Source organism: Ornithodoros turicata, chromosome 2 (genome assembly GCF_037126465.1).
Source record: "Ornithodoros turicata isolate Travis chromosome 2, ASM3712646v1, whole genome shotgun sequence".
Classification (NCBI taxonomy): Eukaryota; Metazoa; Arthropoda; class Arachnida; order Ixodida; family Argasidae; genus Ornithodoros; species Ornithodoros turicata.
Genome location: NC_088202.1, coordinates 122,221,071 through 122,293,159, shown reverse-complemented (window position 1 = coordinate 122,293,159; position 72,089 = coordinate 122,221,071). Strand labels below are relative to the sequence as shown.

General features: G+C 45.7%; 2 long non-coding RNA genes across 2 annotated transcripts; one reads left to right on the top strand and one right to left on the bottom strand.

The window, feature by feature from the left end:
- Window positions 1-42,904: 42,904 nt before the first annotated feature.
- LOC135384004 (uncharacterized) lies at window positions 42,905-44,054 on the bottom strand. The gene is made up of 3 exons (XR_010420201.1): window positions 43,966-44,054; window positions 43,399-43,490; window positions 42,905-42,972 (listed from the first exon to the last, which is right to left on the bottom strand). It is a non-coding gene; the product is annotated as an uncharacterized LOC135384004 (long non-coding RNA).
- An 84-nt stretch (window positions 44,055-44,138) lies between these two features.
- LOC135384005 (uncharacterized) lies at window positions 44,139-45,718 on the top strand. Its single transcript, XR_010420202.1, has 3 exons — window positions 44,139-44,510; window positions 44,819-44,934; window positions 45,533-45,718. It is a non-coding gene; the product is annotated as an uncharacterized LOC135384005 (long non-coding RNA).
- The last annotated feature ends 26,371 nt before the right edge of the window (window positions 45,719-72,089 follow it).

Sequence of the window (72,089 nt, the reverse complement as noted above, 5' to 3'; positions counted from 1 at the left end):
TCTGACGGTTAGCCGAGGAATTTGTAAAGGTCAAAAATTATTTTTGCCAACAGAGTAATTGTAACGGTAATCAATTACCTTTTTCAAGTAACGTGTACAAGTCTGAGTGGCACCGATTTTTGAATATTCGGGTAACTATTGCCTATAACAAAGAAAGCAAGGAAGAAAACTACTGCGTGGTGTGTTTCAAGTTTGTGCCCTAAACACGTAACTGTAATGCCGGAGTAATAATAATTCAGGGCTTTACGTCGCGAGACAACTGTGATCATGAGCGTGATGCCAGAGTAATGTCATTACATGACGAAAGTAACGGTATTATTAATACATTACTAGCATCCAAAAATAATGAGTAATGCAATGCATTACTTTATATAAAAGTAATGAGTAATGGTAATGCATTACAAAATAGAAGTAATTACCCCACCTCTGCTGTGGTTTCGCCTGTGTTGCGCGTGGGCGATACAGCTGTCGGTGTCACATCTTCGCACGTGGATGTGAAAAGGCGTGACTTTTTGTGAGTCGTATATATCTCACTATGATGGTTGGCAACAGTCATGGATGGGCAGTATTTAAATATATTGTAATTAAAGTAATATTTAAAATATAAACACATGTCTTTATATTTTGTATTTAAATACAAACTTGAAAACTGTTTTATAATTATATTTAAATACGAATTTAGAGGTATTTATTCTTGTAAATACTTTATAAATGCTCCTAAATACAGAATATGCTGACTCATACCTTAAAGTTACCCTGGATTTGACCTTTCGGGAAGAAGGGCAAAGCTGAGCTTGGGGCGTGTTTACGCCGTGTTTGCACTAGCGTGTGCATTATAGCGTCCTCGATAAACTGCACCGGTGCGCCCCGGTGCGACCTGGTGCGGCTTGCCATCCTCGATAAACTGCACTGGTGCGCACTGAACGTCCTCGATTAAAGGAGTGCACCCGTTCAGTGCAGCACTGAGTTGCCCCGAACCCACACCAAGAAAATTGGCCGAGCGCCAGAGTGCAATCCCAAGAAGCATCGCGATTGCCGGAAGCGCGGAGGAAGGCGGAAGAGGCAAGTAGCCAGGTGTAGCCGGGCAACTAGCAGCAGACAGTCATCGTCAGCATGGCATTCGATCGTGCTGCTCGCCAGGTGCCTCTCGCTACGGGTCGCGCAGCCTACGAGCCACAACGAGCACAGATCTCTAGGTAGCGCATGCTAGTATCCATCAGATCCACCAGTGCAGTGCAGTTTCATGTTCGATAATGCCTCCGCAAAGGGCACCGCCAGTGTAGAGCGCCACTCAAGACTGTGGTTTCGTGGCAGTTCCGGAGCAAGTTTATCGAGGACGCTATTAGAAAGCATCATCTACAAATCTTCGTCAAACTTAATCCTACAAGCCTTTATTCGTCGGCACCTGTGGAGAGGTGTTCTCCTTCGCGAATCTGATTGTACAGGTCCCGATAAAAGTTTACGGAACACGCGAGTGGTGTATTTTCTCCTCGGTACGACACCCTAGCGGCAAGCGGAAGCTGGCGAAATCAGACCAGTTCACTGCCTCAGAGGGGTGGACGACTGCGCTCTTAGCGACACACAGCGGTAGTTTCGGTATGATTACTGTTGGAGGTGCCCGCGAGTTGAGTTGGATTTAACTGTTGTGCTCGTCAACAGCTCGTGACTCAACGTCATCAATCAATCAATTATCAATGTCAGCGTCAATTGTTTATCAGCTCTTCACGCGTCGGTCATAATAAAGCAACTGTTCACAAGATACCGTTCTTTCTCTTGTCTACATATCACGGCTTTCCAATAAAAGCAATACACCGTAAAGTGTAACCACCATGATTCATCCTTGTTACCACGATGATAGCGGCGAGCTCCCTGTCTCAACAATCGTTGAATCACATGTTGTTGGCGAGCACAACAGTAAAATCCAACTCACTTTGCGGCCACATACATACGGTAGTCATACCGAAACTACCGCTGTGTGTCGCTATGAGCGCAGCCGTCCACCCCTCCGAGGCAGTGAATTGGTCTGATTTCGCAAGCTTCCGCTTGCCGCTAGGGTGTCGTACCGAGGAGAAAATACACCGCTCGCGTGTTCCGTAAACTTTTGTCGGGACCTGTACGGCCGAGCAGAAGATGCCTAAAAAGTGCACTTTTCGAGAACCTTGTAATATTACAATCGCCATGATAATCTAACAAATAAGTGCTATTGTTCCTTGCTGATTTGTTGTTATGATCATCGTTATGTCTGTTATTCCAGAAGACATCTTCCTCGCAGTATTTATGATAGTAGTTGCAGTATCTAAATACTCTATTTATATTTGTATTTAAATACTCACATTAAAAAGTATTTATGAAGAGTATTTAAATTCCCCTTTCAACAAAGTATTTTCTATTGATATTTAAATACTCAAAAAATGTATTTATGCCCATCCCTGGCAACAGTTCCTGTGAGCGCTCAATTTCCAAACTGAAGCTCGTAAAGAACAGTCATCAGACAACCTTGACGCACGACAGACTTAGGCTGCGTTCCAATACAACGGTTAGTGGACTGCCTAGCGGTCTAACCGGAAGTGCCGTCATGTTAAGTCTCGTTCCAAATCTCGTCAAGTCCGCTATTCAGTCTGCTACCGCCAAGTGCGCATCGATGCAGTCTAGCTTTACGCCTGACCATCTGACAGCCGGAATGGAGACGCGCGTTGACGGTACCAGCGTGCCCGCTGTGGCTTTAAATGTAAAGTTGCACATAGTGGTATGTCTTTTAAAACTGCGTAGAGAGTTGCAACACATATTTAGTCGTGATGGTGTGACAGTTTATGCACGATGTCCTACAAACTTAGCACATTAGAGTCCTGCTGCGCTTGCGCCGTACGCATTTCTTGCGTGAGCAACGAGATGGCGCCACAGGAGCCTCGGCCAGGCAAGCCTGTTCCAATAGTGACAGGCAAAGGGGTCTACTCAGCTGCCTAGACAGGCGGCTTCGCGGGCGCGAGGTATTGGAACGCAGCCTTAGGGCCGGGTCCTATAGCTTTATGCGAGCAGCAGCAGCAAAGCAGCAGCGGTGCGGCAGCAGCAACACGGCAACATGGCAGCAGAGCAGCTTTCTGCTGCAGCTGCTCTGCTGCTGGAGGCGTCCCATGGCTTCGTTTTGAATTAGCGGCAGCAGCGGCTTAGGAAACACAAAACGTGTTGGCAACTGTGGCGTTGTTTACATTCCGCATCATCCATAAGAAACGAGGCACATCTCTGTGACAACACACTGGAGAGCGGGCTATTATTCGACGCGAGATCGGGAACGCTCCGAACCAGGGTACAAACTAAGTACTAAGCTTTTTGACACCCTTTTGAGTGTAATGTGGGTGTACCATAACTCACACCTCTTTGAGTGTAAAAGTTTTGTAGGTGTAATGAAATACACCTACCTCTCAGGGTGTATTTCACAACATACACACCTCTGAAAGGGTGTAACATCTACTTCGCGGGTGTGCGGCTTGTTGGTCTACATTGGTAATTGGACGATACCCTATAACTGAAACTGATTCAATTTTCGGTGTGGCGTAACGTTTGCAGCTTTGGTGCTATAGTGAGTGTATCATGCATTTCAGCCAAAGTAAATGCATAACATGAACATGTAATGCATTGTGTTCTCCAAATATAGCAATTACGAACTGGTGCCATAGTGGACCAATATACGGTCTGATATACGGATAAGGATACACACGCTTAAAGTTAGAGATACATTTGAAACATCACATAAATGGAATGACGAACCAAAAGCTCACTTAGAAAGGCATTTCCTTTCTAAGAGCAAAACAGATACTATATACATCGCCTGTTTTGCGAGCGTCTGCAAATTCGATAGCCCTGCTAGCATTGCAGGAAAAACCAAGGGTGAGATGTCTAAGTTTAACTGGATTATACACACAAAAAAACACTGAATTGAGGAATTGCTTGGTGTATCAACTCACCATCAAGATAATGTTTGTGTTTCTTACTTGTTTTGGTATAAAGGAAAATTAAGACTCAGTGTGCACACCGTTCATATTCCATGACAATGTTAAACATTTTACAATAAGGCAAAACAGCCTTAAACCATTGCACCCTTATTTCACCCTTAGTACACCCTTAACACACCAATATGGATGTGCACCCAATTCACACCCATCTATGATAAGATCAGCCTCGCAGGGGTGTAATATCAGTGTGATCTGGGTGTATATTGCAAAATACGCTCCTCTTACACTAACATAGGTGTAAAAAAGTTTAGTGTGTACTGAGGAGTAAGTACGAAGACATAGAGGAACGATGTCAGCTCTGCAAGGATAAAGCACCGGAAAATATTAGGCATGTAATTCTCGAATGTGAGGGGTTGGGAACTCGACGATTGTGCTCGCTCGAAAATGCACTGGGTTTCACCGCAGACGACGACGACGAACCGGAAACGGAAGTCAGGGAAACGAAAAGAAGACTAAGAAGTTGGTTTCAAAAGACACGACGATCTACCGGACAAGAGACTGTGACAACAGAGGCAGACTGAGTGGAAGAAACAGTGTATTCTTTGTAGTTTTGTGAACTTTTTATTTCTTACTGCATGTCCGCTCCGTCGGAGCTGGACCCTCGTTACAAAGAGGCCCGCCAGGGGTGCCAAACCATCCATCCATCCGCACATTCGGAAGGCGTACGCAGTGGCTAAGCCTTTTAGTACACACACCTAGGAACGCAATCCTAGGTGAAAGGCGTTTGTGTGAGATATATATTGTGGATTTGGAGCTCATAAGTGGACTTTGAAATGAGTGTGGTGGTGGTCTGAGCCCTAGTATTACCTGATTGACTCTTCGTTGATGTGTAGTCAGTTTCGTGACATTCAACGTAGGTTCGTCCCACTGCTGTGCAGAAAAGTCCTTGCTGTGTTGTGTGGAGATTCTTCTACGGGATTTTGTTGTATAAATATTGCCTCGTTGCTATAGTATTCGATATTTTGATTTACAGTGACCGTCAAATGCGTACGTTGCTTTCAGTGAAATAAAATTGTCTAACGAAAACAAATGCCCCTTCTGCTAGTATTCACTTTCTGCCTGTTTTCACAAGGGATGGGTTCATTATCTATCCCTATCGAACCTTTTTTTTTTGTTGTCTGAACGTTGTCTATCTCCATCTAACCCTTTTCAAGGGTCAGTTTCATTTACAACCACCTAGCAAGGTCTTGGAATACCGACCACAAGAAATGTGGTCGGTATGGTTTTCACACGGCAATTTGCTTGTACGTTATCAGGTCACGGGTTTTGAAGTACTTTCCAGAAAACAAGCGAACATGTAGCTAAACTGGTACACAACATATGTATCACGTAGGTTCGGTCGAACACTTTATTGAACTTTATGAACTGAATTATGTACTGAAAGCGCACTTCACGCAGTCCCGATGATTGAACACTCGCTCCAAACTACTGGCAATCACAAGCGTATCCAGGTCTTGGGAAACAAATCACAGAACAACCAGACACAAACCTTCTGCCGTCACTCACCGCCCTGCTAACCCTAAACACCGTCGAAGGAAAACATACCAACCAGCCTCCTGATTGGCTTTCGAGACCGGCTGCTCAGGCTGCAGAGCAACAGGGCAGCACAGCAACCAAAATTCGGATACGAGAGCAGCAGGGAATTTCTGCAGCTCGGCAGCGCTGCTGCTCTCGTCCAGTGCTATGGGACCGCTCGTGTCGCTGCAGCTCTGCTGCTGCTGCTCAAATCGAGGCTATGGGACCCGGCCTTTAGCCTTCTTACTGTTATGCATAGAGAGGGACATGGTTATAAACATCTTGATTTTACAGAGCTCATTACTGATTTTTCAGTAACGGAAACGCGGAAGGTTTCAATTTATGCTAACAGCGTATAATGTATAATCTTGAATAGCTTGCAACATAGTTGATGCAAGTTCTTAGAAGATGTAAACTGCAAAAGCTAAGGTGAAGTACTCTTTTTAGAAACTGGGTGGTAATGAACGAACCAACTATTGTACATTGAACGTTTTCACGTATAAGTATATCGCCCGGGTCACCCCTCAATCTTGGCGTGGATTACCATCCTCGATGCCACCAGGTCACGGGAGCTGGTTAACGCAAACATGTGTTAAAAGGGAACTAAAATACAAAAACAATGTTAATTTCACAACAACATGGTATTCGTATACTTGTTATCAGAATTCAAAACTTCGACTTTGTTACGGAGCTACAGTCGAAATTATACCGGACTCTTTCTTGCTTCGGCGCTAAGCAGCGAACGTCGTTTCAGCTCGTGCAACGGTGTTTTTAGTCCATGCTGCGCGTGCCACGCCATGAAGCAGTCTAGATGAAAAGACATATTGCGCGTTGCGAAGCCGACTCGTGTCTCTATCCGATGGACGTGGAGATAAATGTTGTCAGTGAAACATTCGCGAGAACTGTTGTGGGCTACAATTCAGTGAATCCGTATTGAAAAATGCCGCAGTGCGCATGATGCCGCGCATATACGGAACATTACGATCGGACCCGTTCCAAATCCACACAGCCACGATAGGTACGCGCGCGCTTCTCCTGCTGTCTCATTGGATGCCGCCAATCTTTGCCTCCTGGGGATCCCATTCGGTGCCGCCAAAGACGGCTCTGTTGTCATTGCGTTTTTCATCTAAACTGTAGCGCTGTGTGAGCTAATTTTACTTGCATTATTAATTGAAACACGGACTTTCATTTGAGAGCAAGTTGTTTTTGCATTTTAGTGCCCCTTTAAGCCAGGCGCGCGCAATGCTTCGAAGTGATCTAAGTCGCTCCAGCCTGAAGAAGTGCAGTCTCTTGCACGAAAGTTCTTGTTCGAATAAATATTAGTTGCTCCTAACCGTTTTTCATGTTACGTGTGTGATTCCCTCTTCGCGGGCTCCTTGACAGTGTTTTATTTTTTTCCCCTTTTCGACGTATCGCTTCAGTCAATGAGAAACGGCAGAAACACAAACAAATGCCAATACAGGCGTCTCGTAGCTTCGCGAGTGGCTTTTTCAACACTTCTGACAGCTGTGGATGTGACATTCACGAAAACCCGAAAAATTGAATAGGAATTCAGAAGTGTGGCAAAGGAACACCAAGGAAGCCCAATTTCATTTTGGCGACGGCGAAGCAAGGATGGTGATCTGCCAACATGCCGCCATTACGTTTTGCAAAATGCAGCAATTTTTGACCAGACCAGCATTTAATTACTGCTGAAAGCATATATCGTAGCAGTAACAAGATGAGACAAGACGCCCTTCTAAAGAAGTTTATGAGCATTCGGGGTGTCTAGGCGCATCGCCCGAACGAGACGCCATAAAAGGAAAAAGAAAAAGAATACAGGATGTTTCTGTGAAAGAAATACCAACTTGCATACGCCGATGACAACGTGTAGTCGCGCTATGGAGGTGACAGGCCTCTATACTGTGAGCCGAATAACATTGTTCTAGTTTGCCCTAACTTGTCATTCAAATACCCCATGTCTTGCTATCCTATGCTTGATTTCGCAGCAGCAACCAATGAGTTGCAGTTACTTTTGGAAATCAACTGTTCATATGTGGAAATATACCGATGTGCTAGAGAACATGGTTTCCACTGTGAAGCAGGTAAAGTATATCTTGCTGTAACGCACGATAAGTTAGTAGGGTAGTTTCATTTTAAATCGAACAACGTGTGAAAGTCGTATTTTTTAATTCGCCCAGAAAAATATATGTTAGAGGACAGCTCAAACGACGCAAATCGCGCCACGTGCGACGCTCGTGCGTGGAGTAGTTTCCGCGTGGGAGAGGAGGAAATTCTGAGGCTGCTTGAGCGCACTTCATTCTGGGCCGACTTTGACGGGATCTAGCACCGCTGATTTTATGTCTAGGAACTGGAGGTTTTTGTGATTATAGGCTGCACCATGGACACCGTCGACAGCCACCTACAGAACTCTGAGAGCCACAGATTTTCTGTTAAAAAATGCCAAACTTGGCGTAAACGTTGAAAAAGGCCAAACTTTGTTACCAATTTGCTTCATGACGGAACGTCTAAGAACATCAAGCTTAGTGCCATTCGATAGGACGTTGAAAGAGCTTTCGTGCTGTATAGAGTTCATTTTTCTCAGCCCAGTAGTTTCTGTGTTATTAGCTTGAGAATCGCACATGATAGGCGAAAATTGCCAATGTTGCATCTCAATTTTCTCAAAAATGTCATCTTCGATTTCCTTGATTATTCTTGAAAACGTGGCGTCATGTCTCTACTTTAGGCGCCAAGTGAGACAATCTCTTATTTTTGCCTGAGAGACGCGCAGCGATTTTTTTTTTTTTTTGTCAGGCACGGTGCACGAGGCTGCGGCCTTGCGCGCCCCACCCACGAGCACGCGACCTTCAACCTCTTCTTTGCTACAGGTGTACCGCTGACGGAGAAATCAATGACCACACTGCGTGAGCTTGATGTAGTGTCCCCAGAGCATCACCTTACGTTTACCCAATGGTCTCCCAGTTCCGCCAGGATCATTCAAACCGTCGGAGAGTATATGAGTTGCCTGTACGCCCTTGACGAGAAGCCCCAGTTCGACGAACATACCGACAAAGCAGTGAGAAGAAACGAAGCGCTTCGTAAAGATCTTTATCCACTGGTAACATCGTAGCTTTTGTTTCAGGTTGCCGCCAGTCTCCCAGGCAGTGTGATAGTCACATCCATTTCATTGGTAAAAGTACGGAAAACGAAAGTTTCGAAAACGTAAAATGTGCCCATTGAGACCCCTGCAGGTGATGGCTGCCACCATTGGATTAGCATCATCCGATAGCTTTAGACATGACCTCAAGCGCATTCTTTGTCCGCCTAGTATCGCAAAACCACGAGTGGTACGCGAAAATCTTGCATGTTCGATCTTAATTATTTCTAAAAATCCGGAATATTTTTCACGATTTATTCCAGAGGGGCAGAATTATGCCGGTACTTTGCGGTGCTGGTAAGGTACCTTTCCGTGGAGCGACTTTTCGACACAAAGGCGCTCATCGTATGTTTACGAGCGCGTTTTGCTTCGTAGTCTATGTTTTATAATTTATTGCCCGGATGTTGCACTATGTACTTATTTTGCACTTATGGTACATATGTTTATTTTTTCCTTTGGAGACGCAGGGCAACACTTTCGTGGGCGACTTGAACTGGCTATTACACACTTTCATGGGAGTCGCACGCACGACATGTGCGTATGCACGTGCGCATATTCACTATTCTCCCGCACATGTACTTGAGGCAATGCACATACGTACGCTATGAGGCTGTCGTGCGAGTTAATATTAGTAAGGCAGAACTACGGCCACAGGGGACAGAAAGTTACAACACCTGAGAATACAAATTTGTGGCCGCATGGCCGCCTCTTAGCTTGAGCGCAATAAGGGATAGTTCCGAAGCTGTGCATGCTCCCTTTAATTAGTATTATGCCCCGTAGCGTTATTTCGGAACCACGACGAGTAGTACAAAACCGGTAAGACCGCTGTGATGACAGTATGTTGCTGCTCTCAAGTATAACACGTTCGCCCTCCACGAGATGTGTCAGTGCTACCGTGGGGATCAAATTTTCCGACAGAACAACGCACAACTAAAATCTCTCGTTTCCTGTAGCCGTAGGTACCTTAAACCATCGGTGTGGTATTCACTAATCCTCTTGGCATCCATGCGCTTGAACCCAGTCACTTTATATCATGTGAAAGGTCATGTCTAAAGCTATCAGATGATGCTAATCCAATGGTGGCAGCCATCACCTGCAGGCGTCTCGCAATGGCCACATTTTACGTTTTTCGAAACTTTCGCTTTCCCATAACTTAAAAACCCGAGACTAGGAGACAAAAAAAACGACAACACAGACAAGGTCTCAAATGTCTCAAGGTTGAGACCTAGTCTGTGTTGTCGTTTTTATGTCCCCTAGCCTCGGGTTTTTAAGTTATGAATCTACTGCAAACGTATTTTTATTCGCGATGTATTAATTTTCGCGAATTTCGCGACCGCTAAAAATCGCGAAAAATTGTACTCGCGAACAGAGCTTGGCAATGATCCCGCGGAAGGAAACAGACCAGGAATCGCGAAATTAAATACCCGCGAATAAATTCCCAAATACGATTCGCGAAAATTAATACATCGCGAATAAAAATACGTTGAAGAAACGGCTAGGAAAAACCGTTTGCAGGAAATAAAAAATACGTTTGCCACCACCATACCACCAGCTCGCTTGCTACCTCTCTAGCCTCTCGTTTCGTTTTTCGTACTTTCACCAATGAAAAGGATGTGACTATCACACTGCCTGGGGGACTGGCGGCAACCTGAAACAAAAGCTACGATGTTACCACTGGATAAAGATCTTTACTTCGTTTCTTCTCACTGCTTTGTCGGTATGTTCGTCGAACTGGGGCTTCTCGTCAAGGACGTACAGGCAACTCATGTACTCTCCCACGGTTTGAATGATCCTGGCTGAACTGGGAGACCATTGGCTAAACGTAAAGTGATGCTCTGGGGACACTACAGCAAGCTCACGCAGTGTGGTCATTGATTTCCCCAAGATACCTTACCTCAAGACACCTTACGCTTCATTTTTTATCCCCCCCCCCCCACACACACCGCAACATGTGGCGGGTGCACCAACTATTATCGGTACAGTTCTGTGCGCGCGGTTTCCCAGTAGAACGCCACCCACAATGCCAAACAGTGCAGGGAGGAGGAAGGATACGGGCTAGGTGTGAGTTCCCTTGTACTGCGATCGCGTAAACCACTAAACGAAAATTAGTTCTGGTAGTGTTCAGGCGGCTATTATTTCTACTAAAAACACATTTACTTTGTGAAGCGTGCTCCTCAGGAAGGCAGCATTCTGGTCCGCACTATCTAGGTGACACGGGCATAAGATACAGATCCATAGTCCTTCGTTCACAGACAGACATGTACGGCTTCGGTATGCCCGCAGTGCTCAAAGTAGTATTAATCATTATTTGTCTCTGGTTGGTTCGTTTTAAGAAGGAATAAAATGGGAATTTTGGCTTCACTACTGTGAGGCCTGCAACTCCACATCACCTGCATCAGTTACTTTGGTAGAAAACTCCTGTAATGATGATGCCAATGAAGAGGAGGAGGAGGATGGCGATGATAATGATGATTATTAGTGGTGGTGGTTGTGACAAACAGAAAACGTTTGTGCACATACTGAGATGTCACAGAACGCGCAAGCACGCAACACGCAAACAGTCGAACAGCAAAACCCACAAAACACACATAGGCTCAAAACTTGTTGTCTGTCTCTGAAGTGAAATTATGGCACAACGAAATGTATCGGGAAAACTCATCACAGAAGTGTAGTAACACTACCATAGCCACAAACGCGTCACTGGAAAAATTGCGCAATTTTATCGAGAATCACTGCTATTGGAAGTGTCCAGGTATTGCACATAACATTCTTTCCTTCTTGCTCAAACTTTGTGGTCCAAGGAGCGCTTCCACTGCACCACTTGTAGGAACGACCAATACCAACCAACGCAAACGGTCCTGTACTAGGTGACCTGCGTACTTTCATTTCTCCTCCATCATCACCACCGCCACCTATATTTGCCCACCGTGATCTTCATGGTCAGCCCTAGAGCGCTTACTTCATATTACTGAGCGAAGGAAAACACGTCCGAGCAAACAACTCCGCCTATTGGCGCATCCCAACCTCAATAACGCGCGGAATTTATTTACCGTAGGTAATACATTTCTGCTTATACGTTTCTCACTGGGCGCGTGTGAGTGAGGCCGCTGGCAGGTACCACACTGCAGACGCGGACCTTTACCTCCCTACATCACAGGAATTTCATCTCCATCAAGATTATTTGCTCAGGACGCGATGAGACGGTGTGGTGTTACCCATAACGCTGATTACATCCTCCCATCTTCGCCCAAATGGAAGGAAATCTTCCACGCTCTCGAGTTCCACTCATCGCGTAATGAGTACAAGGTGTATGTGGCCCGCTGACGCCAGACCAGGTGGTGAGAAATTGGCAGCTGCATCGCGAGAAACGATATCGCCTAAAATTTCGATTGCATGTCTACACCTGAGGTAAACTTGCCTTGCGTCTACTTGCCTGCTTGAACTTCTCTGACCTCAGTGCTTTTGTCATGAACGCGATGACGTGATCTTCGCAGCACTACATCTCCGGCGGCCGACCGGATGAATTACTATCCCCATCAGTTAGACGCACCCGCGTGTGTAATATCTCATTTGCGTGTGCGCCGAGTATGTATGCCTAATCATTTTCAGCGTCATCCCACTCATGTTAAGCCACATGCACCGAGGTATGGTACCGCAATTGTTGCGGTGAATCACCTCATTCCATGGTCATTCAGGTAAGTTGTTGTTGAGGTAAAACATTGTTTACCTTCTTTGTATGTATTTGCGCCGAGTGTCTGACCGTGTTGCCTGCCTCGCCCAGTGACGCATTTTACTGCTTTCTGCAAACAAATGCAGCGTCGGAGTCGTATAACTGCCATAGAACTTGCAGAGCGTCAACGAAGCTCCTTAGAACACTGCTGCAATTTTTGCGTAACCCGCGACGATCACATTACACAAACGACGCATTCTCAGCTTACATTACTACTAAAAGCGAATATAGCATTTCACGAGGTGACAAGGTCCACCGTAATTTCGACAGTAAAGTGTTGTAATTTCTTAGCTACAGCTCTTTCAGAGCGAAGTGCCACTAAAACCTACCATTTACATATCTGACAGTAGAACGCAGATGCAAACACGGACGACGAGGCACACATACAATCTGCTACACACAACGAACAGTGTTTTTCTTGAAGACAGCCAATTAATACTCGAAACCGGCTGCATCCGAAATAGGTACGTCTCATACACTAGCTGCTGGCCCCATAAAGTGGTGATCTAGCTCGTATAGATACTCTATCTCGAATGATGTCAACCCGGTAAAAGAGGTGTTTATACACATATCTAGGTCATATTCTACAATAAGCAAGCTCCCAAAATTTCCCTTATTGGACTGGTCTTGAAAAGACGCAGTGACTACAGTATGTTCTATCTCTGAAAGTGCCCCCCCCCCCCCCATCATCATCTCCTCATCCGTTCCCAATGTGCAATAGGGCAACGTACAGCCTCAGCGGCGGTGAATCGCGCACCTCATCATCATCCAATGTGTGTGTGTTCTATCGACAGCTTCATTCTTGTAGAGAGAAGCGCAAACATGGCGGGTGGCGTGGTCGGCGATCAAGTGATTGAATTTCTTGACTGACCCATAGCCAGCAATCCCATGCGTGCCAGCATGCGTGTCCATAGCAATCAGGCCGAAGGGTCGTTCCCCTGGTGGCAAATATTCCAGGCAGCCGCTTCTTCTTTTTTGTTTTCTTGAAGCGCTGGCAGATGTCGCAGTGTTTCACGCAGTTACCGATGTCAGCTATGATATTTGTCCGGTAATAATGCGGAGAAAAGTGGCTCAAAGTCTTTTTAACTCCGACATTGCTCGAAATCGTGGCGGGCCTTATGAGTTACCTTGCTCCGCAGCGATGTAGGAACGTAAACCTTTGGAATGACACGTTTCTTCACTGTAGCGACACCATTCACTAACGTGTAGGGTCTGGTGGGACGATAATTCGAGACCCCCTGTAATTCCTCCAAGGTTGACAGTTGCACTGCAGGTAGTCTCGATAATGTGTCTGCTTCGACGTTTTTGAAACCTTTTTGGTACTTCAAAGTGACGTAACACATGGAACAACAACAACTTTAGTTCACGATACCGGATACATACATACATAGATAACTTCATACATGGATAACTTCAAGGACCAACGGAAAAGGCGTCTAGTGGGAGTCTTTATGGATTTCAGCCATTGAAGCGCTGAGTTATCCGTGAGTAGGGTTCGGAATCCCCATTTTTTTCTTTCTTTCAATCAATCAATCAGGGTTCGGAGTCCCGGGCCGTTTTTTTTACAATCTCGTTGATTTCGGGATTTCTAAATGTGAATCCCGGGATCCCGGGACGGGATTTTTTGCAGCTATTCCTAGGATGCCCAGGATGCATAGAAATGTGTCCACCTGCACATCCATCATACTATCACAAATTGCGACAGAGTGCGCGTTTCCTGTCATCCCCGCGGGACATTCTAGTGGAACACGCACACAAACACACAAAAACATTGCTCACCGGGCAAAAGTTTCGCCGCGTAATATATTGATCTTTCGTACCGTGCAGGAATATCTTCTCTTCCGCTACGGAATACCTTGTGGCTGCGCCGAGCATATTTCCTGCGGTTAGCACTGCGCGAGAAAACGTTCAGCACTTACATATACTAAAGCGGCTGATATACAAGGTGTCCCATCCAAGTGTATACAGATTTTTTAAAAAAATATATAACTCTTTTTCCAAGATGAAATCAATTGCAATATAGCATATGCTGAAGGACACTCCCTAGGAGGGCATTAGCAAAGTCCAAAGGCAATGTCTTAATTAACTTTAATTAATTAACTTGTTAATTATAAAAGCTACAAAGTTGTCCCAATGAGAACATCGGTTCCTTTCGGTCACATGATATCGTAGCCGTTTCCAGAACAAAAATCCGTTCGATAGATCGCCCGCAAAAAAATCGTGAAGGAACGCCATTTTTTCTTTATTTTGTTCATTGCGCTTCTTAGAAGACGCGTCTTTCCTTCATCCCCAATGTGAGAGGGAGAAAGAGCACACTATCGCCTCTCGCGTCCTGGACAAAGATTAAAAGGAAACAGACCATGCAACCCAAGATAAGGCCAGTTCCGATAGAGTCACCCATACATTTGTTTTTGTTTTGTTTCCGCAAGTTAAAGCTCATCTTCGACGCATGAGGCGGCACTGTGCTCCTTCCCCCTCTCACGTTGGGGATGAAGGAAATACGCGTCTGCGAAGATGCGCAATGAACAAAATAAAGAAAAAAAATTGCGTTCTTTCACTAATTTTTTGCGGGCGATCTATGGAACGGATTTTTGTTCTGAAAACGGCTACGATATCAGGTGACCGAAAGGAACAGATATTCTCATTGGGACAACTTTGTAGCTTTTATAATTAACAAGTTAATTAATGAAAGTTAATTAAGACATTGCCTTTGGACTTTGCTAATGGCCTCCTAGCGAGTGCCCTTCAGTATATGCTATATTGCAATTGATTTCATCTTGGAAAAAGTGTTATACATATTTAAAAAAAATCTGTATACACTTAGCTGGGACACCCTGTATATAATATACTAAGCAATGACATTTTTCGCATATTCCCCTGGGGTATTCTGGGAACTGGTGCGTTTTGCTCCTCTCCCCTTTTACTCATCTACAGTAGTTGCTGTTTTCTAGTCGGGAGCATCCCAATCTACTTTTCTCAAAGGCTGTCTCAGTTTTTTATTCTCACTTTGAAACATACGTATTCATGAAGATTAAAAGAGCAAAAAAGAGAAATTCTGCAGAGAGGGAGATTCTGCAGTACTTTGTGTGGCCTTATGGATCGGAAGACTCACGATTTCGTAGGAGTTTTAATGCTAGTTGAGGGCTGTTCTTGGCTATAGCTTGCGTAGTCCACATAAGTCAGCAGGTAACGTCTTTGTCATGTGTCGTAGACAATGAGGTTGGTTCGGTTTCGGATTGTAAATTATATTTTTAGAGGAGGGCCGCTTGAAATCAAAAGTCGGTAAGACATCGTTCTTTACTTTTCACTCGTACGACCACATGTTCGTTGTCCAGAAAGCCGAAATTCATTATCCCCAAATCCCGGGATTTGGCCTCACGATTTCGGAACACGAAATTATGCCGAAATCCCGGGATCTAAACCCTATCTGTGAATACTGTGAAGGGCTGGCCGCGCAGATAGCAGTGCTATTTTTCCACGGCGTCAAAGATGGCCAAGCAACCAACTCGGTAACTGCGTATAGTTATTTTCATGCTTGAAAAGTTTTTTTGTGAATAGTACGCCACAGGGCGGTCTGCTCCGTCCTCTGCTATTTGCTTCACGTCTGCTCTGATCCTAGTGGAGGAAGCATCACAACAGAGCGTACATGGACGGTCTAGGTCGAATGTACGGAGTACTGGTCCGGTGGTTAAGGGACGTTTTAATGTTACAAATGCTTCCTCACACGCCGGAGACCACTCCCAGTTGACGTTCTGCTGGGGGATCGATGTGAGTGGGGCGCACACGGCACTGAAAGGGGGGATGTATTGCCTGTAGACGTTGACGGTTACCAAAAGGCGTTACAAATCCTTGATGCACTGAGGGGCAGAGAAATTCAGAATGGCTTCGATGTTACTACGTTTCGGAGCCATCGTTCGATATAAGATGGTATGTCCCAGGTAGTCGATGGTGGTACAGGCAAAATGACATTTCTTGAGCTTCAGTTTGACGTTCTCGTTTATCATGGCAGTCAGCAAAGAGTCCAAACGTTCAAGAGGTTTCCGAAAGGTAGTGGTATGGATTACGATGTCATCGAAGTAGTTCCTGCTGCGGTGCTTGACGACTTTCTTCATGTGGTGCTTGTCAATAACGGCCTTAGCAGTTCGTTGAAATGTTGCTGGAGCATTTTTGAGACCAGAGTGCATAACTGTCCACTCGTAATGACCGGTAGGTGTGACAGATGCCGTCCTGTGAATATTTATTATTTATTTGTTTACAATACCTTCCTACGCCGAAGGGCATTATAGCAGGGGAGTGGGCCTAGACAGCACAGCCTGAGTCTCGATTGCTACCGAATTAATCACTCGAAACCAAGCGTGTTTTTCGGTGCTAGCACAGTGTGAAAGTCAATTATATATATGCACATTTACGATGAAGTGAAAGCCAGACTTAATTACGTACGGCGGACCTACAACAAAATCATTTCACTAAATGTTCCCCATATGCGCGTCAATGTTCACATTAGAGTAGACCGCGTCTGGCGCGTGTGACCTGAGTATCGAGCGACGTGTTCATATACTGTAAAGATATAAAAAGAGACCCCCGTCCCCCACACCCTCAGTCTGCTGTCCTCTCTCCATCTGTCCGCGTCTGTACGCCGCTCATAGCCACAGCTGCTTCGCGGCGCCTAACACAGAATCAAAAGAGAGGGAGAACTAAAAAAAAAAAAAAAAACAGCACCTACGGTGTCACATATGTTACGGATGGACCCTTGTTCTACCTGTACGCCAGCATAACGGGCCCTGCTACGAAAGAGCACTTCCATGCGTACGGAAAAATAGGGACACTATTTTTCTTAGGGAGTGCTCGTCCTTTTCCTGTGGTCTTGGTGTGACTTTCAACAAGCTTTCTTCGCTTCCTGTGACTGCCACGGTACATCTAAGGCGAAATACAAATATAACTGTGCATCCCGCACGTATAGTGACGAAAGCAGATTTCCGGGTGCAGTCCGCCTGTCACCATACATCAGAAAGTTTCTCGCGAAGCAGGAAATTGACATTCGGATGTACTTTACTTTCGGTAGAGCCGATAAGGTAGCTTTCCGCATGCTGCTGTTTAACGCAAAATGTCTTCGCATGTTCCGATACATAAACAGCTGTACAACTACGTGCAGCCTTAAGAGTTCGTCTCTGGACATCATCCTTTTGCGTTTTCATCATCTCATCATCAGATTGAACTTTCTGTATTAAGTGTACTGGGGTAGCCAGTTTGACTTCGTCGAAACTTACATCCCCATTTTTTTCTTTACTCACATCACATCACATCACATCACGCCTTAAGAGAGTTAGTGAAACGACGCCCAGTAGGGGATCAGTAATATCTGGTCGTCAGAGAAGGAAAGCATCATTGCAGACAAGCTAAGATGTGAAAGCACTTTCAAGGGCGGCTATTTCGATTGGCCAAGTAAATGCTGTCACGCTGGAAACATATACAGCTGCAGCACTGCATGCTGGCGTTTCTTTTCTATGATAACTAACCCACATCCTCGGTTCTGCTAGTTTTGAAACGGGAACCCAGAATTTTCCATTTCGCGCTCTCACCATTGAAAAGCTTTGCACGTCCTTTCATACTGTAGGCTTCAAATATGCATTGGAACGACGCCATGAATGGTGTTGGTTTTGGTAGTTTTTTTTATTTCACGCGCCAATGTGCACGAAGGAGGGACCGGAAACGCTCTAAATGTGCTTCGCAAAACGTTTGCTGGTGTTATAGTCAAAAGTACCAGGCTGCGCTATTTACAGTAGACTGCACAAGGCTCATTCATCCGAGGCCCTAGTTTCTGAGACTGAAGAGAATGACACGAAAGTCAAATATACGAGGATGAATTTTTTATTTCTTTATACGTAGATAGAAGGGCTTACAAAGCGGCGTAGATGCAGGATAGCTGGCGGATGAACTCCATGATGTAGAAGCCTGAGTCTGGGCACACAAAGGAACGACACACAAGGGCTTCTTCTTCGCTCGTCGTTACATGAGCATATTTTTTCTTTGCATTTTCCGTTTAATTACAATTTTCCTGTAACTAGGCGACGTCGCGAGAAAAATGGCTCCAGTGGAGAGGCTTAGAGGGACGGTCGCATCCAGAAACCCATCTACGAAAGCGGGCGTCGGCCAGCTTCTCTAATCTTTTCGCCCGAAAAGTGCTTAGATGTTAAATAAACGAATTTGAAAGATCAGCGCAGCTTCCGCAGCTCGCTCCCTACGCGGAGGAGTGGGAGAGCAGCGCTCAGGGGAGAAATGTGCCGTCATGACGCTCCGTAACTCTATAAGACGCCCGCATGGCAGCGGCATTCTTCCCCCTAAGGTCGCGCTCTCATTGGTTCTTACGGAGTGACGTTTTCTAGTTTTTCGACAGCCAAGCCACTTTCAACATTACCCCCCCCCCCATTTTTTTTTTCAGACAGGAAATTCCGCCATACTTTCAACATCCGGCATCTGCTCTTGTCATGTATCCATCGAATAACACTCAAACTACGCCGCTATTTCGCGTTGTATATCCGATACCGTGGTCAGTGGTGCACGAGCAATCAAATGGCACTGTATTTTCGAAATCGACTATGGCGGATGCGACCGTCCCTTTAACAGCTGAAACAAGTGTAATGTACTGGTGAAACGAAGACGATGTATGAGAAAATTTTGACAGGACAAATACTAGTATTTTGCGCATGAATTACTTTGTCTCATTACCGGACCGCGAATTTATATGCACTAAAATCAGTGAAATATCCATGCAATTATGCAACGAAAACTTTAAAAACGTGTAATGAAACACGCAGAATCAACTTCGAATCGAAATGCGTTTATTCTCGCGCGACTGCGATATCTCCTGAGGCTCCCAGCTCCAAGACGGGGATAAGAAATTGCTAGGAAATGAAAAGTAAACACTGTCAGGTCGTAGTTGAGGTTCCGGATTCAATTCAGGGCGTTATAATGCTCCAAGTTCCCTGACTGAAGCTTCGATGTTCGTCTAATACGATGAACTTGTAAGAGCAGAAGCTCCTTTTAACGTTGCTCGTGCTTAGAGGAAAATACCGCAACTGTCGCAACCCGTGCAGAAGACAACCGTACCATCCATCCTGTATAGGATTTGTAGCCGGCTGTACCCAGTATGCCGCATGTCTTCCTGAGGTCTCGGTCAGTCCATTGATCTCTCTGCAATGCATATAGCCTTCCGCATCACCCAATATATTTTGTGAGGGGGAACATCAGGGTTTTCTACGGTCAGCGCACATGGAAGTACGTCACAAGGTATTGAAGCTGGTCCAGGACCTACACTCACACTGCCCTCTTTTCGTATACTGCCCGTTGCAATATTCTGAACCTCAGATGCACTGCCGTGCTAACAGGCAAAGTATTGTTAAACTTTCCGCACTTCTTGGCTGTCGAAGCGTGCATCTATGTAAAAACATGCAACATAATAAGTCGAAACATGGACCAATTTACAAAATATGCAGTTTCATGCAGTTTAAAACTTGTACTACGACATTCGTACGCCCCCGACACATGCAGGTATCCTCTGTTGGAAGTTCGGCATAGCCAGGAACAACAGCAACAAGAATAAATTAATGAAGGAAGGAAAACTGATGATGATGTAGGATGCTTCCCCGCAGTGGTCGCATACCCAGGAAAAAAATTGTTAAAAAAACATACAAAACATACAAATCCGCGGTGTGTTTATTACGGTAAGAAAATGTTCCTCACTATACGGTTGTGTACCTTCCAGCTGTGTTTGAGACCTTGTATGTTCTCCTTTTTTTCGCGTCTCAAGTCGACGCGTTTCCAGTATGTATCAGTATCCCCAGCTCGCTTGCTTCTTGACCACTCTTTTAGTGTCTATTTTGACTTTGATGTTCGTGAAAAAGGGTTCACTGATACAAACACTTTCGATGAGAAACGTCCCAGTGTCTAGCTTTAAACCGAAAGCAACTGAGATGCACTCACTAAAGGATAATTTTGCAGCAAACGTATAACTGTCAACCGCGACTAAAACTTTAAATTGAAAGTCTTAAAATTCACATCCATTTCCAAACTGAAAAGTATCCTGCATTCCAGTTGATAGGCTCGTCTCCGACACGTAAAGTTTACACTGAAATCATAAATTTGGACGCTCGCACGAATACGCTTTAAAAGCCGCGCGTAAACACGCCCATATAGAAGTAATTCGTCAAGCGCGCTATTCTGCATTCCAGTGGCATAGCAAGTGCAAAACTACATTGTCTTTACCAAATGCCCAGGGGCATCTCTTTCCTCTCAGAATGATGTCGTGCAATAGCGCGGCATGGGTCATCGAAATCCATAGGTTTCCTGCCAACTGAATGCATCCATGCATCGGTGGGGTTGCACAAAGGTGGGCGAAAAAGTTCGGGGAAAAAAGCTATAGAGAAGGAAGCATACCACAGACGTGACTGATGGTATATTGAGGAATAACACACACAAAAAAAAAGACCTGTAACGCCACGACGGCTCTGGTGCAGAGAGAAAAAATTTAAAAAAAAAACAGCAAAAAACATCACGTACAAGTGAAACTTATGCAAAAGCTGCTTATGATCACAGCGAATTTTGGCAGCAAGAGGTATTCTTAAACGCACTGCTATTACGCGCACGCATTACTTTGCCTTATGAGGGTTTTCTATGTTTTGTCTATTGTCTATTTTCAATTTGACCTTCGTTAAAAAGGGTTCACTAGTCCGAGCACTTTCGGTGAAAAATGTCCTCGTTCCTAGCATTCCACCGAAAGCCACAAGCTACCGTATGCGTTGTTATCGACCACGTCATTAGGGACATTTGGGGGCCCTCTATTTGACGCCGCGTAACCAGGGTGCGCTTGGTGTCGAAGTAAGTAATGTGGTGTTGAGTGACATTGACTTTCAGCTATACGACAGATGAGGAAGATTTGCTACGTTTGTGACTCAGGCGGCGACAAATGCGTGAAATGCAAAATAACAGCACAAACATAAATCCGTACATCTCGTTTAATGGCGTCTAGTCAGCTCTTATTACATTTCAACTAACTGTGTCGTGCGCGACTAAGTTGGGTGCAACTTCTTGGTGACTCTTGCGTGGAGGGCGTTTGCGAAAACAGCTAGCGCGGGGAAGCCCAGTACACGAAAAGACGTTTTCGCTCTGTCGGATGTTGAACGCTAAGTGTCTTATCTTAGCGTACGCAGAACAATTGTGTATGGTCCACTGGAACCCTCTAATCATTCGGGGACTGGATGTAATTTAATCGTGCCGCATAGGCAGCATTTGATCCCAGTCACTTGCATCGGAAGAGTCGGGTCCTTGAAATTTATTGAGACGACCCTATGTGCAGGTGCATCGCCAGGCGATTCTACGGCTCCCGCTTGCTGTATGACTAGATTATGGAAGATATTGTTATTTCCTGTGAGTTAGGAACGAGCAATATGCGACTGAAGTTGACGATAACGTTTCTTTGAGGATCAGGACCTACACCAAACGACGATGCGAACGCACAACTTGAGTGTCAGTTCGTGTCGCCCTTTCGTATGGTTCTTCATACCAAAGAAAATGTTATCGGCAACTTCAGGTAATCTACACCAGCTAGCTTGCCTTCTATTCCTGTGCTCCAGAATATATGTGTTTCTCGACTACAAACCTGAACTAAAACTGCAGCTTGCTGCGATCGCGGAGCAGCCTGTTCTCACATACAGTGCTTTGCACCACACCACAGCGCAAGACAATAGCACTGGAAGCCAAGCGCTGTTTTTTACCTTCATGTTCTCACTTGCAAGGCGAGGCTGGCAGCGCTCGGGCAGCTGTTAGCTCAAGTCCCGCGAAACCTGGCGACAATCATTGGTGACATGAGGCAGCCACGTTTCGTCTTGTGTTGATTCTTGATTCCCTATGCCGACGCGCAAGCTCAATTAACTGGGCAAACGGGAACCCGCATCCTAGAAACCGGGTTCAGATCCACACGTGACAGACGTGACAGGAAGTCTTATCTCATACACAAGTTCAACACCCTTCAGCCGCTCGATATCAACAAATCACAAGGCACCCTAGAAACACTTCACAAATAAAATACGCCCAGTCCTTTTTCCTCCTATTCTATCCCCTCTATCGATACTGTTATGTTCCGCACGGCCACTACTTTGTACTTTCTTTATTGCATGCTACAACTGTTTATTATGTGTTACAAAAAAAAAAGGACTTTGCTTGCTCTGAACAATTTCCCTACGTAACCACTAACCTCCTTATCGTTCGGAACGCTGGACCTTTCCTGCCTGTTGTCACGTTTTGTCCACTTGTTCGTGAACCTCGCACTTCCGTAACCGGTCTGGAGCCGAGATGAATTCATTCACATAATCCCCTCCACACTCTAACAAAGCGGCCATTCACTTCGGCGGTAAAAGCCTGAATGGCACCTTTCTTCCCCCTGGGCTGTTGACGCACAATTCGCAGGTTCTTATTGTTGCCAACACAGATCGCGGCGTGCTCTGCAATATTTATCAATTTAATTCGGTTATTTAATAACTGCGGTGTGTTTTGTCGGGTAAATTAACAGTACTCCATTTTCAACAAAGGGCAATCGAATGGTGCACTTTATGAAAGGGGCAGGGGGTACGAGACCGTCCCTTTAAATAACATGCCAATGATGAGGGCGGTGCCCAGAACAGCCGAAATATCGGCGGCTCTCGTCCTGAGGCAATTCCCTTCATACTCCCCTACCGGTTCGCTGGATTTTACCCGTCTACATATATATATACAGTCAAACTCCTTTACAACGAAACCCAGGGGACATAAAAAAAAAAAATTCGCAGTAAAGGTATTTTCGTTAAAAAGGATGTCCATTATTGGCCCTATAGGCTCCAGCGGGACCGCAAAAAAAAATTGCTGTAGTGGTATTTTCGTTAAAAAGGTGTTCGCTATAAAGGAGTTTGACTGTATATATATATTGTTTCGAAAGCTTAAAAAGTCAACATATGTGAATTTCATTGTCTTACACGGTACGGTATAGTGTATCTCAAATGTCGAAAATCACAGTTCTACACTCTACTAATCTCTGTTCTACAACATTTTTCTACATGTATCAACGAGCTGTGAAGAGTATTTTACCGTAAGATGTTATTCCCACTGCACAATTAAAAAAATATATATTATATCTCGGTAACTACGCTATCGGGCCCCACATTTCCTGCAAGGTCCTCTTGCGCTATTCTGATTTATCCCATTCCGTCTTGAGGACCTCGCAGTTACAGAGCTGTAGTAAGTCAAAGAATGAGGGAAACCTCTAAGGAGCAATTACGCGCTGCGACCTTAAAATTATTGTTATAACGTCTCGCTTACGAAAGAGGGAACACGAAAGCAGGTCAGGACGCAAAGGAACATATTTTTCTGCGTATATGTGCTTCTTGTCGTTGAATGTTGATATGTGCTTCTTGTCTGCCCTCAAAGCTCTCTCCACCTCTCTGGATGCCGTAGGACTTCGGGTGGCAATCATAAGGCCGAAACTCACAAGGCCGAATTATCAAAAGACCGAAACTCAAAAGGCCGAAAAATCAAAACATCGAACAATCATAAGGCCGAAAACCAGAAGGCCGAAAAATCAAAACACCGAAAAATCACAAGGCCGAAAAGTCACAAAGCCGAATTATCGAAAAGCCGACAAATGAGGAATCCAGCATACGAGAACTGGTATTCCAACTGCGATTAAAAAAAAATACAGATTAAATAGAATAAACTTGTTGGAATTAATACAGCAAATAAATCGTTTCACTGAACATCGCATTAATAAAGTACTTTCGAAAACTTAGGGGAAAACAAAAAGGAAAAGTAGAGATATGAACCACTGTGTCATTGTGTGTTTGTACACGGTGGCAATCAGGTTCGGATTACCAAATGTAGAGAAACACCATCTCCTCTACAATTCATTCAGTGGGTGATACAAGTCATTCACTGGCATTCACCTACCACACACTTTCTTTTTGTAGTAAACATGTTTTAGATTATTACTAGATTAGGTTGGCAATACGAGGTTATACTTTATTGCTTTTTTAAATGAAAAGAGCAGTTCCCTTTCAGTGGTCATTCACAGGGATGCTTACACTAGGTCTTCGTTTCTTTGGCCGTTTTATTTCGGTGTTTGGTTCAGTGTTTTAATTTTAGGCCTTCTCACTGCTCGGCCTTATTATTTCCGGCCTTTTGGCTTTCGGCCTTTTGGCTTTCGGCCTTCTGACACTTCGGCGTTATGATTTTTCGGCCTTTTGGCTTTCGGCCTTATGATAGTTCGGCGTTCTGATTTTTCGGCCTTTTGACTTTCGGCCTTATGATAGTTCGGCGTTATGATTTTCGGCCTTTTGATAGGCTTCCTAGGACTTCGACTCTTATTGTGAAGGGTATCATTATTTCATTCCCCGGATCACTACCAGCAATGGGGTAGAGTATCGCCCGGGCGATGGAACAACCCATACATCATCTTGTAACAACAACAACAACAGTTTACAGCATGTAATAAAGTTACAACAGCTTACAGCTTGTAATAAAGTTCTTGTTGTCGTTGAATCCTTGCTCCACAGGCTTCCACTGAATGTGGCGCGGATTCCACTGCTAAGATGGGCTACCTTTCGTCACCAACCTGACGGTGCGGTGCCATACGTCGGAGAATTAAAATAGCAAGACTGGCGCCGCGCCGAAGAAGCGGCAGTAGAACTCAAGTGCGAAGTAGGATAATTCGGCAAAATGGCTGATTCGCTCTACAGACCCTTTACCCCAGCCACTGGGGTGTTTTCCTCCATCCAGCATCATTGTTAGGCTGCTTACATTACACCGTGAATACTTGCGTTTGAAGCATCATACACGGCGTCCAACGAATCACGTTTCTTTAGCCTATATAGTTAGGATTCAGATTTAATCAGCGTCGGCTCAACCCTCAGTAATCCTGATTACCCCCAGTAAGCCTCTTGAAGCTGTATTAGAGAAGGGCGGTGCCGTATTACTGTAGCAAAGTGCAGATGAACTAAATACGCTTCCCTCGAAATACGACAACTGGGATGAAATGAGAAGTAATCCACCACCTGTAGCCACCTGCAGCGGCGAAAGCGAAGTGGATTTGAACCGGATCAATATTCCCCGCTGATCCAATTTCGCAGTGTTTCTGGCAGATGGCTCCCTCCATGTGATTAACAGGAGTGCGATGGACTCTGTGAATGAACATGCAAGAAAAAGGTTGGCCCCTCGATGTTCGAACGAAATCCATTCGAAATCACACTCAGACGACACGGATGCTAAAATCCAGATGAGACATGCGTGCCTAACCAAATTCAACACTGGCATGGTTGGTTCCGGTATGCGGTGGTTGCGGCGCAGTATCATAGTGCGCATGAGCTGATACCAACCGCACATGAACATTAAACGCTACCAATTAGTTCCTTACTCGTGTACGATTTCAACAATACTTTAAGGCGCGTACTATTCAGTGACTCCAGCTACCAGACAGGACGGAACTACACATTCACGCCTTGCACCTCTTGTTTTACGTCTTCCACCCGACTCACCTGACATGTAAATATACTCCGAATTATTGTTATTATTCCACCCTATTGACTAGCGAACACACTGCTCACTTGCTCCTTGAAGGAGCTCACTTGCTCCTGAACACTTGCTCCTTGTAGTCATCGACATAGGCTAGACACTTTCAAATTCTGTCTGCCTGAAAGAGCAAAACGAACTAGTTTTATGTTTATGCATCTTTTCTTAAAGTCCTGTTGTCCTGCTGCAAAACTTGTATGATGTTGAAATGTGTCTGCCACTTCACAGACTGCTAAGAGACTACAGTGGAAGCATTTACGTTTGCCTGCAGCACATCGCTATACAGCCTCTATCTTGCAATTACACCTGGCATGATCAAATACATCTCGTTTACGAGACCAATAACTGACAGAAAGTTCCACGAAATACCCGCTGTTACAGACTTCTACGACGCAAGTTCGTTATGTGGCGCCACGAAGACGGATAAAGAAAAGCTAGGCACGCAAAGATGCTCTCCATAGCGCGACCCACAAAACGTTGTTCGTATGCGCATATCTAGTAGTACAATATCAAAACATGGGGGAGGAAAAGAGGAATGTTTTATTCCGAATTTACGAACGAGGTACAGGATCCTCCATTTCCCTATGTGTTGAGCATCCGTGCTGGGGATACAAGCAGTGCAACAAGGAGTATTTGTTGTCATATGCCTTGAACTATTCCAGGTTAATTAAGGATGGCGACGGAATTTCGAATTGGAATTTTGCATTCCAGTGGTGGGTGGAGGATATCTGTTTTGTGGTTGCAACGGAAGCGCAGTCTGCTTCGATACATTCTACAGCGTGGTAGCAGATTAAAAGCGAGGAAGTATTGTGCTCCAGTACGGACATGGAGATGTGCGATTTACATTCATTATGTGCATTATTTACACACGCCTCATATTCTCAAGAAAACTGCTGTTATGTTTGAGGTCTAAGTGCACTGTTAGAAGAAAAGCTTGTGTGCGGCCGGTGGACGATCACGACGACGCGGTTCCGTTGCCGCGCGCCACTGCGCCTGCCAGCCACTTCTATTGGCATCGTCCTTGCGTGAGGCCCGCTGAGACATTACATCATCGCCGGTCAGGACTCGTGTAGAGGAATATCATCTCCTCTACGTTTGGTCAAAAGAACACATCGAAAGCGCACGTCAAAAGAACCCCAGGTGGTCGAAATTATCCGTAGTTCTACCCTGCTGCACGTGCAACGTGTCGCTACACTGGGCAGAAGAACTTTCCGTGTAACATCACGGTACCATTATTATTTTGCTCAGGAAGAGGACGATGGCGCCGGGACCCGCCTATCGTGAATCACCGAGCATGTCATAGCGCCGCTATGTACAACACTGCTTGCTACCTCAGTGTTCAGTGCCATGAAGGAATACGTAGATGTTAGGCAGACACCTCCAACAAGAATATCTCAGATAAGGAATACGGCTCGCATTGATGGTGAACCTCGTTTTCAATACCGCTGGAGCGCTACTGCACCTGTCCCGTTCAAGGTCTGGGATGCCGCTGTCGGAAGCTCGTTTAACATTTGAAAGACACAGCTGTTAGAGTATTTCACGAACACCCGCCTGTGTGTGGTGCAACAAAAGAGAAACAGCATTACATGTCCTTCGTGAATGCCCTACGGCTCCCAGAGTAGGGACGCTGAAGCATCCTCGCTAAGACCGCGTACGTAGCCCTGCTGGATTTTAGTCGAGGTCGTGTAACAGTGCTTCCAGGAAACAGGAAACAGGTAACAGGAAAGCTCTGTGTACTTTTTACGGCCACTGCTACTTATAAGGCTCCGCGCAGAGACACAATACGGTCAAGGCAGCGGTGCTCCAGAGTAACGTTGGAAGACACGTCAGCAATATCTTGTAGCGCTGCTGTCCATACAAAAGGTGAAACATCGTTCAGTGCATCTACTTTGGACCTGTCTAATACCCAAAACGCACTATCGCACACGACCTGGATCGACCCGCAATCCTGGACGGCGCAATCCCGCTGGACACGCCGCGCCGTCCGCACTTCGCGTTCGGGATCCAGGTTTTCATTTGACCCCGTCTGGTGAGAGCTTTGCACAATACCCACTCAAGTTTCAAATTAAAATAAAACATTGGTCCAGGATGTCTACATGAAATATATACACATTAATGCAAATGCTATTTCAGCTGTTTCAGCGTTTGCCCATGTTGTTTTCTTCGTTCGGGCCACTGCCATCACCGCCATCTTGCCAGCCCGGAACCAGCAGTGCGAGTAGAGAGAAGACGAAGAAGCGAAAGGAAACCAGTGCGCCTGTGCCAACCCTCCTTGAAGTGTGTAATCATGTTCGCGAACGCGGGACAAGTGTCTCCGTTGTTGATCTCTGTCGCCGGGACTCGCTTTGTCCGCACCTGAGGACGATCGCAATTACTGCCTAATCACGATTGCACGCGATGTGGGTCCTGCGTCAGTGCGTTTTCGGTATAACATAGTGGTCAAAGTTATCAGTTCCTGTGAGAAATTTCTTACCTGTTCATGATCACATGTGTGTAGCCTCGCTAGCGGCTCGCTATATCAGATGTTAAAGCTGTTGTTGCAACCATAAAGACATGTCTGCCATGAACTCTAGGTAGACATTGGTAACGAAAAAAAAAGAGGTATAAAGTATATAAGTAAAAAGTGTATAAGGGGTAACAAGTCATAAAATCTCGCAATCCTTCTAGCGATACCACATGCAGAACGTCGTCCTGCACGTTCTGCTTGTAGGCATCGATCGTGGTTGTATGTGCCTCTGAGCGATTCAATTGACGTCACCAATAAATAATGTGCTTTTTGTTTACGATTTCGTTGCGTTTCCTGCTTCGACTTAACCTCCCACGCTGGCTTTTATTGAAATGAATAAGCCCACCAAACATATATGTCGATAAACGTCAAGCTCGCTGCGATCAATTGAGCGCGCAGTTTTATCGACGTAGCGGCTTTCGTTTCGATTTCATTCGTCATACAACGACAACGTTGCATTGCTCAGTCTGACATTCGGACAAAGCAATCTCGTACTGCACAACCGACGACGACGGATATTTTATGAACCCGTGCAACACGGCAAAAGCTAACATCCTGCCGCTGCTGGATCTCCTTACAGAGGAGGAAGCACCGTAGCTGTTTCTTTGACCACGATTAATTTACGCTGGAAAGTATCGTTGCTAAGGGCGCGTGAGCTGGAAGCATCTCTTGGCGAAATATTTCGTATGGATGACAGGGGAGAATTACGCTGACGACACTGCTGGGCATAGTCAATAGCTGTAACGAAACTTTTGTTGTTCACTTCGCAGCATCTATCTTGCAGGCAGCAAGTAGAAGGAGACAGTTCCTTGCGCGAACTGCAGCAACAAATACGTGTAGCGATGATGAGTGAGGAAACGATAAGGTCCCATAACAGTAAGGCAATGCAGTGCACTCCAATGCTATGTCTGTGTATTCCAACGGACAAAAATTGAAGCCTGTAAAGGTTAAAAAAAGAACAAAAACAGTTCTTCAGTGAAACAATTTGGAACCCGAGAAAGGGACAGAGGAGGGACGACACGATACGTTCTCGTGTCGTGTCGTGTCGTGTCAGAACGTGTCGTGTCGTCCCTCATCTGTCCCTTTCTCGGGTTCCAAATTTTTTCACCATGTACCAGCTGGCCTGCACCGTTGCCCGTTTGCCAGTTCTTCAGTGTTCGTTGTATTCAGTGTTCACCGTTCTGCATAACAAAAAAAAAAAAAAAAGAAAGAAAAGTCTCCGTCGCTTGTACCTTACTCCGATGGTAATGTACACTGTTCATGGTATTGTCTTAAACTGCAGCAATCCGCTGCACGGGCATCTCCTGGAGGTCACAGTATCACGAGCATCCTCTCCTTGGATATGCGCATGACCGCGCGCCCGGAACTTTAGTTTTTGGCACATCATCCAAATCAGCAATTAATTATAATTGGGAGTAGGTTTACAGGTATACGATGAGTCAGCTTAAATTTGTGTGGCGACATGCTGCACGCACTGCAGGGTAGGGCTAATTGACACTTCGTGGCTTTACGTCGCGAGACAACTATGATCATAATCGATGCCACAACGGTAGGTCCGTGGATTACTTTTGCCCACCTGATGGAATTCTTTAACGTGTCCCGAAACGCTAGCAAATGGCACACCGTATTTAATGTATTGCGTGGAAGACGGCATGTATAAGCAACTTGTACCCTGTCACCAAGTTCCAGGCGTCCTCGGCCGTGTTCCATTCGAGAACTGTTGATATAGCAGGAAGGAAGGAAAAAGGAGGAAGACGACGAGGTGGTAAGACGTGCACTGTTGCTGCTCTGTTGTTGTTAGGCCTAACCGAGTTCTTTCCTTTATAATTTCTTCACTTTTCGTTGCTTGTAACTGGCACTTTGTGGTTGTTGTTGCGAAGCCGTGTCTCCCGGTTGAGACACCGGCTAAGCTAAAATGTACGACAACCAAGATGACCGCATCTTGGTGTTCAAAGTGCGAGCCCCGCAGGGTTATTTCGGAAAAGATGTGTTGGATGCTTGTAAACGTGTCGCGCCTGGTAAAGTTCGTGGTGCGCAGAATCAAGGGTATGGTTATTATGAGGTGGTAATGAATGATTTGGAAGGAGTGAGGTTGCTTAAGGAGGAAGGATCGGTTGTGATTGGGGGGAAAAAAGTTGATGCGTTTTATTTGGGAGCAAAGATGAGGAGGGTCACGGTGTTCAGGTACCCGATTGATTATCCTGACACAGACTTAGAGAAGGAACTTGGGAACTACGGTGTTGTAATTAAGACACAGAGGGAGAAGTACGGTGGTGACCACGACGACTGCGAGACGGGTACGCGTTTCGTTCTCATGGAGCTTAGAGGGGAACTTCCCAACTTTTTGACGGTGAGAGGGACCCGTGTTGAATGTCTGTACCACGGGGTTACTCGAAGGTGTGCTAAGTGTGACGCGACAGACCATTTAGCTCGTGACTGTAAGGCCCTTAGATGCCGGTGGTGTAGCTCCTTCTATGAAGGAGAATGTGGGAAGTGTAAGGCAGCAAAGGAGAGGAAACGGAACGTCCCAGCCGACGTTAGAGATTCGGTGTGGGGAGGAGTTCCTGATCCTGTTCACACTCAGTGGATTTCCGACGAGAATTTTCCTTGTTTGGGAAACACGGACAAGGACAAGGAGGGGAACAATGGTGTCGCTCAGGATGTGGAAAATTCGGTAGATGTGGATGATGGCGGTGAAAATTCGGTAGAAATGCAGGAAAATATCGCGGGAAAAGAAGATAAAGAAAATCAGCGCGCACTTCAGGAGGAAAGTGCAGTGGTTCATCAGCTTCAGCATCAGAACAAGCAAGATGCTGAGGATGACGAAAGCCAGGGTACGGAGGAGCCGGAGGATGTAGAAGGGTGTAGTAGGGTGGACATAAAGGAAGTTGAGGTGCTCGAAAATCGCTCTAGTGGTGACCCAGAGAATGTGTCGGACGCCTCAACCACCCCAACGCTTTGTGCGTCTCCTGGGTCAAATAACGAGGCGTCGGATAGTGGAGAGAGCGTAGCTACTCTGGTATCTGAAAGTGAAGGGCGTGTGAGTGACAGTAGTGAGAGGAATGATAGGGGTATGACTTTGAAAAGGAGGAGGATATCGAAGAGAAGGAAGAGGGCGGGTAAATGCGCCTAAGGTGCGTGTCTAGATGAGATTGCTGTTCTCCGGCGTGTTTTTCTTGAACCCTTCCCCGACTTCGTCAATGACTTTCAAATTATTAACGTTTAATGTAAGGGGATTTAGAAGTAGAGTGAAACAAAACGAAGTCATAGACCTAGCAAGGTTTTTAGGCGTGAATTGTTTATTCATTCAAGAATCGCATTGGCACAAACAGCTGGTGGCAAAAGACTTTGACAGATGTTTCAACACATTGTCTTATTGGAGCTACGGAACTCATAACTCACGAGGGGTCGGCATTATCATCTTAAAACCAAGAGAGGTCAAAGTTATCAAGTTTGAGAAGGACCTGCACGGGAGAATAGTAACCGTAGACATAGATAATGATGGCACGTTGCTTAGACTGATCAATATATATGGGCCAAATAAAGCAAATGAGTCGGGGGAGTTTTATAGAGATGAGCTTCCTTACTATTTCATTGGAGCTTACAGTTTCATTGTGGGAGGTGATTTCAACTGTGTAATTGATGCAAAAGATACATCATCGGGTGTACATAAAAACGTTTCTGGAGCTGCAGAGTTGCGGCAGGCTATAGATGCTTTTAAGTTGGCAGACGCTTGGACACTTGCTAGAGGAGGAGGAAATGGGTTCACACGACTAAATAAATTGGGGGGAAGTAGACTAGACAGAATTTATGTGTCAAGTCACTTGTTGGGTAATGTAGAAAATATTCAGACGATGGAGACCATTGACATCTCTGATCATAAGGGAGTTTTAGTTGAATTGACAAAAGTGGGTTTTCCAGGCTCCCGACACCCCTGGCGCATGAACACCAAATTACTGCAGTGTCCAGAAATTCATGCGGACATACAGACCTTAATTGAGAGAGCGGTCCGGGAGAGTGACAGTACATTTGCTTGGTGGGTAAAACTCAAAGATGACATCAGGAACTGTCTGAGAGCCTGGGGCCGGAAAAAGGCCCATGAGAAGCGTGCTTTGACATGCAGACTTCAGGCACATCTGCGCCAACTTCAACAAACTGGCACTGGGTTTCTTTCCGGTGTGACATTTTCTTCTGCCAACGATCACCTGGCACTCCTGAGGGAGGAGCGGTGGGAGGCAGTAAGGTATTTGGCGGCGAAAAATAAAATTGAGAAGGAAGCCTGGTGCTCCCGAAGGCTCCTCTCCAAACATCTTTCTTCAGCTCAGCCACCAATGGAGGCTCTAATGAAAAACGGCAGCAGAATCACTGGTCAGAGACAAATAGCTGAAATGGCCAGAGAGTTCTTCTCAGACTTGTACGGGGGAGACCTCACAGAGTCGGACCGTTTCAGTTCCGATTACACCCGCAGGGGTGTTGAACTGAACTGCGAGGAGGTTGTTCAGGTTGTCCGTAGCCTGAAAAACAGAAAAGCACCTGGACCCGATGGGTTGCCTGCTGAGTTCTACAAGCAGTATTGGAACCTCCTGGGTCCCTCTCTGGTTAAGGTGCTTAATAACTCTCTAAAACAGGGATCACTACCAGACGAGTTTATGGAGGGAACCGTTACTTTGTTATGCAAGGACCCCCAGCGAAAGGAGCAGTTGGGAGCCTGGAGGCCGATAACACTTTTAAACGTAGACTACAAAATTCTAGCAAAGGCTCTAGTAAAGAGGCTACAAAAAAACATGGAAAACTGGATATCTCCATTTCAGGGGGCTGCAGTCGGTGGTCGAAAAATACAGGACAAACTTTGGGAAATCAGGGATGTAATACAGTGGTTAGCGGAGAGGGACGTACGAAGTATTTTAATGGCCTTTGATCAAGAAAAGGCCTTTGATAGGTTGAAACATGCGTTTTTGAGGGAAACGCTAGAACAAGTCGAAGCAGAAAATGAAATAGTAAGCACTATAGGAGCGATGTATAGAGGATGCAAGAGCAGGTTGCTCATCAACGGTTGTCTAGGGAAGGAATTTACTATTCGAAGAGGTGTAAGGCAGGGTTGCCCTCTTTCTCCTCTTTTGTACGTCCTGGCATTTGATCGCCTCTTGCGAGAGCTCTATCAGTGTTCATCAATCAAGGGAGTGGGAATACCTGGCTCAGCACAGACAAAGACAATAGTCGCCTATGCAGACGACTTGTCAATGATTGTTCAGAGTGAAAAGGACGTGGAGAACGCATTGCAGGTTTTAGAAGAATATGGGACAAGAAGTGGAGCGAAAATTAACAAAGAGAAATCGAAAATGCTGTACATGGGGGGCGAGTACCCAAGGAGAGATCTAGGGCTCAAAGTTGTTGATGAAGTAAAAATTTTAGGTATCCTATTTGATAAGCATGGAGCGTCTTGCAAGAATTGGTCCTACTTGAAGGCAGCAGTCGAAAAGATTATGAACGATCACGACGAGCCTGCAATGTCACTGATGGCTAGAGCACAGGTCATTAAAGCGATCGTGGTGCCAAAGTACACATACTTGTTCTCGGTCATTCACCCATCTCGGGATGTATGCCGAGGAATAGAGAAATGTTGTTTTAGCTTCATTTGGAGTGGAAAGACCCAGTGGGTGGCGCAAGAAAGATTAAAGCTTCCAATAGAGGATGGCGGCCTGCAAATTCCGGACTTTCGACATTTGGCACAGGCATACGCGGTACATGGAGCTTACAGGATGCTAACTCAGGAAGGTTCCGGGAAACTCTTATCGAGATTTTGGCTGGGCACTAACATAAAACTTTTTAGGCAAGAAAGCATTGATCATAGAGTCCCAATGTCTGAAAACCAGCCAATACTATACAAAGTAGCGAAACAGGCTCTTGTACAGCTTAAAACGTTGAACAATAATAAGGACTATGGCGATTGCAAGGTCGTGGAAATATACAATGACTTGAGGAAAGAATTTGTAGAGAACTCCTCTTCCCAGATACCACGAGAGGGATGGAGAAGACTGAATAGCTTCTGGTTGGATAGTAAAAGGAAATCGCTGTTGTGGAGAATAGGGCATGGAGTACTACCTGTGAAAGACAGATTCTATTTATGGGGTAAGACCAGTAGACGGAACTGCGCGCTTTGTAGTCGCACAGAAACAGTAAAACATGCAATTTTTGAGTGTAAAGTGCCTGCATACCTTTGGTTATGCTTCAAAAAATATTTTGGATTAAGTAGTCTTACGTTTGAACAAGCTGTGGGGATCCACATTGGGCAAGTAGTTAAGAAGCAGCAGAGCTTCTATCTATTGGTCGCCGCAGAAATTGTCTATCAAGTGTGGCTTAATAGGTGTAGGGTTGTTCATGGAGGTGATTGTTGGAGCAAGGCGAAATTTAGAAATATTGTGAGCTATTATGTCCGCATGTGGCTTGGGAGGGAAAGGTTACGTTTGGGGCAGCGAAATTTCTTCAAACAGTGGCAGTGCAAAGGCTTCAGAGTGGTGGACGGGATCATCAAGTTCCACTTGAGCGAGTAAGTATGAATGAAATTATGTTTCCCGAGCATTTGAAAGCTTTCCAGGGGAGGGAATTGGTAAGATATGCGGGGCGGTTTAAATGTGAAGCACAGTGGTGTTGGCACTCCTCGAGAGTATACGATGGGATGCTGCACTTCAGTGCGATAGCAATGTGGCAATGTTTTAGAACTTGTCTCAGTTGTTGACTCAAGGATAGAAATAGGCGAGATAGGAATAACAAGTGGGGTAACAAGCGGGATAAATGGTTAGGGAAAGCTTAGGAAGATGAGTACACAAGCTTCTGTGGCTCATCTCATAGAGTCAACAATACGATATAGCAGGGTATAGAACTGCGGATAACTTCAACCACCCGGGGTTTCCAAATCCGTCATTAAAAGTAATTCCATGTAGAGCCCAGTCCAGTGGTCTGCTCATTTACCCAACAATTTGATGACCCGAACAACAGCACCAATCTGAACATCTGAACCTTCGTGACCACGGCATGTCATCGCTACCATGGATGGCAATGACTTCGCGGTTAGCCACTACGGCCAACGCCACATCAACATCCAGACCATTTCAACGCTTTCTATTAGCATTTGAGCACTGTAAACGAATCCCTTGCAGTCAAGAACAACGTGTAAGCCCGTTGAACCTTTTCTCAGTCCCATGTCAACAGTGTTGTATTCCTCGCGACATGCTTGCCTGAAGTCAACAGCTCCCGGTTTATCCGCTCTGAACGTCTGCGCTGACACGATTCCTTCGGGAAGCTAAACTCTTGGGTACTCTCTGATACCCCCCTACTACATGACTACATGACTCTCAGCAAAACGATTAGTGAAGGAGCTGTCGTTTTCTGTATTTCTTCATAATTTTCTGTGTCGCTGTTCCTTCATCTTCCTTCTTGTTTGTTTGTGTTTACTTTTGGGAATAGCAAGCCTACATCAAGGCTAACCTTATCGGCTAAGCCTTATCTTATTCTTCTATCAGTATTAAACATACCCCCTCTCTGAAATCCACATATACGTGTCTAGCGCCTAGCGACTAATCTAGCGACTTGGGCTCAAACAACACGCGGCATCGGGAGTCTTTTGAAATCGTTAGAAAACTGCCATTTATCGGGAAAATATTTTAAGATACTATATTTTTGCGGAGTTCCAGCTGCGCGCATCTCCTAGGCCTCAGTTGTTTCGTGCAGGTGCCGTTCCTCGGAGGGATGCGTACATATACCATGGAGAATAATCAATCGCACATATTGATACTTGTATAAGAACACAAAAGTTGTAACAATATTTGTGTGTTGAAGTGCGCGGATGATTCTGACACACACCACATTCTTTTGCAATTATAGACAACTACAGAAACGTCTGTACTCTAACATGCGCGGCCCTTCAGGAACACCCCCCGAAAGTCTCGCACATCTCTCGCTTATAAAGGCATAGATGCCACGATGACGATGACCATACGTCTAGCGGAGCAATGGCAATGACGCTACCGCTGTCAGGACCTTTTTTTTTTTTCTTTTAACTTTGGTTCATTTTTCGTGAAACACCCTGTATAAACAAAAAGGAGCGCACGCAGAAGCCGCACTTGATGTCGGAAGCTGAGACCAAGCAGAAATCCATCGTAAGAAAGCTTGAGTTTGAGCGGAAGAAACGGAGACGACACACAGAACTCAAATTTTGAGTTCCGTTCCGTTTTTTCCGCTCATACTCAAGCTTTCTTACGATGAATTTCTGCTACGAGCTCGCCTGCGTATATGCTATTCTTCCAAGCAGAAACTTCGAAAATGATGTCAAGAAACCGATGTTGACGGATTGTAAAAGAAAAGCTTGCTGTTAAAAATAGGTTCACGGCAATTTTATGTCTGCCGACTTTTTCTAGCGACACTAAAATTCACCTAGCGACATCTAGCGACTTTTTGAGACCTCTCTAGCGAGTTTTCTGCTAGCTGCTTCGGCAACACTGCGTAGGCGACGTGCTGCGGAGGTAGTGTTGGCAGATGTGCCCCCATTCCTGCGGGAGATGCAGGCACGGTGGCCGAAAATGAGGATCGTAAGCGGCGTGCATTTCATACTGCCAGGAAGCGGTGTGCGACAAAGCGTGCCGCCATTACACTCGGCCAGATGTTCAGAAATGCGCAACCAAGAGACAGTGACACTAACAAGAAGTTAACTCGTTTTGACTAGAGCTCTATGTTAAACTTTTAAACGTCAAAACGTTTAAACGTTTTCTTAAGAAACGCGTTTCGTAACACGTTACACAGATTAAACGTTTTCTTAAAACACGTTTAAACGTGTTCTGATAGATATACGTATTTAAACGTTTTCCCAGGATACGTTTAAACGTTTTCGTTTGCTTAAACGTACAGCGGCACGTATACGTATATAAACGTTTTCCTAGGAGTCGTTTAATCGTTTTCTTTTACATAATCGTTTTTAATCGTTTTCTTCCTCCTCTAAACACTACAGCTTACTTTCCTTGAAAGACACTGCAGGATATCGCAGGGTGGCATGTTACTTTGTCCCGCTGATTCGTGGCCGTCTTATGTTTAATAAAGAACAGTCAGAGCGCAGGGCGCATTTTACTCCGTTTTTTGGTGGTTAATAGAGCGTTGCCACGACCCCGTTTGCAGCGTACACCGAACTCCGCTCCGCATGCACTCATGGGATTGGGATCGCTGACACTCCAAAAACGGAGCTTTATCTCATCGACATCGTCCGGCAGAATTACAATTCTGGGTGTTATCCTTTTCTCCATCCCAATTTGTTCATAACGGGACGTGTACCGCTCTTTGTGGAAATTCGCGTCAGCGCATCATGCCACAGAAGTCGTGCTCATCCCTTTTTTCTCACTCTGGCGCAAGAATGATATCATTCGGGACAGTGATTGGTTCTTAACGCATAATTGGCAAATGTTCTGGTTTTAGAGTGCAATAGTGGGAACCAATAGGAAAGAGCAGGTTGCATTCTTCAGGCTAAAGTGACAATCTAAGTGGCTAAAGTGACAAGTGACAAAGTGACAGGCAAGGTGACAATCTTCCGCGTTCGTCTTCTCACCAAATACTACTTGCGTAAAGAAGATAAATACGGAATTTTTAGCATAAACTGCCCAAAAGATTCAAACATTCCATTCCACGAGCTCGACATGTTTAACACTATAGTGAAACACGTCGTTTCATATTGAAATATACGACGAAGATGAACACACATAGGGTTGCTTAAAAGCCAAATATGAACTGAAGTAATAAGCTACTTATAAGACAGTGAGAAACTGGCGTAGTTGGTAATTACTGATGGGAACCATGAACGCGCCAGGCATAACGGGACAGCTTCTGTCACTGTCCCCGTAATGGCTCCATGTTTCCCATTAAAGGTACTATAAAGCAGTCGAGGTGCAACCTCATGTTTTGTGTGCCCTGAATTGTGCACGTCCTAAGGAGTAAAATGCCGTAAAATTTTCTCACATAGACGTTATAACTCCCGAAAAAATGCAAAAAAAAAAAAAAAAAACGTCAACTCCGCCAAGTATGGCGGCGAAAATGTCTCATGCGCATGACTCTGGGCCAAACAGAGCGACGTACGATAGCAGCGCCACGGTGCTGAAACAAGGTCCAGGTATAGACGTTTAGCTACTGAGTGCAAGATTCGGCTTTTGTTTATTTTCTTTCACACAAATTACATTTTCTCAAAAGGTAGTATTTGCAAATCCCAACAGGAAAGCCATCTATTTATCGGTCTCCTTGTTTACAGGGTTGCTTGACAAATTCAGGACTTCTTCCCACCAGGCGTCGCCCCGACATTCTTCACTGCGTTTTTATTTACCAATTAAAAATACTTAGAGTAAACTCCTGCGCATACTACTTGTGCTGAACCTTTGAGTCTAGCACTCTCACGTCATGCTGACTGCATAGGTTCGACCTCGACTGCTTTATAGTACCTTTGATAAAGAGAAGAAGTTGCTTAAATAGCGATCCGTTTCGAAAGGCGTTCCATTTCGTATTAACAATGTTTAAACGACCTTGACATAACGTTCAACAGCTTCATTTTAACAAAACGCTTAAACGTTTCACATTGACAGCACGTTTAAACGTTTTGCATTAAACAAAACGTTTAAACGTTTCATAAGGAAACGTTTTCCAGACTATACGATAATCTAAGCGGCGTATAAAACGTTTAAACGGAAACGTTTTAAACGAAAATCGGAAAAACGTGTTAGATCCCGAGCCCTAGTTTTTACACGAAACGCATTTCGTCCGCGTTTGGCAGAGCGCCAAAGAGTACAGTATTTTGTGTGTGTGTACGCATTGAGTTGCAAAGCTAGTGCATGGAGGTAAGAAACTAAGGAGAGGGCTATAAGATCGGAGGGCCGTGGGACCCCTCTAGCGTTCGCTCCTGGCAATACCACGCCCATCTATGCCCACGTGATCCCCACATGTTTAGGCGTTATGTAGGTCTGCGCGGAGGCTGGGAAGTTTAGCAAACCTCATCTTCAGCAAACGTCTTACCTTCAAGGAGTCCATTTGCACAATACTTTGAAGGTTATGGGTCGTTTCAACATTTGCTGCGTGATAAATCACAGCAAAAGTTGAGCAAAACAGAAGAGAAGCCAGGCAATGTCACGATGACGTACGTACGTCTTCTAGCGATTTAGTGACTCATTGCTTCCACACTGAGATGATCTATCTTGTGTTTCAACGGGTGTGATAACTTCTAACTCCAAAGATGTTATGAAAGCGGAAACAAGTTATTCGGCCGCAGCTCGTCTCTGTATTCAGGTAAGATACGCCGCGGACATGGAGGACGCCATGTTTTATGACGTCTTGCCGTGGCGTTTATGGGTCACGTGTGTGGGCAACTAACCACAATGCCATGCGCGGGTCAAAGCACGCTCGCTTGCATTGGGATAGGCGCTTAGGGCATCTCCTTAGTTTCTTACCTCCATGAGCTAGTGTGAACGCCATAATAGAGAGTTTTAGCAGACCGTTGATAACGTGACTTGCGTGGAACCGTATCAACCGGAACCAATCAGTGGATAAGATTCCGAGTCACGCAGGACTGCGATTGGTCCCGATAGGCACGATAACCTTATCCACGCTATACTAAAACTCACTAATGACACATTCTAGATTATATTTTGCAGCACTAAAGCAGCACAACTTTGATGATTTTTGATGATGATTGCAAAAATTATTATCAGGGAAAAGTAAAAAACGAAACAAAACGTGATGTCATGCAGAACACGAAACGATATAGGAAACACAACAAAATGTCTTCACAGTCATTATACGCCAGCATTGCCACGACATATTGCAAGGTACTGCCAACGGTTTTTGGTAGCGTAGGTGAAACATTGCTGGCGAGATAAAATTTCAGTTCATATAGGTTGCACGCGATCGAATTATTCTCTCACATGAACAATGGGTATTTAAGCCGCACAAAACGCATGCAACACTCAACACTTAAAAAGAAGAAGAAGAAATAAGATTCTTCTACGATCGAGAGTATGTGAGAGTATGCGAGAGTATGTTCACTAATGATCTTTGCGCCCTTGCTTTGTGGAGATGCACAGGGGATTAACTTTACAGCAAGTAATTTTTTGCAGCGTTTTGCATTTTTTCAGAGAAAGGTATCAAGATTTCTTTTCTGACGGCGGGTAATAAGGAGCTCGCGTGATGAGTTATATACTCTTTCAAAGCGATCCCTTTTCCCGGCGGAAAATTTGAGATTAAATTTTAGTTTAAATAGCACTAATACACTTATGCAATATTAAGTACAGCAGGAAGAGCCACAGCGAAGTCTTCCCAGCATACTAAATATATATTAAGTATATTATTGTGCATATAGAGCATATTTATCAGGATATTAAACATAGCCTTTCGTAGTAAACTCCATGACTGATAAAATGAACGAGGGGACAAGGGGTGCGCAATAACGATAATACGATGTATAATAATAATACGACTAGCTTTTGTAGCTTCAAATATTTTTTTCTCTCTCTCACCTGTATGCTCAATATTTTCTGTACTGAACGAGCGCCACGCTGAAAGATATTCGTAACCGAAAGGTAGAATAGGACGGGATTATAATACTGTAACAAATTAACCAAGTTCGTTAGATTTTGTCTTAAAACGACCATGAAACGATATTTGATAAGCCTGCGAGCATTTTCAATTAGTTCCTCTGTAGTAAAGCATTCGCTCTGTGAAATATAAATTTGAAAATCGTTCAAATAGCCAAAATATTCGATATTAACCACGGCCGTGGACGGCAGCTGTTACGGCTGGCCTACGAGGCGAACTGGCCGTGACATCATACACAGAGGATGTTGGCGATTCGCGGACGGTCGAGCAAATTGCAAAATTTGCAAGGCAAGCTCGCAAGCATCGCAATCAAATATGTTTCAATTTGACCTGGAGATAAGATTGCATCTAGTCGCAGACACAGAATCCTACCGGAAGTGTATGTGTATGTAGCCGTTGATTGTCATCATGGTTACCGGAGCACATCTTCCTATCTGAACTTCTTCCTCGTCAGAAAACGTCCCTGTCGGTGGCCTTTTATGAGTTGCAGCGTACGGAACGATTCCTAGGCGCCGTCTGTGTCGCATAATCTCTTGCTCCATCGCTGAAAGTTTGCGTTTCGCCGTATTTCTACTGATTTCGACGGCAGATACACGACGTCGTTGTTGTCCGAACCGAAAGCATGCACCTACGTGGTCCCGCCGGGTGTGTCCTCCCAGTCGTCCACAGTTGGCTGAGAGGATTGGATGGTGCATGTCTCAGCAACTTATGCCCTGCAAACAAGTTCATGGCATCCCCTAGAAGTCGGCCCAGGACGCACATTTCCCCAGGGCGTCAGTCGTGACGTTGCCCACATACGTGAGGCCGACAACGGCAAGCCCTTTCACCATCATCACCACCACCACCACCACCACCATGGCATCCTCGACCGGGTTCCATCCCCAAATATTGCGATTGGTGAGCGGATAAGCAGCCAACTTATTCACTGTGCGAAGTATCATCTCTCATGTTGAATAACATGAAATAATATATTGTAACGATAAGGATACAGGGTGTTTCCCCGAATGTAATAAAAATTGTATGAAAAGATTTATTTTTCGAAATATTATGGTGTCAACGCTTTACTTATCTGGGGAGCGATTTTGCCATTGCTTCGGAGCCCTTTTATCAACTTAAATTCGCGAGATTGTATTTTCCCAATTGATCTCCGAAGTTTGCCGAGTGCACCTCACGTTTTTTTTTCTTTTTTTTTTTACAGAAACAGAACGTGCACGTCGGAATTACCCGACTTCATTGCAAAATACATTCCCTACTACTTTTGCCGTAGTTGAAAAAAAAAAAAAAGAAATTGCGAAACCCGCTCTTTCCGGGCGCGCAAACGATTGTATCTCATTACGGCCGAAGTCTCATTACGGCCGATGTCTCAATACGGCCGAAAGTCTCAATACGGCCGATAATCCTTTAATCCCCAAGTGTCTCATTACGGCCAAAGTCTCAATACGGCCGAAGGTAGTCTCATTACGGCCGAAGATGTCTCATAACGGCCAAATGTGTATTGTAACCTGCATTGATATGCAATGTCGCAGCCAGGTATGGATATATATTCAGCAGGGTATAAGGCATGCACTGTGCCCTTAGGGCCCTTATCATATTTATATACACATATTGCGAGACAAACGGTATGTTATCATACCACAGCACAATGCAACATATTGTGTAATGTGTACTCCCACAAGGTAGTGTTGATGTTGCTGTGAAGCAGGCTACTATGTGGAGTTAGCTACTTGTAGAGAGCTAGATGAATATTGGCTTTGTTGTGACGCTTTTGGAGCCATCCTACAGTCACTGGCCAAGACGGAACACCTATCTCAGTCGATGTCAATTTATTTCCATTCGCCTTACAATTGTACAATTCTTGCTTCTGGAATGAGTAAACCTGCAAGAAGCGAAGAGCAACCAAGAATAGGCTAGAATATTTAAAAAACAAAAAAAACACAAGCATTTGTCTCTACATGGCTGGTTTTAATGTGCACAAGCTGCACATGTGTTGATACGTGTCTGTTATTTCATACAAGGTTAACATAAATCTTCATCTAGACAAAAGAATGACAAGCCTTAAAAATGTGACTTCCAGGTAAACACAGAGCATGACCATGATATGAATATAGGTTCAGTAGTTCATTCCTTTAATGGAAACATGTGAATATCAAATAGTGATACATTACAATTCATGAAATGGTGCATGCATAACTTTCCATATCTGGTTTCTTTTTTATAAAGGTAGTGCACTAATTAACATTCGTGCACTACTACAAAATTTCTCACTTCACAACAGAACCTTATGATGATCTTAACAGCTCACCTCTTCGGCCAGGACTCCCTGGGCAGCAACATCCTATTAGCCATGTTGTTGTTTTTCTTTTTCGGAATCCTCCGTGCAGCCACATACCATGCCTGGAATGGAAAACCAGCTATAAATAACAATGTATTTGAATGACTTCCTCTTGAAGTATTTATTCTAATCAGATATGCTTTTGTGCCTAGTATGGTGCGCGAAGGCACATAAGTACAACATTTGCAGACGTTCGACGTAAGCAGTTCAAGGAGATCAATTCAAGTACGCCGACTTGCGCTTTTATTTTTGAAGAAATACGACGACAAATTTTAACAAATTAAATATGGCTCACAATGATACGAGTAAATGCTGCTGTACGGTGATACATTGTCGATATCTTATCGTCTTCGAATAAATTTGTTGTTCCTAAACGCGCAACCAACTAGAAACAACGCAAACCTACGAACAGATACCGAGTTACATCTATTACAGGCACTTCCGCTGTTTTGATTCATTTAAATTACTCGTATGAGAATCCAACTATGTGTGGACAGCACACTACTAATCCAGACAATCTACGAAAGCATTACTCACCAGAATTCCTGCTGGACTTGGTCTTGGTCAACACTGCGCGATATACGTTGGGGCTGTGGCGATTCATTCAACTCGATTTTTACCGGAACGACAGGCGCTGCTCGAAAGACAACGACGGAAAATAGAGAGCCGCTATAAAGTCCGCTAATTTGCACATTCCAGCACTACAAATCGATATATGAACACGTCGTAAACAGCAACCACTCGCTCACACAAGAAACGAGGTACCCAACGTTGCTAGACACCATCCGAACTCCAAAGTGAGAGTAGCAAAACAACAAGATATCAAAACACGAAAGGAAGAGTATTTATCCCCCCTCCCTTCTATAGCATGCAAAACGTGATTTGCGCTGAGATGAACATATATGTTCATGACGCGAGTAATTTTCACTTTTCACTGATCCAAAGGAGGTCACGTGGGATTGCTTGGCGTTTGCGAAATTAACAGCAATGAAAATGGCGAAACGAAACTTGTGAATCGTGCATTTGCTCTTCATGGTAGCTGCCAGAAAATCGAATCAAGCTTATGGGACACTGGATTACAGGTATGTTGGCATCTTTTTCATTCCTGCATATCATTTCACATTACGTTATACGTGAATATATGGTGTCATGTCATGGGTGTCGTGTCTCACGATGCTGGGGAAGTAGTTGCATGGGGAAGTGTGCATGGTTGTAGACTTTTAATTTTTGATCGCGTAATCGAAATATCGGCACCTTTCGCATTGTGGCTTGCATGTGACCAACCAAGTGCTGTTCCCTTACTAGCGCTTCCTGCAAACGACAAAACGAAACATGTGGGAATGTATATTTTTGATTACTCATATATAACAAGAAAATTTATCGTTTTCAGGTTGCTGCCACTACTCCATGTGCCCGCAATTGTCTTGCGTGTATGATTACACTAACGACGTCGCCCACCACGGCGGAAGTGTTTTGCGTACACGCGTTTCAGCATGAAGCCTGCAGGTAACATCTGATGCTTGCCCTTCGGGTATTCTGAATTTACATATTGTAGCTTAGAGGAATTCCGAATGCCCAGAGTGACACACACTTATAACATTGACATCATTGACATGACATCAGTGCAGTGGCATAAGCCCTAATGTAGTGCCCCACGAAAATGAACGAGGGGCAGTGGTTTATCCAGAAACCCAAGCACGAGAGGGGTGTTGGAAAAAATTGTGGGGGGAGGTCATCATTATAGTTACGTCATTACAGCTTAACATATCATTACAGACGTATCTGAAGCTGAACTCACAAGGGCACCCCCTGTAGGGGGTGCACAGGCAAAAAAGTTAGGGGGTGTAGGGGGGTCTGGGTAAAGCACTGACGAGGGGGACTCCTCCACCCCATGTCAAGCCTCATAAAACACCTCCTGAAATACTTTCCTGGCTATGCAGCTGCATCATTATGACGTAATTGTCATTGTTGTCCATAATTCTTGAATATGTTTTGAATATATGGAAAAAAAAAGTCTGCTTGACAGCATATGTCTCATGGTCATCATCAAACAAAAGCATATGTCATTTTGTTCTGTGCCTTATGTACTTTTTTTAAATTTCAGGTGGACGTAAATTGTAGAAGGCAGCTAGTGGGGGAGAAGATCATGGTCATAGGTCATATGGCTCCTGGAGCTCCCAGTGGGCTCCCTTGTGGAGTACTTTTCAGAACACACACACAGTTCGCTCACAGAACCAACGAGTAGGATGTTACTTGAATACTGAGAGAAAATGGCGTAACACATACAAATATCGTGTGAGACATATGACAATAAAAACATTTTTCACGAGGGATGCATGAAACACTGTCGCAATATTCTGTGCATGAACCATTGTGTGTGACACAAGCCGTGGGGGCACACCGCCTCTGACACATTTTGGAAAGCATAAAACACAGTATATACACAGCTAATATGGTGGATGCTTCTTTTTTCTTTTTGGCCGTTATGAGACATCTTCGGCCGTATTGAGACTTTGGCCGTAACGAGACACTTGGGGATTAAAGGATTTTCGGCCGTAATGAGACTTTCGGCCGTAATGAGACTTGGGCCGTAATGAGACTTCGGCCGTAATGAGATGTTACCGCGCAAACTGTCGTACAAGCTCAGTTCTCAGTCAAGCTAACGCAAGATGCGGCGGAAGAAAAACGATCACCCGCACCTTCCTCTCCTCTTCTTGCTCTTACTTCTGGTAACTCTGCGTTGCAACCACGCTGGCGTTATCAGTAGAAGCTCTGAAATGAAAAGTGAAAGGGCAGATACATAGCCTCCCCGCATCGCTTTTTTCGGAGATCTGAGCGCGGCCGGGAATTTGCGCGGGGTTGCCGGGGTTTTCGCTTTTTTTTCCCCGGTCGTTGAAGCAGTGAATGTATTTTGCGAGAGAATGGCGTAAATCTGGCATGCGTTTTCTGTTTCTGTCAAAGAAACGTGAGGTTGACTTGGCAAATTTCGGAGTTCAATTCGGAAAATTCAATTTCTCGTGAATTAAATTCGATAAAAGTGCTCAGAAGTTATGGCAAAATCGACCCCGAGATAAATACCGTTGACCCAATTATGTTCAGACAAGTAAATTTCTGAATACGATTTTTGTATCGCGTTAGTTGGAACGCCCTGTTATATAAGCACGATAACGCTATTTTTTTACTCGCTAACAATATCTTCGCTGCAAGTTCTGGTGTAGTATATGCTGCATGCTGGCTATTTAAGGAGTCATAACTAAGTGCTGCTGCATAAGGAGTCGAGATGCTGGAACGACAGTAGCGGTAAAGTGGCGGCAAAGTACTTACGTTACTTTTACTTAGTAACGGTAGCGGTTTTGCGTTACCGGTTAGGCTACTGTGCGAAAGATGTAACTTACGTTACTAACGAAGTCACAGGTTATTAAAATGAACTTGAAGTTCCTAGGCTACTTTGAAAACGTAACGGGTTGCTTCCGAGTTACTTGCTACCTAATATACAGGGTGTTTGTTCTAACGTGTCCAGAAGTTTTATGTAAAGCGAGCGATAAAAGAGAAACGAGCGCTACTTTTCAGCTACTTGACTAAGAAACAAGTGCTACTAGTGAAGCAGTACCTGTTTCTTACTTAGTTAGTTGCCCTTGCGCCACTAAACTTTCAACTACATACATACCTGTTTCTTACTCAAGTAGAAGACAAGTATATCACTTGCTTTTCTTTTATCGTTCGCTTTAAATATAATTTCTGGACACGTTAGAGCAAACACCCCGTAGACTTTCTAGTTCTTGACATTTCTATAATTAATTCAGATATTGATCTCACAACAGGCGGTGCAAGACGTTTGTGCAAATACTTTCATTTATACGAAAACTACACCAGTATTTGATGTGACGAAAGAAGCTAAGTACCTTTATGTGCTTCTTTAGCGAAGCATTTGATAATTTTGATCTCGTAATAAAGTTCTTCAACGGAGCACAAATCGGACTTTGGAAGTCTAAGTTCCATGAGTTGTCTTCTATGTACATTTCGTAGAACCGCGCCAAGTTTTAATCTTAGTACACAGTGCCACTCTCATTATAAATACACAGCTCGTCGCTACGGTGAGCATCATCTGAGCCTTCTAATGCACGGCCGAAACGGAATTCAATTTATTTAAACATGCTGCAGCCTGATTAAGGCAATGGTAGGAGCAGGTTTGCATGGCACAGAAAAGCCTTCGTGGAAAGAGTCCTGCTGTCACCAGGAATCGAATTCTTTAGACATATTATGCATGGGAAAAACGATATTTAAACACGTCTATGCGCCGGCTGAAGCGCACAATATTCAGAAAGTGCACACTTTGCAGTGGAGAAGGTGCCGCAAAATTGAAGTATAACAACGGATTCAACTTGGCTTGTTTGTGGACAATTGAATGAAGGTACTTCAGTCTTTCAAAAGCTTTTCGCTCGCTAAGCGGCATTAAATTTGTAGCGTTTACTGCGCAACGACGGGAAAGCGGAGGAGGACGTGCCGTGCACGTACGACAGTGCACACGTGGCTGGCCTCTCATTGGAGAGGAAGGACGCCGCTTGCGATATTTGCGTACCAGAATCGAACAAAGGTAGCTTGGAACTTACCGTAAGTTACTTTGACAAAGTTACCGAAAGAAGGAGCGAGTTCCCCAAGAGGTGACCGGAACTCTAAAGCAACGATTCACGTTAAAAGGTACCCAAAAAGAGCAGCTTAGTTACAGTAACGAACTATTTGTAACGAGTTACCGCTAACATTGATATTTTGTGTACGAAACGAGCGTCACGCTGAAAGATATTCCGGACCGAAAGGATGAAGGTAACGCAGGACGGATTTAGCTCCTGCGAACTCGTTAGTACAGCCTTGATAGATTTTGTTGCGACGGCAATAATTACTGGATGAGAGCCTTGTTCGTCATTACGATAAAGCTATTAACCCGTAACGATCGTTTGAGAAACATTTCAGAGTATATGTATCAAACTTGTTTGACCCTCATTTCCCAACGTTTTGAGGATTTCTTAAAGAGAATGCACCCAATTAGGAAAAAGAAAAACGAGCTATGTGCAGTAAAAATGTAGTCCTGTTTTGCGATCCGGGATCCAAATGGTAGCGTATATAGCGGAGGTAGTCAGGCAGGGGTCCGTTTCAAACATAGGTTTATTACATGTTCGATGTGTAGACGAGAATAGACAACTAGCTGCTGGAACCCAGCACTCTTAAATAAACAGACCGGAAACTGATGTCACTTTTACATAATGACAGTCGCGCTCGTGCGTCAGGTCCGGTCCACCATATCCTTGGAAGAAGGCGACGTCTCTCTTGTTTCGGCTGTCAAGCTCTGTCTGGTCAGCGGGAAGAATGGGCGACTTATCCCTGTTCGTAGACATAATCCTCATGATATAACAAAGGATGTGTCTGGACGATCACAAAGGGTATGTCTGGACGATGGTGCTGTGGAGTCGGGAAAGTCTGATCTGCACGTGGCAGTGCAACCAGGTGGCTCGCTGAGTCTCAACACCTAATAGGTAGAGGTGAGTGCGGGTAAGCAAACTTGGACCCGCAGGGTACCCGCGCTAGCGTGACCCACACTCGCACCCGCAAGAATTTAATATGGGCGTCCCGCACCCGCAGTGCTGTCTGTATACCCGCATACCCGCACTGGGACCCGCAGGGGAAGCGTTCCTCGTCCACTTTACCGTTGTTTCTATTTTAAAACAATGGAAATTCTGAGTGTTGGCTACGGGTCTCGGAAGGCTTCAATCGTATGTCAATAAAACTGCAATTCAACAGAGAGCCATAGATGGCTGCATTAATAATCGAACTCGCCCGCCAGCACTTGCCTGCTGCAGTCTGGCACATGGATTTATACGGCCAACGACATAGGGCACTGCTGAGCTCGCGTGTGACACAGAGGGATCACTTAGTTGGCCATGGAGTGCGGGTAATGCGGGTATACCCGCATTACCAACGGTGGCATTCTGGGTACACCCGCATTTTACCCGCTACCTGCAGCGATCGCAAATACCTATCCGCAAATCGCGACGATGTGCGGGTAACTGCGGGTACCCGCGGGTATACCCGCATCCGCGCTCAGCTCTACTGATAGGCACAGGAACGAAAGAAAGGTAATGGAAATGACATGAAAAGAGTAATACACCGCTCGCTCATATGCTCGAAAATTAATTTATTATGAACATAATACACTAGCTGCCCTCAACACGCTCAGACATAACGCTCGATTCGTTATGGATAACGTGCGAAACAGTTATTATCATTTATGTCGTCGGAACATTAGTACACTTGTCGCTGAATCAGTGGTTCGTTTTGGGCCAGTACAGGAGTACCGGAAATGCACCTCAAAAATCTGAAACTTCGGATAACGGACAATTTGGAACTGCAAAGCAAACATGATTTTTAAATGCGATAGCGCTTCTTTAATGCACTTCTGGGATATCCGCCTCGCGTCGCGCTGGTCCCCTTCGGGGTTTTTTTTTTTTTTTCGTTTTTTTTTTTCGGCGCCGGTTGAGTGGGGAGATTGAGAAGGATTGGAAGGAAGATATTCGGGAGTTTTAGTGACACCTCTGCTCCTTCGATAACTTTCCGACTCAGCTTTCCATGAAGTGCACATGCGTAAGCTGAGCGGGGGATCTCTATCGTCTACAAAAAAATATCGGAATCCCACTGATTCCGAATTTCTCGGACTTCTTTCGCGCGCGCTTTCGTGCTTCCACTCAGCTGGAGCATGCGCAAATCGTGCGCTTACAAACAAGATGGCTGACAACCACAGAAACAATATCGTTCGCTCGCGGCGTGCACTGCGAACGATTTTGTTCTGCAACTTCCCGAAATCATGGCTGGCCGACAACCGCGCGGACAGTAGCGGATGTTATGAAGCAAGGACGTCGGACTGTTGACGAGGCGTAGTGTACTTAACGCCGTCTGTGACTTCCCCCGCCTGGACGCCTAAGCCTAAGTTAAGATATACAGACGATTTTTGACCAAACGCTGTCGCCAGCGCAGACATGCGCAAAGAAACATTTAGCAACGTAAAATTTTCCACAAGCATTGAGACAAATGCTTGTAACACGCGTTCCTTACGTACAATGTACCTGGAACCCAACTACGATACTAGTAAATGATGATGATGATGATGATGGTAGGATGGTGATAAATGAAGTTAAAATCTGTGCGGGCAGATGGCTTCCCGCTAAATCTTCCGCATCGGCGGGGTCGTTCTCGGTGACTTTTCGTCCGCAAACTAAAACTGCGGACAAACGCTTTACGAATGATTCCCACCGACTCGTGACTCGTATTTGTTTTTCGGAGATTGTATCGATCGGCGTGTTCGCGTAGTGGGAACTGAAACTCCCTATATAGCGGATTGGAAGGTCTTTACGATAACGGTTCCGAGAATATGATACGCCAAGCACCTGATTCCTTTGAAGTGGCTGGCATCACGTTGCTGATCTTTGATTTGACAGCTTCCTCTACACTATAGTTTACACTAAAGAACTGTGCCGACATTGGTCTGAAAAGTCAGGGAAACCTCAGACAGCACAACCGGCGGTGGGATTCCAACCCACCACCGCGCTGCCGCCACCGTTGCGCCGCACGAAAATCACGTGGTCACAGCGCAGGGACCACCCTTGATTTGCTGCAATGCTATCGCTTATCGTGCGCATATGGCAGTGCGCAAACGAGTGCAGTGAATTTTGAAATGCAATTGCATCTATTTAACGCACTTTCGGGGCCTCGATATGTCCGCGTCGCGTCACGCCGGAACCGGTCCACTCGTCACAATCCCACTCGTCACCGGAAGACTCGTCACAGGATAATAGGTCACACCGGCCCTCTGGTACGAGGTCCTTTTGTCACCGGAACACTTGTCAAGGGGGTAGTTGGTCACCGGAACACTGGTTGCAAGCAAAAATCATTCGTGGTTCAGGGTCAGTTCATGTAATATGCACCCGTCGAGACTGACCAAGGTTAGGTCAGGAGAGCCTTTTACGTATTTCACACGTTGGGGAGTGGGTCAGTTCATGAGAATACGCACCCGTCCAGACTGACGAAGGCTAGGTCAGGAGAGCCTTTTACGTATTTCACAGGTTGGGGAGTGGGTCAGTTCATGTAGAACATGCACCCGTCGAGACTGACCAAGGTTAGGTGAAAAGAGCCTTTTACTATTTCACACGTTGGGGAGTGGGTCAGTTCATGTAGAATATGCACCCGTCGAGACTGACCAAGATTAGGTCAGGAGAGCCTGTTACGTATTTCACACGTTGGGGAGTACGGTGCGGTGAGCAGGTGGCAGGTTCACTGTGACGATTATTCCGGCGTGACGGCAGTTCCTCGTACGAGATGCTCTGGGACGAGTTGGCCTCCTTGACGAGTTCGCCTATGACCAGTTGGCCTGTGACGACCGGGCTTGTGACGAGTTCTCCAAAACCCGCGTCACGCTGCCTGGAGAGGTTTCTTTATCGCGGCTCCGGTTCAGTGGCGATTTAGAAGGATTGGAAGGATTAGAGAAGATTTAGCAGATTGGAAGTTGTTTACGATAACGATTCCGAAAACGTGATAGGCCAAGCACCTGATTCCTTTGAAGTGACTGACATCACGTTGTTGATCCCTGATTTCACAGCTTCCTTCATAGTATAGTTTTCGTAGAGCGCTTCCGATGTGCTAAAACTCCCTAGTGTGTGCTTCTTTTTGACTCCGTGTTCGCGCCGCGAAGCAACTGTGGATATAAGCGTCGTACAGACGTGGACAGGAAAAGAGGGGACAGCAGGAAGGAGTGGGGAACAGGACGGTTGGTGTGCATCCCGGGCGGATTTTGCCACTGACTTTGGAACAGTGCCACCATTCGTCTGGAAAATCTGCCGGAAAACACAGGGAAGACAACTGACAGCACACCCGCTAGCAGGATTCGAACCTACCACCTGCTAATCTTCCGCACGACCTTGGCTACCACCAACGAGCGGACGCTTTCACCCGCTTAGCCATGCCGCTGGTCGCTCAGTGCAGTGGTTTATCCAGAATCGCATCGGGGGGAAATGGGGGGGAGTCATTATTACAGTTACGCCATAACAGCTTAATATATCATTATCAGCAGCTGAAATAACAAAGGCCTCCCTGCAGAAGGTGCACAGGAAGAAAAGTTAGTGGGGTGTCGCCAAATATTTGAGGTGTGTATGGGGTCTGTATAAAGCACTGGCTCAGTGTATGCACAGCGCGTCCCGTGAGATGTGCCGTTCATGTTGTCTGACAACACGGATGCCGCGGAGTTACAGCATAGGCGGTGTGCTGCGGAGCATTCGCGCAAGTATAGAGTTCGTAGGTGTGCCGCCATTGATGCGGGAGAGACAGACGCGGTGGTTGAAACTGAGGAACGCAAGCTGCGTGCGGCCGATAATGCAAGGAAGCGGCGTGCGACAAAGCGTGCCGCCGTTACACTCCTCCAGATGTTCAGAAATGCGCAAGAAAGAGTACAGTGACTTTCACAAGATGCGAACGTGTTTGCAGCCGAAACCCGTGTTTCCGCACGAGGCCCATGGCAACCTATGGTCGGGTTTGCCGTTTAGCCGCACACAAATCATGTGTGGTCACAGCGGAGGACCGCCATTCGTCTGCTGCAATGCTACCGCATGTCGTACGCGTTTGGCAATGCGCCAAAGAGTACCGTGAATTTTTCTTAATTCTGCTGGAATGAGACACTGCTCCTGACAAAATTTATACTGGACTCGTTTCGTTTTTCGATATCTAATTCCATGATCAAACTGGCATAAGAAAATTGAAATTCTCGCCCGCCACTGGTACCACAAAGCCGCCAGTGAAGTCACCGATTGGGACCTTGAACTAAAAAACGCGGACCTTTCCCGTACGAGAGCGTCCGCAGCCACTCTGCCTTTACCAAACACTCATCTGACGCTGTGGCGACCCACACAGTTTCACTATGCCCACGGGAAAAGAGCACTGCCATGTCCATACGAACCAATAACTAGACGACTGCATTGCTCGATTCAGAAAATGAAAGAAGCAGCCCTTCTGGTAGACTCTAGTGCGACCGTGCTTTTTCTTGTCTCTTTGCATCCGGGTTGGCTGACTCCAAGCGCACTCGTCTCCGTAAACATGTGAACAAACACAATCAAAACTAACGCATGTAGTGACATGTTGAAAGTTTTTGTGTTCGTGTGTTAATATTGACGGTGTCCTGCGCGCCGTGTGGCGTTCGGTAGCAGTCATGAGAGCTGTCAAGAACAGTGCACGCTGCGGTTTTCTGCATTCGAGTTTGCCAGAGCTTCTACATCACGAGGCGTAATGACGTAACAGAATGTACTGGTCGTGTCTACTTTCCGACTGAGCGGTCTGGCGCACTGAGTTCCCTAGAAAAAACCGGCTACCTGCCAACATTTGTCAATAGAATTCAGTAGTATCCGTTTGTAATATAGGTGAGAATTCGTGATTTTACTTTGCAAGACAACTCCCCAACCACACCGAATATCCTCTGGATGTACGAATAATGTCCTAACGAATTCATACGTCCGATGGATATCCTCAGAATATCCATCGAACGTACGAATCCGTTAGGGCATTATTCGTACATCCAGAGGATATTCGGTGTTGCTGGGGCTATGACAATGTGCGACCTAAGGATTTTGATTAATTTTGCCCACATGATAACTTTTAACCTGCACCGAAATCACAATAAGACGATGTATCTAAGCAACTTACCCTGTACCCAGTACCCTGCCAACAGTACCTCGCAACAAGTTGCTGGCGCCCTCGGCCGAACCCGCAACATTGGGGTCAGTAGGCGGACACGCTACTGGCTAACCCATCGGGGCGGTACTTATAAGGGGGGGGGGGATATCGTTTATTTCGGAAAGGTCAGCCTGACCGAAGGTCGGCTTGCTATTCCTAAATCAATATATATCAAAAGATGAGGGTGGCGTGATGTGTAGATGACATGAAAGGTCAACTCATAATTTGTTCATGAGGTCTGTCGTGTGGAGGAAGTCGAGGAAAGCTCGAGAGACGCACCACTTACGGGAGTGTCGGACAGGGCCAAGTAATACAGGAAGGTCTATGCGTGTGTGTCCCAGAGCAGTCAGGCGTCCATTGAGGGTGTCGCGTGCGGTACTTATAACAGTATATTGCAACAGGATGCATACTGACCATGAGCGTTCCCAGGATTTTCTCCAAGGGGGGGGGGGGTATGTTTACTAAGAAAAAAGAAAGGAAAGGTCAGCCAGACGGAGGTCGGCTTGCTATTCCAAAAAAGGAAAATGGGGGAAGAAAATAAAAGGGAAAAAAAAGAAGAAAAGAGAGGGAGAAGAAAAAAGGAGAAAAGGGGGAGAAAAGAAAAGGAAAAGAAGAAAAAGAGGAAGACAAAGAAGAAAGGAAAGGAAAAGACAGAGAAGACACGAAAAGGAAAAGGCGAAGGGGGGTCAAGTGTCCTCACCCCACATACTGTTAACCCCCTCACAAGTTATTTCCAAGACTTGATCACCCGCACAAAGTACTTGCTCCATCTACGCGAACAAAAGAAATTCCTCTTCTCTCCGCACCAGCTGATGGTGTCAAACTGGAATGACCTCCCTGCCTACATAGCATCAGAACAAAATATATCGTCATTTATTTCCAAGTGCTATGACCATTTTCAGAACGAATGATTTTCTTTGTGTTGTGTGAACGAATTTTGTGTATTTTTGTGTACATCGTTTTGGAATCGTTTGGAAGCGAAAGCCCGGAGGCAAATTGTGATGGCTGTCAAGCGGGCGTATGACACCGTAAGTCACCCCGGTGTTCTTCATGCGTTACTCCGGTCGCAAGTGCCTGGGAAAGCGCTTGCATGGCTTTCCGACTTCCTGAGCCAAAGGAAAATTTTTGTCAGAACAGGCGAGGGTGACACAGAGAAGACGCTGTTCCGCAGGGTGTCCCTCAAGGAAGTGTCCTAAGCCCGTTACTATTTAATATTGTCATGGTTGACCTCAAGGAATGTCTACCGAGGAGAGTAAATCTCTCCATATATGCGGACGATGTGTGTATCTGGACTGTCGGAAAGTCCCGACCGGGCAATTCAACATCGGTTGCAAAGAGCACTGGATGCCATCAACAACTTCTTCTTGAACGCGGGGATGGATATCTCCATCGAAAAAAGCGCTGTCCTTCCTTTTACTCGAAGAGAGATGCGGAGGTTCCAACTGCGGATTGGTGATTGCCCCCTCATACAAGTCAAGTTTCACAGGTTCCTGGGTGTTATCCTGGACCGCAACCTGTCGTGGAGAAGGCACATTGACTTCTTCATCTCAAAGGCTCAGCGCTGGGGGAATGTGATTCGCCACTTTGCCGGCGTGCGCTGGGGCTGCACTGAGCGGGACCTTCTGGTGCTCCACAAAACTCTGGTTCGCGGCTCCCTGCTATACAGCTTGCCCGTATTGCACGGTATATCAGCCACGTCTGAGCACAAGCTTCGGTGAACACTGGCACGCAGCCTGCGGACGTGCCTTGGTGTCCCGCGCAACGCTGAGACATGGATGGTGATCGCCGACGCCGGGGAAATAGGCAGATTTGGCGGCTGCTGCGGCCCACCGTATCTCCAGAGCCGTGCCCATTATCCTCTCCAACGGAGATAGGCGCTCCTACTTGTCTGCGTTGGTGTCACCCTTGGCCCGCCAGCAATGGCCCCATGACATCACTCAATGGTCGCTCCTCCATGCAGTGGACCCGTCATTATCATTTAGGATGCCAGGTGGCTTCCCTCGCAGCTTTACGACACTCCTGCGTCGTCTACGACCCAACGTCGCTTTCACCCCTGTGTTCCGTGTTAAGCTGGGTTACAGTAACACGGCGCTGTGCCTAGCTTGCCGCACCCCAGCTACGATCCTCCATATCACCGAGGACTATGAGCGGTACACGTGTGAATGCCGGGTACTTGGACGCCAACTTGAACTCCTCGACCATAGACCATTCAGCCTGTCCGAAGTACTTGGCCCATGGAACTCCCCTGCGCATCAGTGCCGGGCTCTTCGCTCCCTTTTTGCATTCATGCAAGTCACTGGACTCCTCGAAGAGCTCTAGACAGAACTCCGACCTGTCGTCGCTTCACACTCTCCATAATTATCCTCTCATATTAACCACTGTGAAGTGGGGTAGGGTCCTGTGGCTACCACAGGGAAACATCCCACGTCATCATCACTTCTTCATTTATTGTTGTTGTTTTGGAATTTGTCGTTTTATGGGTACAAAACCTTCCCCCTTTATGTAAAACCCTTCACAATAGTTTTTAAAGTAAATATAAATGAAATAAAATAAAATGAAGTACTACCGGGGGGACAATGCGTGCAACCCCCCCCCCCCTCTCTCTCTCTCTCTCTCTCTCTCTCTCTCATTTCCTGGAGACGGCCACTGCGAACTACGCGGGTGTTAACAGGTTCATATTATGGCATCTGATCACGCTCATGATATTGACCCCGTAAGGACAGCACAAATAACTCGCTTTCCGTGGTATCCATGGTTGTCTGGCGCCTTTTGACACATGTTCTAGAAGCTCCCTGAGGTGCTTACACTAAAATAGATGCAGTAATGACGTAATACCCGAAACAGTAACACCATCTACAACAAACATTCTTAGAACGACGTAAAAGAGTAGAAAATCCAGCGAACCGGTAGGGAACTCTCAAAGGAAGTGCCTCAGGACGAGAGCCGCCGATATTTCGAGTAGAGACTGCTCAAGCAGACTCAGACTTTCTTTGAAATATCGGCGGCTCTCGCCCCGATGCACTTTCCTTAACATTCTCAGGACGATGTTCTGGAAAAGGGGCACTCGAATGTCAAACAGTTCCGCATTGTGTTCCGGCAGTTTTCAAATGCACTTCCCAGTTCCCCACTCCTGGTTGCATGCAAAAGGGAAATACCTTATGTCCGCCATAGATGTACGTTACTTAGGTACCGGAAAGAATGGCATGGACAAGGACGGTTAACCTTTCTGCTGTCCCGGTTACACCGCGACAATTTGTAGTGGACACACATTATTTTGTATTCACTATAATTACGGTCACTCAATACTCTTTCTGGTCAGGAAACTCGCGCGAGTACTTCATTTGGGCGGCCGAGCGACGCGTTTAGACGCGTCGCACCGTAAAATTTTCAAAGATATATAATTCAACATGATATCAGTACAATAACATGTCTTGCAATAACAAAGACATGTTATTGTACTGATATCATGTTGAATTATATATCTTTGAAAATTTTACGGTTCTTAGTGTTTGATGCTAGACATGTCACACAGTGATCAACTTGAAGGAGCTCAACAAACCACGCTCATCGCAGTACATCTCCAATAAGACTATTAGCGAATGTTTACTGTTTATTCCCGTAGACCAAGTCATCTCTGTTTTTTAGACAAAGAAAAAATACTTTCATTCAGTCCTCGTCAAGTTAAGGCTCCCCTGCCATGAAGAACATATAGCCATCACGAAATGCTGCACGCTCGAATCAGGCGAAGTATCCTTTAGTATCTTTTCCCCCAAGTTGTTCCCTAGGGAACAACTTGGGGGAAAAGATGTAATGCCAGATCGGCTTAGTAAACGAAGCCCGCTCATACCTATTAGTTTTTGCTGCACCGGAAGCAGGCAGGGGGAGTGGTGATGTTTTTCTCTTTTTATCTATTCATTTTTCCTTGTTTCTTTCTGCAATGTGTCAAAAGCTTCTGCGGACCATAAACTACAGACTCTAGAGCCCATTCGTGGCCGTGTATAGCGCTAAAAATATATAGTTTCCTTGTCTTCACCCTGAATTTGAAGAGAAAGGCTAACACAAGAGATTTTCTCTCCTTCCCCCTGCTTATCTCTTTCCTTTTTTTTTCTTTTTTTTTTTGTTACCACATACCACCGTGTTGTTCTCGAAAATGTAGTTTTTGGGCAGTCCCAAAATTTCCTTCTGACCTCCCAAGTAAAACTCCATTCCACCATTTTAAATAGTTTGTTAAGTAAAATGTCCTGGAGCTGATCTGACTCATATGCCGAGCTATCTACAACGCGATGATAGTGTAACCGTTGAATTTGATATCTGAATCTTGTCAGCCAAATTCTATAGTTGGAAAGCGCTATCAGGCCACACTTCATCAACAGAAAATTCTATCGTGTTAATTTAATAACCCGGCTTGAATCCTGTTGGAATCGGCAAAGGAACATATCGTTTCCTCCGTAATTACAAAGTATTCGTCCAAACTACATTCTGGAGGCACCAATCATTGTGCCCGCTGGTTTTGTTGTGATCTCCCGCAAGGAGGTTTCCCATCATCTCTTCCCAAAGTGTGTAAAAACTGCTCTCTACGATTTACGTTAAACCTTGTGCATGGCACTGCACCACATAAAGAAAAAACAGTACAAGCATATTTCCTCGAGCCAGTGATCATTTTAGATGATTAAAATACAGGATTTCTATACGTACTTCTTCTGAAGTCTTATCTGTCTGCGCTGAAATAGAATCACCTCGTAATTTTATCTCTGTTCAAGGTACAGCAAACTGCTACGAGGAAAACAAGCAAATCACTCGTTTGGAAAGTTTCGCCCTCACGCAATAACTATGGAAAGAGTCATCAGCGTACAATATATCACTGGATTGTGCAACAAAATGCAATAATATGTTTCTCAACCATCATCGAGAGCCCCGAGTGAGAGCAAAATTAAAATTTTCGGTGTCAAAGAAAAACAACAACGAAAGTTGCAATATACAAGCCAAATCTGCAAACTGACGTTCACTGAACTGGATGTGCCGGCTCAAATCATGAATCGCTTCGAGAATTAATTATTTCTGTTATGAACACGAAATGGGCTTTAAAAAGTAGCCTATCACACAAGCTCGAGCCACACGGTCCAAAGACTCGGTTGGCAGCGCTGAAACCGGGAACCCTTTATGAAAAATCCGCTACCTTTACCGAAGTGCAACTAAACTTGAACTAACATAAATACCTTGTTGCCTGCAACTTAAAACCGGCGAACGGACGCCGTCCACGAAAAATGAGCTTCCTCTCACCTGTGCCATCAAAGATCGTCTGTGTCCCTTGGTTATTAAGAGCTGCGACAGTCGATAGTATTCCAACAATGCACAATACACTAACTGAACAGTCTGAAAGCAGTGTGCAACGTGTAAAGCACTGCCGAGCGCTGTGTGTTTCTTTCAGGCATACACGCAATCTATAATACAGCATTGCAGACACAAAAGTAAACAACCTAGCTCTCATCACAAGAAGTTATTGCTCATGCAGCTCTGTGTGTGTGTGTGGAGGGGGGAGGGGATATAGGTTTATTGCATAGCTGTGGGATCGTCCAAGAGATGTTGCCGAGACAGTAAGTAATACCAATGGCCATGAGCACGAGCATCATCATCAAGCTTTCATTCTTTGCTCTTTCATTAATGCGTAATGCTAACGTCTTACCTTCCTTGGAAAGTGCACGTTCAGTACGTTATCAATAATGCTAATCGCACACTTGGTTACATCAGGCGAAACATCTACATGGCCCCTATAGACTTAAAGCTCCGCTTCTTCGGGACATTAATCCGACCAAAATTAGAATACGCCTGTGACGTCTGGGATCCCAGTCATACCTCACTAATTGATCAGCTAGAAAACGTTCAGAGTCTCGAGGCTCGATTTATTCTTTTATCGAACAGCGAGCACCTCATCCATGAAATCCTCATTATCATTAGAACTACTAGCTTTACGCCGCAAACACAGCAGGCTGTGTCGTTTCCACTCCATATACTTTCACAACCCTGTCATAAAGCAGCAGCTTCTAATACCCCATCGTACACTTCATCTCGCATTGACCATCATTACAAAGTTGCCATCCCCCATTGCAGGACAAACGCATATTCCTCTTCGTTTATACCTCAGAAAAGTGTGGATTGGAACCATCCTGAGTCACTATTTGGCACGGACACTAACATGTTTCAGCGTATTCTATGTGTTCATCAGTCCCCTCTGCAGTGCTTTGCCTTGAGGGTATCAATCAATCAATCAATCAATCAATAAAAGCGCTTACCCGCACCTACTTTCAGCCTCCTTTTTTTAATTTTTCTCAATTTTTGTCATTCGGAGTTCGGGTCACCAAACTGTGGGATCGTCCAAGAGATGTTGTCGAGACAGAGGCCGCTGATAGAACGACATTTATTGACAGCGCGCGCCAGAAATTGAAGTCGTGAAGAATATGACGCACAGCCGTCGTAGGTGCCCCGTAAAAAAGAGTCACACACACACACACTCACAGACTCACTCACATACTGCAAGTCGCCCGTTCGGACTTTGTCTTGAAGACCAGCCTAGATCACGTATACACTTGGTAGATGGGTCAGAAAGTCGACAGAGCGCTCTAACTTTTCCTGCTAAAACATTTTTGATTCCTGAAACACCGATTACCGGTCAAGTGCGCTAGTCATTACGCACCACTGACACGCTGAAATATCGATCCCGAACCCACCACCTCCCAGTCTTCAGCACGACCTTGGCCATCGCCAAGGAGCAGGACGCCTGAACCCGCTCGGCCATGCCGTTGGTTGATCGAAATATCGATCTCCTTTGCACTGTATTTCTAATTCGAGAGATCACGTCCAGAATCGCGAATTATCCCGAACTAGAAATGCACCGAAATATCGATCTTCTTTACACTGTATTCCTAATTAGGGGTATTACGTCGCGAGACGACTATGACCACGAGCTGTTCTACATGATCAATTTTGGGTCAATTTTGCCCACCCGAGGGTTCATTCACGTGCGCATAGATCACAACCCACCGCTATGTTTGACGTCCTTCACCGAAGACGAAGTGCACCATCGACCCCCTGTGGGAATGCTCTTAGCAGGGGCGTGGAACTGGTTGTTGAAACAGAGAAGAATGAGACCTTTGAGGATTTCTGGTGAACGAGAGAGAATTAAATAACAGATCGGGAGTCTTGGGAAACGTGGTACAAGGAAGGTTCTGTCGGCAGCTGTTCCGGGGATGTAAAAATCAATGTCGACGTCAGCTATGGTATAAGGGAAGTGCAGTAACAACATGTTTGTACAAAGTGAGGTGAAACACAATTTGAAAAAGAAAAAGCTATACTTTGCTGTCATAAGTATACGAAGAATGATTGGCGTTGTGATGATGGTAGTGGCGGTTGTAGGTTGTCGTTGAAATGTGAACTGATGGATATAAAGCGTTTTCGGAAAACGTAGAGATGGTATATTGTGAGACAGACGATCGCTATCGTGATCATCGTATCCCGCTCGGGAATTATTCAACCCTCGTGGCATTATTCAACCCTTATCTAGCCCTTGGGCGTCGCCTGTTGTCTTAGTTACGAGAAAGGACGGCAGCATACGGTTCTGTATTGATTACCGTCGTCTGAACAAGATCACACGTCGAGATGTCTGCCCCATGCCCCGGATTGATGATGCCCTGGATGTCATCCGTGATGCCAATTTATTTTCTTCTCTGGACTTGCGCTCTGGGTACTTGCAAATTCCTATTGATGATGTCTAAGAACGGGATTCACTACACCGGATGGATTATATGAACTTAGAGTGATGCCCTTCGGACTCCTCAACGCACCTGCCAATTTCGAGCGCCTCATGGATACCGTTCTACATGACCTTCGGTGGCATGTTTCCCTTTGCTATTTGGGTGATGTCATCGTGTACTCTAATAATTTTCCTCAACATTTGGAGCTGCTTCGTGCCGTTTTCGACTGCTTCGCTGCTGCTGGCCTTTAGTTAAATCACAAGAAGTGCCACTTTGGCTACCGGCAGATTAAAGTTTTGGGCCACACCGTTTCAGTTCAAGGCATCCCTCACGACCCCGAAAAGGAACGCCCACTGGACGACTTCTCCACTCCAAAAAACATCCGAGAGTTGCGCAGCTTCATTGGCCTCTGTTCCTACTTTCGACGATTTAGAAGGGACATCGCAGATATTGCTGCGCCCCTAACCAGCCTTTTGACGAAAGATAACAAATACTCTTGGATCCCTTCGTGCGCTGCCGCTTTTCATCGCCATGGTTTTCCTCACTTCTGCTCCAGTCCTTCAGCACTTTGACCCTACCGTACCTACGGGGTCGGCTTCGGGGCGGTACTGGCTCAGCGTTCCTCTGACGCTCCCATGAAACACCCTGTCGCTTTTGCGAGTCGTACCCTTTCCAAGAGGGAACCCAACTACACCACCACTGAGAAGGAGTGCCTTGCCGTCATCTGGGCCATCCAGAAATTCCGTTCATATCTTTACGGCAGGCCGTTCTCTGTTATTACCGATCACCATGCCCTCTGTTGACTCTGTTGGCTCGGCACCCTAAAAGATCCGTTTGGCCGGCTTGGCCGGTGGATACTCCGCCTTCAAGAGTTTGACTTGTCTGTGAAATACAAGTCCTGCCGCCTGCACTCTGATGCCTGCGCACTTTCGTGTTGTCCTCTTCCGCAAGACGTGTCTCCATCCCTTGGTCAACTGTCCGCTGCCTCGGATCCTTCCCTCCTACCCTTTGCTGTCCTGTGACCTCCTTCGACTCCACCTTCCCGGACGGAGCAGCTGAAGGATAGCACATTTGCTCCTATTATACGCCACCTTGATGGTATCTGTCCGGCCACAAACCGGAAAGTTATCCGCAAAGTAAACACTTCACCTTATCCGACGGTGTCTTATATCGGCACAATTACTCTCCCGACGGCGCACGACTTATTCTGGCCGCGCCTCCCAGCGTACGCCAACAAATGTTGCGTTCCCTCCACGATGGCGTGATGGCTGGTCATCTCGGCTTTTTGAAGACATGTGACCGTGTCCGCAAGCGCTACTTTTGGCCTCGACTGTATAGAAATGTTCACCGGTACATTGACGCCTGCCTCGTATGTCAGCGACGGAAGCCTTCCTCTCCGCCCACCACAGGCGTTCTTCAACCCCTACCCCACCCCAGCACCTGTTTCAACACATCGGGATCGACCTTTTCGGCCCACTCCTCTGGCAATCGATGGGTTATAGTCGCTACAGACCATGCCACCCGGTATGTGGAGTCCGCCGCCCTCGTGTCTGAGTCATCAGAAGAAATTGCCCGCTTCTTCATCAACTACATTCTCCTACGTCACGACGCCGCATGGGTTATCATCAGCGACCGTGGCCGTTCTTTCTTGGCTGCCATGCTTCAAGAGATATTTCGGGCTTGCTCTGTGGTACACACTCCCACTTCTGCCTACCCCCCTCAGACAAATGGACTTACAGAGCGCTTTAATCACAGCCTCGCGGATATGCCGGCTTGTTACGTGTCTGCCAATCACACCAACTGGGACGCTATCTTCCCCTACATCACGTTTGCATACAACTCTGCAGTGCAAGCCACGACGGGCTTCAGACCTTTCCGTCTTGTTTATGGCCGCGAGCCTTTGTGCACTATCGACACTCTCTTCTCTTACACCCCGCAAACCGACCAAAACCCACCCTCGGCCGACGCTAGTTCACATACCAGGGAATGCCGATAACTTGCCCGTTTCCACACTTTTCACCACCAAGCGCTCGCCAAGCATCGCTACGATGAGTGCCACCAGCACGTTGAGTTTCGTGTCGGCGATAGTGTATGGCTCTGGGCCCCCATTCGCGCTCCAGGCCTATGCGAAAAGCTCATCTCCCGTTACCTTGGCACTCACCGCGTTCTTCGACGTACCTCGGAGGTCAACTATGTCATGGAACCTGTTGACCCTCCTCCTGACCGTCGACACCGCGGCACTGAAACCGTCCACGTTACCCACCTTAAGCCTTTCATCCATCCCTAACCGCATCCGATCGTTCGTCGCCAGGCTGGCTCCTTTTCACCGCCAGAGGAAGGTTTGAGACAGACAATTGCTATCGTATCATCGTATCCCGCTCGCTCGCTGGCTCCCGCTTCTTCGAGTTCCAGGATCCATCGCAATGAACAGTCCCCCGTTACCTGCTTCCTTGCCACAATATGTCATATGTCAATATGTTTTCCAGCGTTCACGATAATTCGTTTACGGACGTTCACGGCGCCCCTTACGTCTACGAAAACATACCGGTTTTATGATGAAATGAGGCTACGCTTCCCACTTATATTGTTCCTGTTATATTGTAAATGTTATACTGTTCCTCCCAATTTTGTTCCTGGTATAAGGTAAGCTCCTAAGTTGAGTTGCCAAGTATCAGTTAAGTAAGATAATATCGGCACCAAGACAGTTCGTAAGACCCAGACATTTCGTAGAATAAGAACTCTGCAATGTAGGAGCTGTGTCTGTGCAATGATTTCAAGCGGATTATTTGGTATAATTCCACCCCAAGCATTGTTCCGAAACAATTATGCTGACACGGCACGTGTGCAAGTAAACTTTCTGCATGAAAACGAAACCTGCTTATCTCATCCACATACGTCGTGTGTAGAACATGGATGACATGGGTCTCCCCACGGAGCAAATTAGAACGACGTGGGACGCTATTACTGTGACATATTGGCTTCTTTTCACTGTGCTCTGAAAATTCGACCATAACCATATATAGTAACGACTCTCTTGACGTCAGAAGCAGCAATGGAATTTCAAAATGGCTGTTAACAACAAAGTTCTGTTATGTTCCCACTGTTATGGAGGAAGCTCTTTCGCAGCTTTCACGCTGTGTTCTGTAGGAAAGGGGGGGGGATATGTTTAATGCAAAGTGGAAGGATAATCTCTCACTCCCCTTCTTCTTCGCGTTTGCGTTTCATCGTCCTGGTTAATCCATACAACCTCGGCGTTTAGGGCTGCCTGACTTATTTCGTCACCTTTAAGCTGGATTCACACATGCGTTTTTTGAACGCGTTTCGCGTTCGCGGCGCCGCGAAACGCGAGCCGCGGAGCGTTTCCAGCCGCTTTTCGAGAACCGCTCCGTGCTGCAGCTTCGGAGGGCAGAAACGCGAACGCTTTTCATCCAGCCAATCGGAGCGCTCGGAGGAGTGAGGTGGCTTCCTTTTGGCGCCGGCGGGCAATGGCGGGCCTCCCGATACCGCGCTGGGATCTTTTGTCATTTGTGCGTGTGTATGTGTTTGGTGCTACCGCGTGGGTAAATTCCTTGTCACCAATAGCTGTTTGGTGTCTGAGCTGTCAACGATGAGCTGGGAATTTGCGCAAACAACGGAATCGACGAAAATAAATACGACTTGTGTGTGACCGTGTTTTGGTCGTCGGTAGGTAAACATGTGTCTCGCTTTTTCTGCCGTTCTTTCTCTGTATTGTGTCGCATTTGTCGTTCCAACGATTGATGATTCCAGCGTAAATGCTTCACGATAATTATAAAATGGAGAACATGCTTCACAACGTAAATTTTGAGGAAGAGAGCTGGAAGTGTCGGTACGATCTTGACGTAGCAACAAGAACGAAGCGCGTTTTCAGGATGGCGGCTCGGCTATGTGTGACAGGCCCCTCTCGGCGACGCCGCGAACGCAGAGGCGGCACCGCTTTTTGAAACGCATGTGTGAATGAGCCTTTAATGCCGCATGGCCGCACCACATACTGAGTGTCTCGGAACATCAACAATAAAATAAGAAGAAGCAAATGAAGCGATTACATTTCGTACGAATGTATAGTGTTTTGTGATACTGTACGTCATAACCAGGTGTACCAGGATCCGTTTGTGGCTGAAAAAAGCGGAAAATGCGGCTTCCGAGTTTGTTTGAAACGTGACATTTTCGCCATGTAGATTTTTTCCTACAAATGCAATGACCGCGGATGTGCTGTTATACTCAATATCCGCGCGAATGCGGATACCGATATACCAATTTCAACAAGCGTGGTTGCGGGTGCGATCACAGATCTTTGTGCGCGTATATCGTGCAGATGCGGCTACTCTCACTCTTATCCAAGTTCACCTCTCATTATTGCTTACTTTAAAACTACAAACTGCAGTACGCACGTTAAAAAATGGTAAACATGGTATAAACACAAAACTACAGAAGCTGTCAGAAATTCTTATCACTGTGGCGAACGCCACCCTTTATTATCACACGAGCACGGACAAATATGCACTAAAAGCTCCTGAAATATGCACACAACTATGCACTAAAAGTCTTCAAAGTATGCAGTAAAAACTCTGAATATAAAGGGTGTCCACGCTAAGTGTGAACAGATTTCCCTGTCACATTAGGGGTGAAAGAAAGACGCGTCTTCTAAGAAGCGCAATGAACAAAAGGAAGAAAAAAAATGGCGTTCCTTCACGAATTTTTTGCGGGCGATCTATCGAACGGATTTTTGTTCTGAAAACGGCTGCGATATCAGGTGACCGAAAGGAACAGATGTTCTCATTGGGACAACTTTGTAGCTTTTGTAATTAAAAAGTTAATTAATGAAAGTTAATTAAGACATTGCCTTTGGACTTTGCTAATGCCCTGCTATAGGGAGTGCCCTTTAGCATATGCTATATTGCAATTGATTTCATCTCGGAAAAAGTGTTATATATTTTTTTAAAAAATCTGTTCACACTTAGCGTGGACACCCTGTATACATTCTTTTTCATTGTTTCTGGTATGAATCGGATAAATATTTGACATAATTTAAGCACTTTACTAGGGATCGCTGGTTAAAATACGGCTGTCTTCGTTCAGGAGCACACAACTAGTTGCGCCACAGACACGGGGGTGTATAAGTCATGGAACTGATGGCTTTGCTTTCGACACTGCACCATTGTGCAGATTGTGCCAGCTCCGTCCCACTTGGTTGCGGTATGGTAACGGTAAAGAAAGTGGGGAAAGCGAAGCGCGACCCATCGGCCATTGCACGCACAACAAACACACACCGACGCAAGGCGAAGGCGGAAGCCTTGGGCGCTGCTGTACAAAAAGATGTCGAATATTTGTGGTTAGTATTTGGCCCAGGGGAGCTGCCACTGTGGTTGCTGAACACCACATTACACTGAAATATCGATAATATTCCATTCCGACCAGAATTTTCGCGAAACAGGACCCCAATAAGCCTTCCTGAAACCAGCTAAATGTTCGAAGAACAAGAAATATCCCACACCTTACCTAATATATGGCAAAACGCGCATTTTGTATGCGTTTTAATGCGAAAAATGTCATAACGTGCAAAACAGGCATTTATATTCACCATATAGAACTCTTCTAATCTGTCCCAAGGTAAGGCGAAAAGCGTTCTTTCATAGTCGAAACACAAAACCATATCGAGAAAAAAAAACATGCATTTGCATGAAAATCCCCGCTCTAATACGGGCATTCGCTCTGAAGCACTCGTGCTTCATTCACACACAAGGTGTTTGGAAATGTGTCGTTAGTACATGCTAGCACTTCAATTTCCTGGGTCTGCCATTCCGTCAAACATTATCGAGACCAATTTAATAAGGTTTCGTTTATAGAGTTACACGGTTGTTTGCCAACCGCCAAGGAGAAGTGTCAGGCGCAGGAGAAAAAGGGAAAAAGAAACGAAAGGTTCAAAGTCCCAGCAAAAGAAAGAGAGCACATAGCACTAGAGAGCGCGCTCTCCCGGCTAGAAGATTTTATTGAAGTGACAGGTCTGGGAAGTTCCCCAACCATAAAGTAAGACACTTTCACGCTGCGACGAACTTGAAGATGGTGGGTACTGTCACCTTTTAATGTGTTCCTTTTTCTATCTGCTTTTTTGATGCGATTGTCTGGTTATTTCTATTACTCAACCACGATGCCCGATAGAGTGTGGGTCTTACTAGTGACTGTTTTTGTTGTGCGTGCGTATTTTTTGTTTTTTTCTGCATATCCTTTTCCCCTTCTACCTCAATGCTTGGTGAAAGGGAATTCTCACCCACATTGTTATATTTCTTTACGAAGACGCTCTTGCTCGCTTTGGCTGTTGACTGGCGATAGAAAAAAAATAAATAAATCTACATGCCACTGATCACTGACTGACTGTATGTGTACGAAGTGTTAGGCTGGCACTCCGTACCCAAACCGAAGCACACCAAACGCTGTCATTTGCTTTCTTATGACACTCAGGGGTCCCGCACAAAATATTTTTACAAAATTCGTAGGCAATTATGTTACTAATTGAATTTCATAGCCAGCGCCTTCGCTGACGTGACGTCATTGTCAGAGACTTCCGGTTTCTGTCCTGCCAAGCGATCCTGCCACCGATTTCCGACAAAACTTACTGATTACGTTTTGTCATATCGCGAAGCAGCCCTCCGTGATATTTCTCTTGGTTCCACAACCTTGTGACGTTCGCCATGGTGCGGTATGGTTATGGTATTGCTCGATGCTTATTTCTTCAAAAATAGAGTCTTTGTTGTTTCACGTGTGTTGTTATGATGATGTGTTGTCACTCGAACGACGTGCGCTGAGAAACGTCAAAATGGTTTATCCAACATAAGGAGTTTAAGTGAATCGTTTTCACTCAAACGGTTCGTGAACGGTATTGCCCGTGTCCAGTCAGAAGATTCCATTCTGAGTCAGTCCCTCTTCTCATTGGCCCTCCGCGAAACCGTTCGCGAGCCGTTTGACTGAAAACGCCTGACTAAAACTAGCTATTAGCAAGTTTTAGTGAATCGTGGGCGCCCGGAATCGTGAAGGACCCACCCCGAGCCCGCCTAAATGGGCGCCAAAAAGACACATTTCGGTCAGCAAGGATAAAGGTGTGTGTGTGGGGGGGGGGGGCGAAATCCCCCCCCCCCCGACAAAACCTTTCGCAAATCGTTCGAGTGAAAATGATTCACTAAAACACCCCATTATGCCCATGATTCAACCGTAAAAGATTGAGCGCACGAACATATAAAGCGCGTGGATTTCGCCTACAACCGTATAGCCGACGGAGCGTGAGCCGCCACTCGTTACAGATGAGGAGAAGTCGAGTTAGCTTGACTAAAATTCGCAGTAATGTCCAAGAGAGAGGAAGCCTTTCTCAGGCTTCTCGAGGGACAATTGTAAATGTGCGCGAATAAATGTGTACCATCTAGCACCTTGCATTGTCTTCTTAGCTCGCAGCTCCGGGTTGCGTTAAAGCTTCTACCCTACTTTGTCTAGAAAATCGAAGATACTAGCCAGAATGCATGGCGGGTACATAGCTGAGGTAGGGGCTGGAAATCGTAGGGAGGAAGCCCTTTTCTGTTTTCCGTCGCTTACGCTGCTTTAACCGTTACGTGCTCGGCTATCTGTAGTTGTAACCAGCATATTGGCCGATGAAATTTCCACAACACACAAGAAACTCGACCGCCCCCGGCTCATGCACCAAAGTTCAACAAAAGACCGCGAGGCTCAAGACGCTGGAAGCTTTATATATAGCTGACACGGGCCTTTACGAACTCATGTTTCACTTCGCAGGCACTTCGGTAGCTTTCGTGGTGTGGGTTGATCGTTCTGGGTCGTCGCAAGTCTGCGTTAAATGTCACTGTGGGCGTGAAGTTAAGAAGGGGGTCACAACGGACAAGAGTGATCTGCCAGCTCCATTGTGCAGACATTTGGAGATAGTTCACAATTTCAGGAAATGTCCTGAGAATTTTCACGTTTATATATATATATATATATATATATATACATATTTTTTGTTTTTTCTTGTTCTCTCAATCTTTCGGTCATTCGAAACAGATAAAAGGTTGTTGAAGACTATCAGCTTGTCGATAACGTTTCTCTCGTCGCGCAGAGAAGATCTATAATATCCGTCCATTTGTCAATCGAAGAAGCAAAAGTGAGAACGTTCTCAGATTTTTTTCCGCACGGTGCAACGTGGAAGGGTTGGGGTAGATAGAGAACGGATGAGCTGTTTTAGATTGACCGTTCTCTGTCAGTTTCCCGAAGTCGGATTCAGAGGGTCATCAAGGTAAAGCTCGCGATAAAGCATACCCCCCATCATCAAGACGTAAGAGGCAAAAAAGCTTTGCAATCGATGACAATGAGGACCACGTTAGTGAAACATTGGCTGGTGACATGTTATTACCGAGTAGTCTACCTGCTGGCGTGGAGACATGTTGCTCGTGGGGGGAGGGAATCGTGCGTCCTGGGCCGACTTCACAGGGAACTGTGCTGACATTTGTGGTACGACGTCCGGGGAGAATCCAGAGACAACACGCAGACAGCAAGGTGCATAATGTAAAAACCCCGAGAGTAGGGAACACGAAGGGACAGAGGGTTTTGTCTGTCCCTTCGTGTTCCCTATGTCTCGGGGATTTTACATTATGCATCATCTTCACCAGCTCGCTTGCTTGCTAGCCATTTTTTCATTAGACAGCAAGGGTTGTCACCTTTTCCAATGAGCGAGACCAAAAGGGAGAGGAGGAGGAGCAGAGCATAGGGTGAGGAAAGTAGATAAAGAAAAGAGGAGAGGGATGAACGGGACGCGTATCTGCAGCATGCACAAATATGGTACATACTGTTCGTGTTACATGTGTTACATGTGTTACGTGTGTTCGTGTTACGTGTGTGTTATGGCAGAGAAAACAAGACTTGGAAACAAGGGAAGGTACTACCATTACCAGAACGGAGTGGTACCTGTCCTAAATTCATTCGAGGAAATTTGCGGAAACTTCTTCGTGAAACACGTCTTCTGTGCTAAAGTACCGGCAAAAACACTAACGGTATACGCTACACTTTGAGTTACAGTACAGTTACAGAGACAGTATGTCTCTGCGCAGGGAAGGGGGTAAAGATTGGAGAACCCACGTGACGAAGTGTCTGTCCAATCACGAGTGGGCAGCAGTAAGGGGGTGTTTGTAGACCGGCATGGGGTCCAAGGACGAAACCGTATGCACCTCAAACTTGAAATCTTGCCCCCTTATTTGCGAAAAGGTCCAACGAAGTCGCTCCACGGGAAATAGGGAAGAGAGGGAAACTGGAAAGCTGCGCAGACAGCTGACCTACTTGCATAGCATGTTCTCATTCGCAACCAGCAGCCGGCACGAGCAACAAACTTGCGGCACGACTTGTCGTGCGGCACGCTGCAAAGCGGCACGACTTGTCGTGCCGCTGTTCATTCCGGTCAGGCCTTACGAACAGCACAGCTGGTACCAGGAGCCAACCCTAGTTTACCTCCCAGTCTCGGAATAAAACAGAAAAGCATAGAAGACGTGTTATTTCCAAATCCACCGACCGAGCACTTTTTGTGTCATTAAATCAACTTCGACACTATGTGCCTGCATTCTCCTAGTGGATCAGCGTCCTTCAGCCGAGGTTAGGCGGTTAAACGACAAGTCTCCTAAGACACAGATCTTTGGAGAATGCTTTCACCCAGAACCCTAAAGTGAAGGTAAACTTGCATGACATAACAGCTGCGGAAACCGGGCAACATGCTATGCGATTGAAGCCCTGTAGACCGATTACTAAATGGTGGGTTTCCACGCCGAGACTGGGAAGTGATGCGGGTTCGAATCCCCGAACCGGCTGTGATGTGTGAGGTTTTCCCTGGGTTTCCCGGCAGACTTTCCAAACGAATGTCGGTACGGTTCCCCGTAAAGTCGTCCCACGATGATTACTAACCCCCCCCCCCATCCTCCACTCCTTCCTGATGCCCATGATAGGCAAGCCTGAGCGATGGGCAAGACACGTAAACAAACACAAACACGAAGGCTCAAACCAGCAAGGCGTTTAATTGATAACAACGAACTTCATGAACATGTAGACGGTGCGAGGGAAGACAGAGAGAGGGGAATAGGGAATTGAGGGCAAAGTGAGTTGAAGGAAGGT